At 31.3% G+C, this 61,638-nt stretch overlaps 3 protein-coding genes, 1 non-coding gene and 1 pseudogene across 15 annotated transcripts; 3 read left to right on the top strand and 2 right to left on the bottom strand.

The window, feature by feature from the left end:
* Positions 1 to 2,179: 2,179 nt before the first annotated feature.
* Positions 2,180 to 6,250, top strand: LOC115699256 (probable protein phosphatase 2C 9). Of its 5 annotated transcripts, none has more exons than XM_061105143.1 (7): positions 2,180 to 2,422; positions 2,666 to 2,810; positions 2,896 to 3,112; positions 3,874 to 4,113; positions 4,200 to 4,476; positions 5,477 to 5,631; positions 5,801 to 6,250. In XM_061105143.1, the coding sequence occupies exons 3-7, from the start codon at positions 3,074 to 3,076 to the stop codon at positions 5,936 to 5,938; spliced, it is 849 nt and encodes a 282-aa protein (XP_060961126.1). In that variant the 5' UTR covers positions 2,180 to 2,422; positions 2,666 to 2,810; positions 2,896 to 3,073; the 3' UTR covers positions 5,939 to 6,250. The 5 variants fall into 5 exon arrangements, with proteins under 5 accessions (XP_060961126.1, XP_030482461.2, XP_060961127.1 ...); XM_061105144.1 differs by having other exon boundaries at positions 2,205 to 2,422; positions 2,964 to 3,112; XM_030626575.2 differs by having other exon boundaries at positions 2,205 to 2,810.
* Positions 6,251 to 28,557: 22,307 nt separating this feature from the next.
* Positions 28,558 to 28,667, top strand: LOC115703415 (small nucleolar RNA Z43). The gene has a single exon (XR_004009181.1). It is a non-coding gene; the product is annotated as a small nucleolar RNA Z43 (small nucleolar RNA).
* A 13,353-nt stretch (positions 28,668 to 42,020) lies between these two features.
* On the top strand, positions 42,021 to 44,081 carry LOC115699288 (uncharacterized; annotated as a pseudogene).
* On the bottom strand, positions 44,054 to 51,344 carry LOC115699277 (tocopherol cyclase, chloroplastic). Of its 2 annotated transcripts, none has more exons than XM_030626616.2 (10): positions 50,937 to 51,344; positions 50,620 to 50,864; positions 50,126 to 50,205; positions 49,573 to 49,649; positions 49,244 to 49,413; positions 48,548 to 48,645; positions 46,812 to 46,919; positions 45,564 to 45,680; positions 45,120 to 45,269; positions 44,054 to 44,504 (listed from the first exon to the last, which is right to left on the bottom strand). In XM_030626616.2, the coding sequence occupies exons 1-10, from the start codon at positions 51,224 to 51,226 to the stop codon at positions 44,328 to 44,330; spliced, it is 1,512 nt and encodes a 503-aa protein (XP_030482476.1). In that variant the 5' UTR covers positions 51,227 to 51,344; the 3' UTR covers positions 44,054 to 44,327. The 2 variants fall into 2 exon arrangements, with proteins under 2 accessions (XP_030482476.1, XP_060963136.1); XM_061107153.1 differs by lacking the exon at positions 44,054 to 44,504 and adding an exon at positions 44,853 to 44,922 and having other exon boundaries at positions 50,937 to 51,313.
* A 4,794-nt stretch (positions 51,345 to 56,138) lies between these two features.
* On the bottom strand, positions 56,139 to 59,984 carry LOC115699307 (probable beta-1,4-xylosyltransferase IRX9H). 7 transcript variants are annotated; one of them, XM_030626666.2, is made up of 7 exons: positions 59,658 to 59,983; positions 59,301 to 59,460; positions 59,142 to 59,185; positions 58,102 to 59,010; positions 57,492 to 57,741; positions 57,091 to 57,297; positions 56,139 to 56,554 (listed from the first exon to the last, which is right to left on the bottom strand). In XM_030626666.2, the coding sequence occupies exons 4-6, from the start codon at positions 59,004 to 59,006 to the stop codon at positions 57,118 to 57,120; spliced, it is 1,335 nt and encodes a 444-aa protein (XP_030482526.1). In that variant the 5' UTR covers positions 59,007 to 59,010; positions 59,142 to 59,185; positions 59,301 to 59,460; positions 59,658 to 59,983; the 3' UTR covers positions 56,139 to 56,554; positions 57,091 to 57,117. The 7 variants fall into 7 exon arrangements, with proteins under 7 accessions (XP_030482526.1, XP_030482518.1, XP_060961185.1 ...); XM_030626658.2 differs by having other exon boundaries at positions 59,142 to 59,180; XM_061105202.1 differs by having other exon boundaries at positions 59,142 to 59,460; positions 59,658 to 59,984.
* Between the last annotated feature and the right edge of the window lie 1,654 nt (positions 59,985 to 61,638).

Genomic DNA, 61,638 nt, shown 5'->3' with positions numbered 1-61,638 from the left:
AGTGGCGGGCTGTCCGCCGGTATTACCAAATGCCCGCCGCTAATTCTTATTTTATTTATTTAAAAAAAAAGAAAAATCTGAAAAATTGGATTAATACCGGCGGGCCCCCACATCCGCCGGTAATAACCTTATTATTAGGGGCGGACCTTCCCCGCCGGTAATAGGTCCGCCCCTAATAACCAAAATTGTTGTAGTGAATTCTACAAATTGATATTTTACTATTATTTTAATAATTTTTCTATAAAAATATAAAACATTTTTAAAAAGTTAGAAAATAAAAAATAAATTCTAAAAAAAATATTAAAACTTAAATCGTAAATTTCGTTTATATACATACATAAAATATCAATTAATATATACCTTAATGTTTTTGGCTTTTTTTTTTAAAAAAAATATATGATAATAATAATAATATAAAAATAATAACTAATGTGTACGTTTTTGGCTTTTTTTTAAAAAAAAATTAAGATATAATAATATTAATAATAATAAAAAAAAGAATCGTGATACTTGAAATAATATTTTAATTGCCCAACACCTTTCATAGGTGGTACCCTACGATTGGTGAGTGATATTCCCTAAATCTTAATTTTTTAAGTTATATGGGACCTGCTACTTAATTACACTAATAATAGGAGAGTTGCCTTTTAGCGTTTCTCATAACTAGAATATCACATTTTTTATATTTTTTCTTTTTTTCAATTAAGATATTTAAAAAATAATAATTATTTTTTTAAAACATATTGATTAATAATAACAGAACAAACTAATCAATTTTCTCCAATGTTTTAAATGTTTAAAAAAAATATTTAAAATTTGAGATGAAATTTAAGATTAAGATATAGATTTGGGAAATACAATAGTGATGACTACAAGTGAACTACCGTAATGACAATGGATGAGATACAGTAATGACAACGGGTGAGATACGGTGATGAAAATAAGTGAGATACAATGAGACAACAAGTGAAATACAATAATAACAATAGTTTTGAATGATCGAGATATGAAAATAATACACTATCGGAAACACCACATTTTTTCTACACTACCCTATTTATTTATTTTTATAAAAATAATTTCTTTTAACAAAGTAATTTAAAATACTACATATAATAAATTTTAAACTTCTTAATAAATAATTCTAAATAATAATTAATAAGATTGTGCATTTAGTTTTTAATAAATAAAACTATTAATAATAATATGAAATAAGAGAATATATTTATAATTTTACTATATATTAGAATTATATTTTTAAGTAACTATTTATTATAATACTAAAAAAAATTAAATTAGTCGCGCGAAGAGCGGTTATATTGTATAGTTATTTTATAGTTGTATATAATTTTGTTAATATGGTATATACAATTTTTTTTTAATAATATTATATTATTTTGTTTATTTTTTATTGTAGGTATATATGTTTTAGTGTATGGTATATAATTTTTATTGTGTATAGTATATCATTTATTTAAGATGATATTTAATTTCTATTTTATTATATATAATGATTATATATAAAATTTTTGGTATGTGGTCAATTAATGAAATTTCCCTATAATTATTAGCTAATTAACTAATTTATAACTATGAAAATATAATTAAGCTACGATAATGATGAAGCTATATTTTTATATTTTTAATTATAAATATAATAATTAGCTTCATGATATTTTTATATTTTTAATTATAAATATAGGTACGATTTTTTTATAAATTAAGCTTCATGATTATATTTAATTTAGTATTGTTATAGTTTTTTTTTTTTGTAGTATATAATTTTATAACTACGATATATTAATTTTTAGTGATACAATATATCAAATATTGTTATTAATATTTAATAATTTAATATATTTATTTATTTTTATTGCAATAAATTGTTATGCAATACTAAAAAAAATTATATAACATAATTTAATTATTATATATATTTTTTTAAAATAATCAATCTATAATAAATTTATTTTTATAATTTTTACTAGCTAATTTATTTATATTTAATTATTTTACTAATTTTTTTTTAAAAAAATATTTACTCACTCAATTTTGAATTTCAAAATTTAAGGCTATTTACGTCTCAACCCTTTAATTATCTACAAATATAAACATAAGGTTTGACCACAATTTTTTTTTTCTTTTAAAACCAAATTGGTAATGAAATATTATTTTATTTTATCGGGGATGAAAATTATTATGAAACCCGACAAACAAGAAAACAGAGAATTTGAGAGGTTTGATTGAACCAACTCGATGTCGTGCACAGTTGTGACAGTGGCAAACCCGTGATAATAGCTTTAAGAACAGCCAAATGAAAGGAAAGAACAGTACATAAGTACCACTATATCTATCTATCTGTATATCTTCAGTAGTACTACACATCTTCGTCTTCAATCACCAAAGTCAACACCACACAAAAGTCAGCTTTTTGCCACTCCCTTTTTTCCTTTTTCCTTTATACATATATCTGAGACTGATACTAATCTCATATCATTTCTCTTTTTATTTTCTTTTTTATATGCAAGTAAAAAACTTTCCCACCAAAATGAAATCCATGAACTAGTCTTGTGATTTTTTGTTTTTACTGTAGAAAAAGTTTGAATTGTTCGTTCGTTTATCGTCACTGTCGTTGGTTCTTTTTCGTTGTTCAATTACTTGTCAGGATTACCAAAAGAGCAAGGAAGACTAAAAGGGATAAAAGAGAAGAGCGTGAACATCACGACCGAATTATTGTTATTATTATTATTATTATTATTAAAAGAAGAGGGGAAAGACAAAAGCCCCATTTTATAGCCTCAATTGGACTGGTAAGAGGAACTTCTTGGATACCCACTTCCTGTTCTCACTCGGTTTTGACTTTTTTTTTTTTTTGGTGCTAATTTGGGGTTTTAGGGTTGTTTGGGTGAGGGGCTTTTTTTGGTCATGTTTATTGATTAGAAGTTTTGGGAAGGGTTATCAAGGTTGGAGGTGGGTTTTGGTTTACACTTATCAACAGAAAGGAGTTGATTACAAGATGTGGGTGTTGAGAACTTGAAAGTTTAGCTGAAGAGGTTTTAAAGAGTTGAAGATTATGGACTTGTTTTGCTGTTTTAAAGCTTCTTACTCTCAGGTACTCAATCATGTCTGGTTTAAATTTACATGTATATAGTGTCTTGTATTGTCCTAATGTTAATTTTATTGTCTATAATTTATTTAATCCTCAAGTTATTTGGTATGAAAAGCTAATCTTTCAGCTACTTGAGTATAATATTTTCTTAATTCATGGACTTGGGGTGTTTTAGCTTAAGCTTCGTTGTTGTTTTTTGGACTTTGTGCAGCAATTCTGAGCTGGGTTATGCCAGTTATGACCTCATCTGTGTTGTTATACTGTAATTTTCGTTTTGGTCGTTGGCTTTCTTTTCTTGACATTGTTATGTTTGGTGCTCTCGGTTATTCAAAAATTCATTTGGTCATACTGATGAGGTTGTTAAACCCCAACTCTGTTCTTTTTGTCATAACTTAAGTTTTGTAAATTATGAAGCTTTGAAAAGAACAGAATTGTCTCTACAGTGGAACTTACTGCTTCTTCTATAGTTGCATCAACTTAGTGGAATCTTCTATATTGTGTTTCTAATTGTTTCCCTGAACTTAAACTTAAAAGAGTAAGAAAAGTCAGTACATCTAAATTTGTGCTTGGTTTGTACGGTATGCGCCTCTTGATTTACAGATTAATTGGTTTGTTACAAAATTTACTTCATTCTTCCTGGAACTAAAGGCCTCTTTGTTTTTTGAAGTTGAAACCAGTTTTTGTCTTTTTATATTTTGGCTTCATTGAGATATGCAAGGAAGGATCCCTGGCTGATGCTTTATTCCTTCTTTCCTCTTATGTAGCTTATTGGAGTACATTCTTCATCTAATTCAGGCAAGGGGAGAAGCCATGAGAGGTTAGTCAAGTATGGTTTCAGCTTGCTAAAGGGAAAAGCTAATCATCCAATGGAGGATTATCACGTTGCTAAATTTGTTAAGATAGAAGGGCACGAATTAGGCCTGTTTGCTATTTATGATGGCCATTTGGGAGATAGCGTGCCTGCTTACCTTCAGAAACATTTGCTTCATAACATCCTAAAGGAGGTCAGATGCTGCTTTACATATTTTACTTCAGCTGGTCATGTAATCAGAAAAATGTGTTCACACTTTCTTTTCTTTTCGCCTTCTAGGAAGAGTTTTGGGTTGATCCTAATCGATCCATCTCAAAAGCTTATGAGAAGACAGACCAGGCAATTCTTTCACATAGTTCTGACTTGGGACTTGGTGGATCAACTGCAGTAACTGCAATTTTGATAAATGGTCAACGACTTTGGGTGGCCAATGTTGGAGATTCCCGAGCTGTTCTTTCGAGAGGAGGCCAAGCAGTGCAGATGTCAACGGATCATGAGCCCAGTACTGAGCGAGGCAGTATTGAGAACAGGGGTGGCTTCGTCTCAAACATGCCAGGTTTTCAATGGAAACCTCTGCTTTAATATATGTAGATATATATTTAATTTCTAATTCATCTCATCAAAGTTATAAATAGGGTGCCAACTTCATTACAAACTCTATTTTACACTTGTTGCTTTCTTGAAAATCTAATGCATACAATTGAAACTCTTACAACAGTTCTAATTACACCAAAAATTGCAATTTCACATTGGCTGTCTTAACAAGCAAATATGCCTTACTCTAAGTGAATAATGATTGGTGTCCCTACTTTTGAGTCTATTGAATTATCCTTTCCATAAATTCTCTCTACATAAAGGGTAGTTGAATGGGGTGCCTATTTATCCTCATCTGTACATGAATTAGAAAGAGAAATTTAACTTATAGTTTTTTTAGACAACCCCCATTATAATTTGAAACTACAATCAGCAAAGATTCTCTGTTTCTTTGTTTTATCTATCTTTTCAAAACGAAATAAGTAAATGTTGTCTTACATCTCACTCAGAAGTAGACAGAAGCTACAGAGCCAAGTTCAAAGATATGACAAGTATCTTAAAACAATTTATATATTGTTCTTTATTGGGTTGAAAAGTACTTAACTCCTATGTTCCTGCTCGATCATTTATCTTTATTGTGCTTGATTTGGCTTTCATTTCTCTTCTGTAATCCAGCAGATCACTTATTAGAATTTTATTTCTTTTTAATTTGTTCTACGGGAATAATGAATTTAATTCTATAATAGGGGAAAGTACAGACATGTAGCATAAAATGGATACATTGATTTCCTTTGTCACAAACTCAAGTCCTAGTGATTTTATTTTCCAATCCTCTCACATATTATATATTCCGTTTCATCATTTCTCAATTCACTTGTAGTCAAATGTGTGACAAACGTATTTGGTGGTGGTCTACATGGACTTCCAGCATTAATTTGCATTTGTTGTTAGGAAGTTGGGTTAATTTTCGGTCTCTTCTTTAACTTGAATTGACATATGTGGGCTATCCTTTGCTTCTTCAGGAGATGTCCCTAGAGTCAATGGACAACTGGCTGTTTCTCGAGCTTTCGGTGACAAAAGCCTTAAAACACATTTGCGATCAGATCCGGACATACAGGATGCAACTGTTGATGTCAATACCGATATTCTTATAATTGCGAGCGATGGTCTCTGGAAGGTGAAACAATTTGCCTGGAATTAGTCTCCTCTTTTCTGTGTTTTGTTTTTACCTTGCCTAGTGAGTATATGTGAAATGGTTGCTTTCTTATATGATAGAAAAAACACAAATTCTACTTTAAATTTTGCTATTCTTCTTTTCCTCTCCTCTTATGGGCATCATCAAACAGGTAATGGCAAATCAAGAGGCAGTCGATATTGCTCGAAAGACGAGAGACCCGTTGAAGGCAGCTAAACACTTAACAGCTGAAGCAGTGAAAAGAGATAGTAAAGATGATATATCTTGCATTGTTGTTAGATTTAGATGATGGTGTATTGTATTATTGCTCCACAACTGCAGTTTATACTGGCAAAATAAAAGAAAAGCTTCTCCATGTATGGAATGAAAGGAAGATAAAAAAGAGGAAATCTAAATTTAGATTCTTGAAAATGTGATGGACCTGGTGGTGGTATTGTTTGAATTCTTTTGTGATAGAGATTAGGCTCTAATGTATATTTTTATAATTATTGTATGTTTTACTGCTTTGCACAGACAATCCACGAATTATGTGGCTATGTTGAATATGTTGATGTAGAAATTGTGTTTCAAATCGTTAATGGAGAATAAATACATTTACATATGTGTACTCCCGAAGGTCTATGAAAGGGGCAGTGGGTAATGTTGTAGGGGATTAATGGTGAGCTGGCAAGTGAGTGGTTTTGAGGGTTTTGCTAGTGTGTGAGGGGTTTAGCTTGGGACGTGTTAGTGAGAATAAATGCTGAGGTAGGGGTGTTCATTGGATCACATTCAATAGATTTGGACCTATCAGATCCAATCCAATTGAATTGAGTCATCCGATCCGATCCAATGGAGATTTGAGTATTTTGTAATCGCTTTACGACAAAACCAGGTTCTCGAAATCCATCTTGGGTAATCAATACAAAGGCCTTGCTGCTATTTTCAGCCATTACCATCTGATACATTTCTAATTAGTAAATATCTCGCGTTTCGCGGGAGATATATAAAATATTTTAAATATCTCCTGTTTCGCGACAGGTATATAAAATATTTTAAATTATATAAAAAAAATAAATTATGTATTTTAATTAATAATAATTACTTAAAAAAATTATATTAAAATTTTAATATTAAAAAATTTGTGAGATAAATACTTAAAATATTAAATTTGTTGCTAATAAATACCGAAATTTGAAAAAATAGTAAATTCACATTTATGATTTAATTTTTATTCTGATGTATGTGTTAAGTTCTGGATTCGAATTTTATTGTGTGTGTTTTAATGTTTGAGTTTTAGTGTTTTACTGAGGTTCTAATATTTGAGTTTGTGTTTATGAGATCTATTTTTATTTATTTTATAGATTTTGAGAACTTGAAATTTGATGTTGTTTCCATTGATTATTGGGATTGAAAGTTAGATTTGTCGTATGGGAATTTTTAGTTTGCCTTTTTCGTTTCATTGGTTGAAAAATAGCATTTGAATCGATAATCAAAGTATATTGTTAATCTCCTTACAAAAAAATTTTTTTGTTAATCTGTAAAGATAATATGGCTGGAAGAAGATGGAAAAATTAATTTTTATTTCATTTAATATGTATATAATGTTTTTTTTAATAATATGAATTAACTTGAATTAATTTTTATTTTTTAAAATTATTTTTTTAAAAAAAATTATTAGTTTGGCCAATACTATATTTACATGTGACACTTTATTGATCAACTAACAAAACGATAAATTGAGTGTTAAGTTTAGAAATTTAAAGATATTAATAGAAACTACAATAATGACATCAACTTTATATGATTGGAATATAAAAATAATGCATTATGAAAAAATTTGATTCATAATCTCACACCTGCTTTTTTTTTTTTTGTTCAATCTATAATAAATTTTTTCTATAAAAAATACTTTTTTTATATTATGCAAAATAAAAAAAAAACTTCACATATCTATTCTATATAAAGTGTGGCTATATAACCGAATTCTTAGTTTATGAGAAATTGTTGGGTGATTTTTTTTTTAAATTTTTTATTTAAAAATAATAATTTTTTTTGGCTGAGGTTAAATTCAAAAAATATCATTGACCATTGACCGACTCTAATGTTTTTATTCTGATTTACCCTCTAATATTTTTTTAAGTAATTAATTATATATAAAAAGGAAAAGAAATAATTAACTTCCACTACATGATAATACTAAATCAGATTCGGCTAAGATTGCCAAATTCACGTTAATGGCATTACTTAATATATCTATTCTATATAAAGTGTGCCTATATAACTAAAATTCTTAGTTTATGAGAAATTTATGGAGATTTTTTATTTTTATTTAATAAAATAATAAAATATTATTCATATATAATAAAATAATAATAAAACAAATCTTATTAATATTTGAACTGATATTAAATATTCACTTATACCATCAAAATTTGCACTCCCCACATGTTTCGAAAAATTGGGATGTTTGGATTCGGATATCTTAACAGCCATGGACCAAGCGATTGTAGTGAGCTGAATTATGTCCATGTTACTTTTCCAGGTTGAGAATGTTATAACACAGATAAAAAAATATTCCCAGATGATAATTTGCTTCCCATCGATCTTGACCCACATAGAGGTACAACCGCGTACTCTACAATAACCTTTGGTGCTATGGGAGACAGGTACTGCAATTATTTCATTAATGTTTCATAATTTTCATTCAGATCCCTTTATCTAATAAATTTCTCTGTACTGAATTTGCTAACCTGTGCAGTACCTCTTTGTTTTTATTGACAAAAGATATTGTTTGCAGCTTTTATGAATATTTGCTCAAAGTTTGGATACAAGGGAATAAAACTCCAGCTGTAAAGCGATATAGGTAAGTAGCTCTTGCAAAATGTTTTGTTTATTTATCGGCTAAAAATAAATTATTGTATGTAACTTAATCTTGTGACGGAATCAGAATAGAACTTCTGTTTGCTTTGATTGTACTACTGCAAAGTGAATTTTGTTTTATCGCAATTTTCTTCTCATGTCAATGTTTTTATTTTTGGTTTATTTTTCATATATGAATTGTTTGGAAAAATGTCTGTAAAAAAAATAAAGAAAGATCAATTCTTTTATGTAAATCTGTAAATAGTACCAATATATTAAGTTAGAGGAGCAAGAATATGGCAATATGTCTTGCCATTTTGTGAAGTTTAAAGATGTTTGAACTGAAGAATTAATTTGTCTATGTTGATGTTACATCAATTTGACATTTTAGTCTTTATAAATAAGTTCGTTTTAGTTATTATTTTTACGATATTATAATTCGGGGCATCCCAACACGGCGTCTTGGTTTCCTGCTCCGCTGGAAACTCCGGTCCCAACCCTTCCACTGCCACCAACATCGCTCCTTGGATACTGGCCGATGTCGTTGTGGGTGACGGTAGAATATTAATCGGCGTGTCTCTGTACGCAGGAGAGCCTTTGGCTGCCGATGCAAAGCTTTCGTTGATCTACGCCGGTGACGCAGGGAATATGTACTGCTATTCTGGGTCTCTCATTGCCTCTAAAGTCGCCGGAAAGATTGTCGTTTGCGACCGTGGCGGTAACGCAAGAGTGGAAAAAGGTAGTGCTGTTAAGCTCGCATGTGGTCTTGCTTTGGTGTTAGCTAATATAGAAGACAGTGGCGAAGAGCTCATAGCTGATTCTCATCTTATACCAGCGACCATGGTTGGTCAGATTAATGGTGATAAAATCAAACAGTATATAAAATCAAGTGATGATCCCGCAGCTACTATTCTGTTCCGGGGGACTGTAATTGGGTCATCCCCTGCTGCTCCAAAGGGGAAAAATCAAGACTTTTGATGATCTTGGGTCAGGGAAAAATCATCACCGTTCATTCATGGAGCAGGACATGTTATTATTTTATTTATCTTTTTTATTTATTTTTTTTTGTTATTTAATTTTTGTTTTATTTTTTATCTTTTTTTTTATTTATTACTTTTTTTTTTGTTATTTAGCTTTTGTTTTATTATTTTATTTATTATTTAGTTCGTCGTAAAGAATTTAAAAATTAGATATCTATGTATTCCTTTTTCTATTATAATTTGGACATTCTTATTCTAATTTATTTCAGAGCTTGCTGAGAATAATAATATATGTCATCAATCCAAAACTCATTTATATCTCACCTCTTCTCTCTATTTTTTCATTCCATTATATATAACAGAATCATATACCCTCTAATTTTTTTTGTTGGCCGTTACACCACTTCTCTTCTTCTCCAGATTTTTCTCTCTGCTTATTCTCCCAAGTAATGTTAATATTCATCACTTAAATATCACTTTAATATCGTATTTTTTTTTTTTTTTTGAATAAAGATAAATATGAAATTTTAATGTTAATATTCATCGCTTCTTCATTTGTTTCTTTTAAGAAGAATATATCTTCATCATGCATCTCTCTCATATTTCGTTCTTATCCTATATTATTATTATCAATTTCATTTCTATTGTTTCTATTAAATTTCAAAAACAGTTGATTGATTGTAAATTAAAAGAAAATATAAAAAGAAAGTAGTTGTAACAATTCATTGTGAATAATGAATATTGTCCAAATGTTATATTCAAATATAATGAATATTGTCAAAAATAAAACTCTATACTATATGTAATCATATAGAGTTTTTCTTTTTTGATCTAACCGTTTCATGTAAGTATGGATTTTCTGAATTATTATTATTTAAATTTAATGTCTGTAATTACTTTATTACACCATCTTTTTTTACTTGTGTAGATTGGATTCTAACATTTTCTGCATTAGCATAATGACACATGGTAAGATGTCATACACAAAATACCTAAAACTTAAAAATGTGTTTTGTTTAAGAGAAACTAATACATATAAAATTAATGTTCATAATTTAATTTTATAAGATCGTGACAGAGAACCTTCAAAGCGGATTCCATATAAAGATTTACCAATCGGAAAAAAGAAAGCAATATGTAAAAAACAAAGAGAGAGATATGCTAAACAAAAAGCATTTAAGATCAATCCGATTAGTGTAAGTAGTAATCCCAGTCATATTGATCTTCACACATATATTGTCGAGAATACGGCAATGTCAAGTCAACAACAAACAAAAAGACTGTGAAATGATTCCACTCACACAACCATAAATGAAGATGAATCTTCTTGTGGAGATAATGTTTCTACCAATGTCGATTGTGAAACTAATTTATTTGTAAATTCATCATCTTCGAGCAATGTCAATTTCAATCAGGTTTGCATTTGACCGATATTTTTTTTCTTCAAAACTCTGCTACTTCCTTCACGTGATGAAATTCCATATGATTATTTTGGATGTTGTTTTTGATAAAAATTAATATATATAATCAGAACCCAAATGAATTTGCTAAGGGACCAAACTACAATAAAAGAGTAACAAGACCTCGTAGCGGTAAAGGACACTCTCAATTTATAATTAAAATCAATATGTTATGTGAGTTGGAATTTGATACCTAATTATTTTGTTACAATAAAAAAGGTCTCCATCTTTATTCCTCACCTCGATTTCGTCAATTGCTAAAAGAGGTGTCATTTGAAGCATTTTCTCTACCATCCGTCCCTCGATGCAAACATTGCAAAGCAAAGCGTTTCATTCATGAAACAACAGGCTTTTGTTGTGCCGATGGAAAAATTTATCTCGCAACAAACGATGTGCCGAATGAACTTTATGAATTGCTTACTTCCAGTAGCGAAAAATCTACACATTTTCGAACATACATTCGAACTTACAACAATAAATTTGCTTTTACATCAATGGGAGTTACTTACGACTAATCGATGTGTCGAAGGAATAAAGGAATATATACTTTCCGAAGCCATGGGCAAATCTATCACACAATCAATAATTTACTACCATCTGATGGACGTCCCTCTAATCTGCAACTATATTTTTACGACACCGAGAATGAATTGGAGCACCGACTTAATGATTCAAAATGCTGACTGGATCCATCTGTTACAACTCAACTTATGAATATCCTTCGAATTAATCTGTATTCTATATTCTTTCGTTCACTTGGAGATTTGCCAGATTTGGAAACACAAATAATTCAAGTAAGAGAAGATGCTGGGCTAGATCAGCGTGTATTCAATGCTCCTACATCCTCACAAGTTGATTTGGGTGAAAGATGATGAAGGGTATCAACAAGGAGGGCGTGACATTTTTGTGTATAATCATTATGGTGGAAAACATAAAGTTCAATATTACTACGGCTGTTACGATCCATTACAATATCCAATTTTATTTCCTCACGGAGATTCTGGTTGGCATCAACACATAAAACGAATTGGAGGACACACAACCAGATCCAATGTTCGTAGCCTAACAATAGATCCTCAACAGTCAACCACTGCAGAAGAATTACTTGCCGCTGAAGAACGAGGTTAGATTGTAATATTTTAAATCTCATCAATGTTTTATTCACTATGCACACCATATTTAGTAACACTTCCTTCTCACTCAACTCTTGTAGTATCAAACCGACAAAAAAAGGAAGTAGTAGTTTCGTGTCGCGAATATTATTGCTTCAAGTTACGAATAAGAGAAGATGCACGATCAATTTTGCTACTCTCAGGACGACTGCTACAACAATATGTCGTAGATATGTATGTCAAGATTGAGACATCAAGATTAGACTATTACAGAAATGAGCAACAGCATATTCGGTCTGAGTTGTATAAAGGTATATCATATACTAACAATCTTATTATTCATTTTACAGTGCTATAGCATATGTTGAACTTAATGACAATACAAAGAGCCTATCTGCTGTCATGTTCGCAGATATTGTGGAAAAAATATTTTCGTGTAATGCTGCCCAACTAATGAAATATACTGCAGAGGTGTAGTTTTTAAAAAATTAAATAGTTTTACATGCCTTTCATAAGTTGATTTTTTAATTAAATAATTATGCACACCATGTCTAATCATCTTAAATAAAAATACATCACTGTTACACCGCCGCTTTGTCGACACTGCCATATTCAATTTATCAAAGAAAAAATAGATAATCTAGATATATGCGGACCTGGCTTGAGTGAAAAGTGCAAAATACAAAAATTACACTATTGTCTCTTTAATTTATTTTTGGATTAACTTAAGAACATATTTAAATCATTAAGCTTTATTAAACACTAATACATTGCATTCAGTATTCAATAATAATCTCGCTTTCAAATAACATAGAAAAAACCTAGCATATATAAAATTCAGTATACGTGCCTCGCACGTAATTTTTTGCTAGTATATGTATATGTATAGATATCATGCAATTTTCTTTGTATATATATAATTTGTATTTATATATGAATATTTTCTCGTGATATTCTGGTATTTTTTTTATTTGAACTAGTTGAGTGGAATTATTATTAAAAAAAAAAACTAGCTGAGTGAAATGTGCCAGAGTTGGTTCTTCAACCCAAGGTTTTTTTTTCAGTCTAAAATCACGTCAATGAACAGAATAAAGGAATGTTTGATAGAGTTGGCAGCGTTCCGGTGGTGTAACGACACTAGATGATGATGACCGGTGGTAGTAGCTTGCAGTTGGCGATGGTAATATTTTTTATGGGTGATGGGTGAGTTATGAGTGACTGCCACAGTCACAGAAACAAGAGTGACTGCCCCCAATAAGTAAGTACTCTGTTTTCTCTCATTGAAACAGAGGAGACCATATTGTTATGAGAAAAATAAAAATAGGTTTATCCTTTTAATGAGAGAAAAGGGGTTGTTTTATAGCTAGCCGTGATAGAGGGTCACCATTGGTTACCTTTCTTAATGACTCATTGTCGAAGTGATTTTGTCACTCAACTAATTAACCCAACATGTTACTATTGTTAGACAAATGGGTCACCATTGTTGACAGGTGAGTTTAATAAATTCTATTTTTTTCAAAATTCTGTAATACAAATTATGCATCCACCTAATTTCTATCTTCTCCATTGTGAATCTACTCCCATGATATATATAATTATCGCCACCAACTTCACTGCCTATGTCGTTGCTTATAAATCTCACTCATAAATTTCACATTTTTTTTTCTTGAAGATATTTTTTTTGGTGGTAAATAAAATTGGAAAATTTTATGTGCAACCCTAAATAGGTCATATTTAGCGATAATAAAAATATTTTTTTATATATATATATTATAGTTATTTGAAGTATTTCATAAAATTTTAATACATTTAAAAAAGTTTAACACATGTTGAAATAGTCATATACATGTTAAATTGACAGTTTGAACAATATTTTATACATTAAAAATTATTTAGAATTTGTCAAATAAAAGTGGATCGAAGAGTGCATTTTTTTTTTTATTTTTTTGCGCTGGATTATTAATTTGAGTGAGTTATTAATATATTTTGCTAAAATTAGTGAGATATTGATAGAATTATTTAATGTTGCCGCTTGAATTATTATTGGTGGAAGACCTTGTTTGTGACTTAAAGAAACACTATTATCATTATTTTACTGCATTTTTATTGAATTGACTTCAGTACTTATTAATATCATTATTTTTTTGGGTTCAAAATGTGAATTAATATATAACTAGCTATTAAATTATTCTAAAAAGTTATATTATTTATTTAATTAATTTATTCTTTTGGAGCTATATGTATCATAATTAAATTAAATTAGACAAATATATTATCATTTATGAAAAAAATTAATTGTTCAATATATATAACTAGCTATGTCTGTTTAATCTTTTTTTTTTTTAAAAAAAAAAAAATATGATCAAACCATACATGGACTCTCCAGTAATATACTTATGTTATTTACATGGATTTTATTCTAAATAAGAATTTACTACTATATATATTTCTAAACATCCGAATATATATACTTATGTTATTTACTAGATTATATACTAATTACAAATATCTTGATTTGAAAATAACTGATAAAATGTTGTACAAATATCTTAATTTAAAAATATACTAATTAAAAATATCTTGATTTCCTACACCACGGTATATTACAAAAAATATATGATGTTATTGAAATTAAGTTAAAATTAAAAAAGATACTAACAATCTTATTATGTATTTTACAGTATATGTTGAACTTGATGACAATACAAAGACTTATCTGCTGTCATGTTCGCAGATATTGTGGAAAAAATATTTTCGTGTACTGCCCAACTAATGGAATATATTGCAGGGGTGTAGTTTTAAAAAAGTAAAAATAATTTTACATGCCTTTCATAAGATTTTTCTAATTAAATAAATTATGCACACCATGTCTAATCATATTAAATGAAAATATATCACTATTTGCAGGGCCGGCCCAAACATTTTGGGGGCCTTGTGCAAAATTTTAAAATTGGGCCCTTTAGAAAAAAAAAATCATGTACATTAAAACTACAATTTTATTAATAGCTTTTTTTAAAAAAAAAAATTGCTTCATAAATTTTCAATTAATTTTTTTTTATTTATGTATAAATAATAGGAAAAAAAATAGGCCTTTTAAAAAAAATAAATAAATAATTGGGCCTTAAAAAAATGGGGGCCTTGTGCAATGGCCCAAGCTGCCCAATGCTTGGGCCGGCCCTGACTGTTTGTAGGAACACCGCCGCTTTGTCGACACTACCATATTCAATTTATCAACGAAAAAATAGACAATCCAGTTATATGCGGACCCGGCTAGAATGAAAAGTGCAAAATACAAAAATTATACTATTGTCTCTATCGAAACAAATGAAGATTGAAATCCACCAATGACTATCATTAGTTTTCTTATCTACAATTTTTAGACAAATGCTATCTTCAATTATCAACAATTTAGAGATTGATTTTTAATTTTTTTTTTAACTTACACCCATTTAAGTAATGTTTCTTTAAGTATTGGAACATCAATTTTTAGTTTATTTTTGGATTAACTTAAGAACATATTAAGATCATCAAGCTTTCTTAAACACTAATATATTGCATTCGATATTCACTTTTAATTGACAACATTATAAACTATAATATTTAGATACACATAATAATAATTTCACCTAATAACTAATAATATTTTTTCTTTAACTTTTAATTATATCACTTTCAAATAACATAAAAAAAAACTAGTATAAAATTTAGTATACGTGCCTCGCACTTAGCTTTTTGCTAGTATATATATATAGTTATGAATACATATATATAAATAATTGAATAATTATTTAATTTAATTTATTTTTATTATGTATTTTTTAAAAACTAATTAATTTAATAGACATTTTTGTAGAAAATTTATTAAAATAATAGTAAAATATTAATTTGTAAATTTATGCTTTAATAAAATATTAAAAAATTGAGAGAATTAAGGAGAAAAAAGAAAAATAACTCTAGTCAACACATCTGCCCTTCGTGCGGTTGTTATAAATATTAAATTAATGTAAAATGTAATTTTTTGTTTTCATTTTCTTTGAATAAGAGGTATGAATGATTAAAAAACTACAATCTGATTTCGAAAAATAATAAATATGAGTGTATCATCGTCTTCTCTTCATACTTTTTTTTATAAATACACAATACAATCCAACATATAACTTACATATTTGTTCAACAATTACAAATAACAATATATAATAATAAGAAAAAAAAATTAGCATTACACAATAACCAATGTTTGAATTGTATTTTTGTATGAAAGATAGCAACATATTACATATACAGTAGAACCTCTATTCAAGAATATACTTGGGACCAAGAAAATAATATTTTAATTGAGAGGTTATAACTAAATAGAGTTACACTTGAAAAAAAAATTAAAATATCAAAAAATATCAATGCAACAAAATTACCAATAAACAATTCTTAATACTATATTATATTAGAATTATTTTCGAGTACATATAATATTTATACATGTACTATAATTTGAAATAAAATTATTAATTCTGCATAAATAAATTTATAAAATATATGTACATATTTTTTTAAGATGTAATTATTCTTATATAGATGTATATTGTATTAATACGGGACTTAAAAAATGTATAACTAATTACAATATAGAGGTTATTCTTATTTATAACTGGCCTAAATTGGGACTTCATTTTTTTTATAACAAATTAGAGGTTATTCTTGAATAGAGTATTATTAAATAGAGGTTCTACAGTAGTAGTGTCAAATATTTATAATTATTGTTCTTAATTAATCATTAATATATTATATAAATCGACTACTACTATCTTTAAAAATCTATTTATATATAATAAATTTTAAAGTTATTATTATGTATATAATATGCATAATTTTGATTTAATTAATTAATATATATGGTTTTAGTTTAATTAATTAGTTAATTTATTATTTTTATTACCATTATCAAAATTAATTAATTTCAAAATAATTTTTCTCACACTTACATGTTTTTTTTTTTAGAAATTTCAAACTTACCTTTTAAAATAATTAGCAATTTGATTTAATTAATTAGTTAAGTTATTATTATTAGTAGTAATTTAAATTAATAAGCTAATTTATTATTATTGATAACAAAAAAATTTAGACTTAGTTAGAGTTTTTCCTTAAAAAAAAAATTAAATAAAGACAAAACCGTTAGTCATATATTTATATATTTATACTTATGAGTGACTATTTAATGGTTACATTTTTATTGTAATCATCATGGTTACATTTTTCTTTGACCTGTAATAGCAAGTTACTAATAGGTAAACATTCATTTTTTAGAATTAATTAATTAAAATTAACTATTTTCTTAAAGTCATTAATTAAATATTTTACAAGATCTCTTTTAACAATTAATATTTATAAATAATTTTTTTATTTATATTTAAATCCTTACTCTAATTATTTTAACAATTAAGCCATTTAATTATAATATTTACAATAAAATTTATTTTTTTACAAAAATTAAACTTCTTTTTACACAAATTAAAATTCTCTTCTTATAATAAATTTTTAAATGATTAATTATTTTTAAATGATATTTAATTATTTTATTACAATTTGATGAACTATGTATGAGGCCTCAAGCTAGTCAATCGATAACAAGTGTAGCCATTTTTTTTGTCTAAAAAACTCTTCAATTTATTTCACTTTTTACTTTTTACATATTTAAATAAAAAATTAAATAATTAAGTGTAATAATTTAAAATTAAGATTACAAGTATAATAAAATTTAAATTATGAAATTATATGTGTATAATTTTAAATTACAAAAAAATTTGCTATAAAATTTTAAATAATTTAAGTGTAAAAAATAAATTGCTAAAAGATCCTTCTATAGTAATAAATTGCAAAAAATTAATTAATAATTATAATTAATTTAATTTTAAAATATAATTAATCTTAATTAAAGTTTTATAAGGAAATAAACTATTAGGTTACTTTCATGTTACAAGTTATTTATTATTTATCTTTATTTAATTTCCAAATTAATCACAACCATTTAATAGTAATCCAATAACTTAAAAAATGTAACCACGATGGTTACAATAAAAATGTAACCATTAAAACCTTTTTCTTATACTTATAGTTTTAAGTTAGTTGGAGATATACATATTTAAAAATAATAACCTTATACTTACGTTTTATAGATATTTATATTTTTTAAAAATCTTGAAAAATAGACTAATTTTTTAAAAAAATTCATTATGAATTAAAAACGTGAGTTGAGGTTTTTTTTATTACTTATTGAATTAATTAATAGCTAATGTGATTAAAAATGTGAAAAAAGAGAAAAAGAATAGAATATAATTAAGCTATTTTAGACGGCCACATCACCGTCTCATGATCTCCTTTTTATATATATATATATAGATTCTATACTGTTATTAAGTTGTTGAAGCAGATCAGTTCTATCATTCTGCCATTCTATCTTGGCATCAGAATTCAGCATGAGGCACTTTTAGGGCTCATTTAGTATGTCGTGTATTGTATTGTATTGTGTTAGATTGTATTTTATTGTATTGTATTGTATTAATATTATTTAATACAGTACTACGTTTGGTATTGACTTGTATTAATAGATTGTGTAAAGTTGTAATATATTTTCAATAAACTTGACCCCAACACCGACTACGGGTCGGGTCACGGGTCCTAGGTTCGAGTTCAGTCTTGGGTTTGGATCTTGGGTTCGGGTCTAGGTCTGGGTCTGAGTCCTAGGTCTCGGGTCCAAGTCTGGGTTCGGGTTTAAGTCTGGGTTCGGGACTGAGTTTGAGTCTTGGGTCCTAAGTTCGAGTCTTGAGTCTCAAGTCCAGTACCGAGTTTAGGTTCGAATTCGAGTTCGGGTTCTGGGTTTGAGTCCGATTTTGAGTCCGAGTCTGAGTTCGGATTGGGTCCTAGGTATAGGCCCAAGTCCCGGGTTCGAGTTCGATCCCGGTCTGGCTCCCTGGTCTTGGGTCCTAGGTCTGGGTTCGGGTCCCTAATCTGGTTCTGTGTCCAGGCCCCGAGTTCAGGTCTGGTTTGGGTCCAAGTTCCAGGTTTGGGTCAGGGTCCGCGTCTGGGTCCAGGTCTGGGTTTGGGTTCGACTCAAAGAATGGGGTTGACCGGAATCTTTTGTAAATATTATAATACAAGCTAATACAAACCATTCGTTATGTACTAAATAATTCAACTTACATTGTATTAAAAATTTTGGTTGTAATAATTAATACAATATATTGTTTCATTCAAATATAGTGTTATTTATTATTTAATACAATACGATCCTTATATAGCGTACCAAACGAGCCCCTAATGTAATTTTTTCCAAGAAATTTTGTTTAAGATAATGGCTAAGTGTGATTTTGTTAAACAATTCACTAGTTATATTATTGTTGGTGTAATATTGTCAACTTCACCGCTCTTATTAAGGTTGGGCATATGATCCAATCCAATATTTTTCTCTTCATCTGATCTAATCCAATTAGTAATTGAATTTAGAAAATTATCATCCGATTCGATTCAATTAGACCTCAACATTTAATACAATCCAATCTGATTCAAGTACTAATTAGATTAGATCGGTTTTTTTTAATTGAATATCTAATTACACATCTACTTTTTAATATTAACTTAAAAATATGAAGAAAAGTACGTAAAAATTGAATATCACATTTTATTTAAATTTAATACCCTATAAAAATATCATTGTTACAAGTGTAATGCAATTAAAAGTTTGAAATAATTAAAGTAATATTATTAAGTAATAAAATAGAAAGATTTAAAAAAAAATAATAAAATAGAACAAAACATCATGAAAATAAATATATAAAGTAAATATTACAAATTCAACCCAGAAAAACCATCTAGTAAATATATAATTAAAATATGTATTTTTGTTATACATAAATAATTTTTTTAATATATATAAATGTAAGGGTGATTACTTAATGTTTACATTTTTATTGTAACCATCATGGTTTATTACAATTTTTTTTTACTTATAATAGCAGGTTACCCATATGTAAAATTTTCTTTTTTACAATCAATTAATTATAATTAATTATTTTCTTAAAATAATAAATTGAATATTTAATAAGACCTTTTAGCAATTAATAATTATATATAATTTTTTATATAAATCCTACTAAAATTATTTTAACAGTTAAGCTATTTAATTATAATATTCACAATAAAAATTCATTTTTTTTTTACAAAAATTAGACTTCTTTTTACATAAATTAGAATTCTCTTCTTGTATAATAAATTTTTAAATGATATTAAATTATTTTTTTATAACTAGAAGAACTAAGTATGAGTTTTTTTATTTGAGTTTGAGGTTCCTTCGTTTTTTGGGGAGCTTGACTTTATTTTTTGACTTTGGTTTATTTTTTGAGTAAATGACTCCTTATAAAAAAAAAAAAAAGATAGAGGAGTTTAGCTATTGTTTTTTAGAAAATACATTCAACCTATATCACTTTTTACTTTTTAAATATTTAAATAAAAAAACTAAATAATTAAGTGTAATAATTTTAAATTAAAGTTATAAGTATAAAATTATATGTGTATAATTTTAAATTATAAAGAGTTTTGCTATAAAAAATTTAATAATTTAAGGGTAAAAAAATTTGCTAAAAGATCCTTATTAAATAATAAATTACAAAAAATAATTAATTTAATTTTAAAATATAATTAATCTTCATTAAAGTTTTATAAAAAAAAATAAATTATTAGGTGACTATTAGTTTATAAGTTAATTATTATTTAATTTTAAATTAATCACAATCATTTAATAATAATCTGATGGCTAAAAAAATGTAACCATAATGATTACATATTTAATGTAACCATTGAAACCTCCTCCATATATATATATATAAAGATATGATTTTTTACAAAAAAAAAAATATAATATAATTAAATTTCAATTATTATTGTTGCATAAAAAAATAATAATATTATTATTATGTTTTAATCGTAATTTTTATTATTTTTATTTAAATATTTTAAATCTAAATTCAAATTCAATTTTGATTGTATATTTAATTTTTTATTCTAATGATTATTAGATATACATATATATATAAATTTGAATTAAATTAATTTATCATGTTATACATTTAAACAATATATAATTTAAATTAATTTAATTATATATTTATTTGATTATGATATTTATTATATTGTAAATATTATTATTATTACTAATAAATATTTATTTAAATAATTTTTTAATTTTAAATTTTTAATTAAATGTAAATAATATTTTTCTCAACACCATCCTATTTATTTTATATAATAATGACTTTTTTTTAATAAAACAAATTAAAATTCTATATATGCAACACACCAAAGAATTTTTTGTCTTAATAATAATAATAATAATAACAATAATTATTATAATTTAAAAATATGGTGAATAGACTTAAAAAAAATTGATTTTATGGAGTTTTAATATTTAGTAAATAATTTTTTTTTTAATAAATTAGCAATTCATTACACAAAACAATCTTTTTTACAACCTAGAAGCACCAAGCAAGAATGTAAGGCCTTAGTATTCTATACAAAATTATTTACAAAGTGTTGAACCAATCTTCATCCTTTTTGGTTACTTTTTTTGGCCATACAAGAGCTATTCTTTGTTTCACTACCACTTTAATTTGGCTTGTCACTTGGGCTGTTATCATTATCTTTTGTTGCCATATTGCCTCATTTCTACCTCTCCATATGTTGTACACCAAACTCGCAAGACCAGCAGCCATAACTTTCCTCTTGAAAGTACTTAGCTTGCTTCTTTGGATCCATTTTGTCACCCTGGACAGCTTTGTATCAGTCGGCTTCCACCCAAGCCAATCGGCAATAGGTTCATAGCATTGTTTAGACCAGCTGCACTCAAAGAACAAGTGTTCTAGAGACTCTTCATGGCTGTTACAAAGATTACAGCAGCTGTTCTCCACAATGCCGAACTTGTGTAGTCTATCTTTTGTTCTCAATTTTCCATGCATAGCTATCCAAAAGATAACATTATGCTTTGGCACATTGAATCTCCCCCATACCTGATCACACCATCTCTTTTTCTCATGGACAGGTGCAAATAGAGAATATCCTGCTGCAATATGATATGTTTCAGTTTCAAAACGAGCAGTATCTACAAGGGTGCATACCTGATTTTTTAGTGCTACAATCCTTCTCCAATACCAACTTCCATGTATTGGAATAGGATAGCACCACCAATTTTTCTGCTTGATGTACACCGAATGAACCCATTTAACCCATAGGTTTTCTTCTTTCTTCGCTACAGCCCATATATACTTGACCATGGCAGCCATGTTCCATTCCTTGACTCTTCTAAATCCAATTCCCCCTGCTGATTTTTTCTGACAAACTGTGTCCCAAGCAATGGCTCCCCCCCCCCCCCTTGGAAAGCATGTTGCCCTTTCCAAAGGAAGGCCCTGCATATAGCTTCAATCTCTTTAATCACCTTGTTAGGCAATAGCATGACTTGACTCCAGTAAGAATGAATGGAGAGAAGGACCGAATTGATCAATACCACCCTTCCAGCAAAAGAGAGGTGTCTTGTACTCCATGTTCTGATTCTACCTGTCATTTTTTCAGCAAGGATGGCACAATCCTTGCTTGATATTTTCTTTGCACCAATCGGTACTCCCAAGTATGTAAATGGTAGCTCTTGTCTAGTGAATCCAGATATTGCAATTATCCTGTTCAATTCATTCTCAGGCATGTTACTACAATATATAGCTGATTTTGATGCATTGGGAAAAAGCCCTGAAGATAGCGAGAAAAGTTTGAGGCCCTGCAACAAATATAAGACACTTTTGAAATCTCCATGGAAAAAAAGTACAACATCATCTGCAAAACTTAGATGGTTTAGCTGAAGCTCCTTGCATCTGTCATGAAATCTAAAGTCATGTTTCAATCCAATTCTCCTCATGATTCTAGTGAGATACTCCATCCCTAGAACAAACAATAGTGGAGAAATGGGATCCCCTTGTCTCAAACCTCTCTTTGAAGCAAAGAATCCATGTAAGGCACCATTGAACATTAGAGAGAATTTAGGTGTTCTGACACAATTCATCACAATGTGAATGAACTGAGGAGGAAATTTAAAGGCCACTAAAATTTCCTCAAGAAAACCCCATTCTAAAGTATCATAAGCCTTTTGGAGGTCCAGCTTAATCATACAGCTAGGCTTGTTTGCTTTCCTCCCATAATGTCTAAGAAGATCCTGACAAACCATTATATTGTGTCCAATATACCTTCCTCTAACAAATCCCCCTTGATTCTGAGCAATTAAATTAGGGAGGATAAGTTTGAGTCTAGTACAAAGGAGTTTAGTAGCCACCTTGTAGATCACATTGCAACATGCAATTGGTCTAAAATCCTTCACTGTATTAGGGCATTTCCCTTTTGGCACCAAGGTTAAGACTGTAGAATTTATCTCTTTCAGAATCTGACCAGTTTCCAAGAAGGATAGCACAGCCTCACTGACTACATTCCCCACAATTTCCCAATTATCTTGAAAGAAGTAACTAGAAAATCCATCTGCTCCAGGAGCCTTAACCCCAGGGATATCAAACACTGCATGTTTCACTTCCTCGTAAGTAAATTTACCATTCAAAAACTCTGCTTGCTGTTGTGTCACAGTAGGCCCCAACATCATAATCTTGCTTTGTACTTTTCTTCTATTTTCCAATGTAGACCCCAACAGATCCATGTAGTATGCCAAGAATGCATCAGTAATTTTACCAGGCTCCTCTATTCTAGTACCATCTTGTTGCTCTATAGATAGAATTCTATTCTTCCTTCTTCTCCCTTTGATGCTAGCATGAAAGATGGATGAATTATCATCTCCATGCTTAATCCAAGTGATTTTGGATTTTTGCTGAAGCATGGATTGATAATCCTCCTGCCTTTGCATAAACTCCTTTCTGACGTCAAGTTCTTTGCTTTGTAAATCTGCAGTAAGAGGATCATTTCTGAGAGAATTCTGGCATATCTCCAAAGATTTCCTGGCTTCGAGAACTGCAGAATGTACATCCGAGTACCCTTCCTGGTTGAAGTCTTTAAAGATCTTCTTTAGTTCTTTAAGTCTACAAACAAGTTGATACATTTTGGTCCCATGGTAGTGTAAGTTCCACACTTCTTTCACTCTTCTTTCATAGTCTTTATGAGATTTCCACATGCGAAAATATTTGAATGTTTTTTCCCCAGTATTCATATCAAGATGTAAAGATAAAAGTCCAGGAGAATGGTCAAAAGTACCTTCATTTAGGAAGAGGACTTCAGCTGTAGTGTAAGTCTCTAGCCAAGCTTGATTAGCCAAGAATCTGTCAAGCTTCGAATAAATTCGATCCTCCCCTTGCTGTTTATTATTCCATGTATAATAGCAGCCCGTGTATTTAACATCTTCCATATTGCATCTTTCCACACAATCAATAAAATCCCTGTCAGGTTAAAACTTAACCCTCATACCGATCCTTTCATCCTTAGTGAGAATATCCTTGAAATCCCCACAAAGAAGCCAATTCTCAGTAGTGAAACACTCTTGAAGCTCCTTCCATAACAATTTCCTACCCTGCTGATCATTGAATGCATACACAAATGTAATGTAGGAAGTAAATTTCCCCCCCACATTCTGAACAAAAAAATGCATTGATTGACTCGAGCACCTAATGATGTTTACATGAAACACCATCGGGTCCCAAGCTATCACAATCCTACCCCCTTTGTGCCATGGTAGATTCGAAGTAAAACACCAACCGGTAAGGACATTAGAGTACAAAGCCCCCAACTTCTTAGCTTTGACTCTTGTTTCGAGAAGCCCAACAAGACCCACATGATGAGCCGAAATAAATTGCTTTATTTGACTCTGTTTTTTGGTATTGTTGGCTCCTCGAACATTCCAACATAAAACTTTATCCATTGACAAAAGAGGGATCTCCCCCCTCCCTTGTCTTATCCATTTATTCATTCTCTGTTGCTATCAAACTGCTTGGCACCTGCTCATCCTCTTCTAAGACCTGGAAAGTGTTGGCTGTCACAGTGGGTTGCACCTCAACAGTTCTCCTTGGCTTTCCTTTTTTTATCACCTGCTGAAATCCTTCTTTATCAACTTTCTCCTCAGTTCTAGCTGGCCTTTTATCCTCCTTAACAATCCATTCCTTCCTAGTCTCATTTTTCTTTCTGCAAACTTCAGTGGTGTGCCCGAGACCTGAACAATGCCCACAAGTGACTGGTTTCCATTCATAATGGACCCCAACTAAAACATTGCAGCCATTTTCATCTTCAAATTCCACCGTTGCAGGGAGTTCTTGGTTCATACTAACTTCAATGAGTATTCGAGGGTAATTCAATCGTTCTCTTTCTTTGGTCACGGCATCAATCATAACGGGTTTGCCTATTTGCCCAATGATCTTGAACAAGCTTCTTTGTCCCCAATATTTGAGTTCCAACTCCTCCAAGTGCACCCAAATAGGAACTGTTCTTATGTCCTCCTTTCTGAAATTGGTATTGGGGTCCCAAGGTTTCATAATCACCAGCCTTTTGTTGAAGAATATGTACCCTCCATTTAATATCTCATCTCTAACAGTAAGACTATGAAATCGAATGATAAAGATACCATGTGATAAGAGCTTAACTCTATCAATTTTACCATTCCAGATTCTGTTAGCAAAGCCTTCAAGAATGTGCAATGGGGGATTAGAACCAAGCACATAGCACACTATTAATAATTTTATTTATTTACTATAAAAAAAATATTAACATTTTATTAATATTAACATTTTATTAATATTATATATTTTGTTTAAGTTACTAAATTTTTTTATTATAATTTTAAAATGGGTTAAAATAACCGCGCGAATATCGACTATATTACTTAGTTTCTTATAATAGGGTATAAAGTAAATGTTGCCATAAAGAGAGAAAGAGAGAGATTCGGTGACAATGGAAGAGAGAGAAAAAGAGAACGAAAATGGAGCATAGCCATCAATTAAGAGAGAGAAATAAAATTTGATACTTTATATTAATTAATATTATATTGATAGTAAAGTACCTAACTAAAATTATTTTTTAAAAGTATATATTTATATAACTAGCGAAAAGTTACGTGCGAGACACATATACTAAATTTTATGTTAGTTTTTTTTTATGTTATTTGAAAGTGATACAATTAAAAATTAAAGAAAAAATATTATTAGTTATTAGGAGAGATTATTATTATGTGTATAGGAAGAAATCACAAATTAATTAATCTTATAATCTTAACTTTAATCAAATACGGTAATCAAATAGGGTTCTAGATATATGAACAATAAATAATCACGTAAAAATCAAAAATAATTATTTGAATAAAGAATTTAATATACACAGTTATATATATGAATCCCATTAATCAAAAATAATCATTTAATATATGAACAATAATTTGTCACGCTATATGTTTCCTAATAAAGAAATCTACCTCCTCATAGTCAAAAATAAATAATACATGTAATACAGATCTTTGTAATAGAGTACCTAAAAGAAACAAAATTTTAGTTACCATAATCGAAAAAGGTTTAAGTGAACTAAATAATGACTAAGAAGATCTAAATTACAAAATGAAAATAACATGTATATGAGTATGATTTTTTTGCTATATGAGCATGATTGATCTAAGAGAAAATAGATAAACCTATAAACATATAAATATATACTTAATATTAATTTTGACAAAGAAACAATTCAATTATAAATAATTCTAAATATCAGCTTGACAATTTCAACACACTAATTATTCATTAAATAACTATAATATATACATCATGATAATTTTATTTTATTTGATATCAAATGATAGAGATTATTGAGGTTTTCAGCCATGGAAAACACACTATGATCAAAAAGTAATGCTCATTAATTATATATTTCAAAGAAATCCAAATTTCCATGAATTTCCCTAATAAGATATAAATAATAAAGTTGTAAATTAAAAAAAAAAAGTAGCAAAATTTCAGTTAATATAAGAAATAGAACAAATTGAAGATTTATACAATACTGGAATTTAAACTCTTAGAGGCCATTAGCGAAGGGGCGAAACTCGTTAGATCCCCTAGTAGAACACTACCTTAATGGTCTGAACACAAATTGTAAAAATCAAAATATGAATAAATTAGCATCATCAACAAAAGAAAAATTAAAGGGAAAAGACTTAATAATTACGTGACAAATAATTATTAATTGAATTAAAAAGTTAAGATTGTAAGATTAATTCAAATTATTGTTCATATATTGATTAATCCCATTAATAACAAATAATTCAATATATGAACCCTATTTTATAAAAGAGGCATAGATAATCAAATAGGGTTAGAAATACGGTAATTAAAGAAAATCTCGAACCCTATTTTTTTTAGATTTAATGGGATTTATTTTATTATATATAAATAAAAAGTGACCCATGAATTTCTCATAAACCATTTTATTTTTAATAATAAACCATTTTATTTTTAATATAAATAAAAAATCATTCATGAATTTCTCATAAATCAAGAATTCTGTTATATATACAAACTTTATATAGAATAGAAATAATTTAAATTAATATTTTTAAAAAATAATAATGATTTAAATTAAAAATTAATAAATTTTTTAAATTATTAATATTATTTTATTTTTATCGTTACGTGCCAAGCCACGTACTGTTAGTTTTATTTAATATTTTAATTTTTTTTATTTTAATTAATAATTAAAATAGTATAATTATTTGAACGATTTGTTTTAAAAAAATAAAATATGTATCAGTATATTTAATAAGTAAAACATAATTGTGTTATAATAATATATATTATTAATAGTAAAATGTACATTAATCTTCTAATTGAAAAAAGTTCTATTATCTCATTTCATATCTAATAATAGCTACACAACTATATATTTATAGACTTTCACGTTCTTTGCAAATTACTAATAAGCACCAATAATATTTTCATATTCTAATATTTTTCAACCTTCTCCTCTTGGTGGTAAAATTAAAAATAAAACTAAAAATAATCACAAACATATAAGGTAAATATCTATATTTTTCTTTTTTTTAAAAAAAAAAATTATTAATATTCTCCCAAGATAAGTTAGTTAGAGAGATATGTGGCTAAGATGATTTTTTTAATTTAAAAAGAGATTATTAATATTTAAAAGATTGTTTAATTTTTTGGGTTTAATTATTGGGTTTATTTGTTAACGGGAGATCAAAGCTAATCGTTAAATTTAACAGAATATTCTTAGTATATTCTGTTAAACCAAGAAATGCCGTTAGATAGGCACTTTTAATATATAAAGATATTTATTTTATAAATATTTTTTAAACTTGGCTAATAAAGGTGAAATCAAGTTAGGGTTTGTTTAGGTTTGCTTATATATAGACCTGAAAAAAGAAAAGAAACCAAAGCAGCTATAAGGCCGCATCTCTTCTTCTTTAATTTATTTCCATCTGTATTTTCGACATCTCTTCTTTGAGTTTGGGGACGGTGACGATTTTGATATTAAGGTCTCGTTCGTCGTAATGGGCTGTGTAATTATACATACAGTCCTTGCCGACCATTCTGATATATCACCACCCATATTCTGAGTCCCTAATTTTATTTAGTGGCCAATGATTAAATATATTAAATTTTGACAAGCATATGTCTGAAATTATTATTATGTTGAAAAACTAATCTTCTCTATGAGGCCTTATTTAATTAGAGCTATAGTTCTTTCTTATGAGTTTCTCAATCTCAGATCTCTGTTTGCTTAAATTTGAGTATGTATGTCGTATGATGCTTTGTGATTTTAAATACGTATAGATACATTTATCACTTTAAATTCTAAGTTGACGTGATTCACTCACACTCAAGCATATTTTTGTTTTTAGTTTTACACTCAAGCATATACCACCTTCCTACCGAGGCGCATATACCACCTTCCTACCGAGGCTATATTAAGTTTTATTTATTTAACAGTTAACTTAATTTATGGTCGAATGATGTTTTATTATTATTATTATTATTTAGATGATTCTGTGTGATTATTATTAAAACTTCTTCAACTTTTAAATTACTTTGGGGTTGTTCGGTAATAATTTTAAAAGTAGTTTTTTGTTTTTTTAATCAAAAATTCAGCAATTTAAAATAAAATAAGTAACCATCCAACCTCAATTTTATTTTTAAGGTGCTCTCTTCATCATTAAATCCTTATTTTAAAATTATAAATAAATGATTAAAATCAAAATCAAAATAAAAATTTTAAAACATAAGTTTTTTTCTTCCTCTCTCTTCCCCTGAATCCTCCTCTCTTTGTCTCTCCTTTTCATTTATCAGACCCTCTGAACCACCACATGACTTATATTTTAAATCAGTTATAATAATAATTATAAAAAAAAAAAGAACACTACTTGAGATTTGAAATAAAAATACAAAACATACAAACTACCCATTGCCAAATCTAAAATTCCTAGGAAAGAAAATTTTAGCATCAAATAAAAATGAAGCCAATCAAATGACAAATAATTTTCTTTTTTTTTTCTTTTTTTTATGCAACTCTTAGATTTTCTCTCCACGCTCTCTCTTTTTCTCTTTGGTTCGTAGCACGAATAGCTTTCTAGACCGAGAGGACCTCCTGCCCGTCGAACATGACTATGACTGATGATTGAGATCCCCGGCACCCCAAACCCATCCCGTTGAAGCCAGTGCTCTTCGACTTTCTTCACAGAACACTCAAAGAGAGTGAGGCAAAGAGAGGGGTTTAAAAAATATATTTATTTATTTTATAATTTTAATTTAAAATGATTTTTTTTTATATTTTTTAAATGATTATATTAAGTGTACCAATATGCATGTCATGTGTACACATAAGCAATTAAAGTTGGCACTTAAGTAAATAGATGACACCTTAAAATTGCTAATAGTTTAATAATTTGGTAGTTTTTACAACCAAAATTTGAGATTTGATGGTTAAGTGCAGGTGAAATAATAATTAAGAGAATTTAGCCACAAAAAATTCTATTAAATTTTAGGTTTTTCCTCCTATTTGAGGGCTTTTATATAAGGAGACATTTATTAATATTTTTGTTTTTTAAATTTTTATTCATAAAAATTTGTATTTTTAAAACTATATTTTAAAAAATTAAAATGTGTTTTATAACTATTTTAGTTTTTTAATTTTAAAAACAGAAAATAAAAGTGTGTTTAATAATTTTTATTTATTTTTTTATTTTATTTAAGTCTAGTATGGGGCTATTGTTCGAGTCTGGGGCTGGAGTTGGGTCTCCAATTGTGAATCTGAGTCTAAAATATTAATTAAGAAAAAAAAATTGTTTAAAAAATTTTGAAAGTGATTTTTTTTATTTTTTATTTAAAAATTAAAAATAAAAATAAATTTATAGAACATATATCTTTGGAATATATTTTACTTTCTAATAAAAAATAAAAAATTAATTAAAATATTGTTACTAAACGCGTTTATAATATTTCTAACTAGATTTTTTATTTTATTTTCTTTTAAAAAAAATGATCTCAGTATAACCTCGCTAATTTCTAACTTGATCTCTAAGAGGCTACTATGTGTGATGGTGGTGATACATTATTATTACATTAAACTTTGCTTACAATTTGAAATTATTATATTTTTTGAACACACTTTGTTGTAAATAGTGTGTGAAACACCACACATAATCAACATTCTGATAACCTTATTATTATTATTATTGAGGGAACTAGGGGCCAAAGGTTACTGTGGTCTTCTAATTATATGTATAAAAATTACTAAAATAAATGATTTTTTTATATTTTTACATGTGTTGACTGCCATTAAATTTTGGGCTATTATTATAGCTAAAACCTATTAAGGGGATGTTATTGGTGTTTGAGTTATATCATTGCATTGAACTTAACATAAACAATAGTGAAGGCTACACTATAGCCGTCAAAACCAAAACTTTTGCATTTTATAGCGTCGGTTTCTTTTTTGACGTTACGTTGTAAAATAGGGAAAAAAAATACAAATTTTGTGCCTTTTTCCCTTGCAATAAATTTTTTAGATTTTTACAACTTTATATAAGACAGTGAAGAAGATGAAATAGGGGAGATAGAAAGAGAACACAAGAAACGCTTGGCAAAACTTACCTTAACTAGAGGCCAACTCTTTATTTATAGCTTTAGAAAGTGTACAAATGCAAAACAAGAATTCTGTTATAAAACAGAATTAGTTAATGAATGATCATGACTAACCGAACTAACTAAAATATTAGTCAATTTCCTTATCTAGCAGTTGATCGCGAACAAAATGTTGGTCAATTTCTATATGTTTGTATCAAGCATGGAAGATGGGATTAGCTGCTATGATTGTTTGTAGGTAATGGCCTACATTTTGGAGAGTTTTACCCACATTTATGGTTTGTAGGTAATGTTAGGTTTTATGCCCTAAATAAAACTCTTTACAATCTGATTAGTAATCAACATAAGAATTTTGAAGTGATTGATGTTTGCATGAATTTTACATGCTAATGGTTTAATATGTTTAATATGTTTATTACATTCATACACACAAAATCAGTTAAATCCAGATCATATGTTTATTCACAATTACAGTATCGTCAACACAGTGGAATGTGATTGTGATCATATGAATCAAAAGTTTTGGTCCCTGTTTCATCAGTGTTATTGGATTTACACTAATGTGATAATCAGCGATGATGTGTACTTACACTTGGAGTAAGTGTTATGTTCTTTCCAGAACATTAGTAAAGTATACTAGTTTCGAATGTATGGAGTATACATTGGACTGGACCGATATTGCAACTAAGTTAAGATATTACAAACTTACCGTTATACATATCTTTCCAAGTCAATATCAGTAGTTGATCTTAAGATTAAAAGAATCTAAATCCTGATATGCTTGGGCTCAACTCAGGAGTGCTATTCATGTTCTTAGATTTATTAGTTAAGCCTACTTTCGGGTCAGGGTGATACGTATATTTTGGGAACATGATAGTATGATTGAGTGGGAGTGCTGAACATAAATATGGAATCTATAGCTTCTACTGGTGTATAGAAGTCAAGTGATGATTCCCTTCGAGCTTAGCAAATAGAAGTAAATGGATGAGCTCTTGTTTAACTGACTAATTATTAGATCACTAAACACCATTTACAGGTAGCTAAGTGTTTTAAGGGGCAAAATACATTGAGGGGTGAGAACGGTAAAGAAATCCCATCTCGATGTAAATCATCTATATAGAGGATCTTTAAATCACAATAAGATTATAACAATGGTTAAATGAGATAGTATATTGGTATCGTGAAACATACAATATGCTCTATATAAGTCTGAGAGTGCAATTCTAAATTCTAAGAGTGGATTCAACGAAGAATTAATAAGTAGGAATTTACTTGGTAAATTTGGTTCACTTATTGGAAGCTCAGCATATAGATCCATGGTCCCCATTCTAGTTGAGAACATTCTGCTTGTAAGACTCATTAATTGATTCGTGATTGGTCAATTATAATTCTAAAGTTAGACTATGTCTAATTTTATGAATTTTCACTAAGCAGGGGTGAAATTGTAAGGAAAAGAGTTTTCTGGGTTTATTTATTTATTAATAGACTTTATATGTCTAATTAATAATTAAATTAAATGACAATATTATTTAATAATCTATTTTAGTTATTAAATAATTAGTTTTGGCATTTAAAAGGTTAGAATTGGAAAATTGGCATTTTTGAGAAAATAGAGATAAAATTTGATAAAATTGCAAAATTAAGTGAGGCCCATTAACACCATATGGCCGGCCACTTAAAAGGCTTTTTCAAATTAATATTTTTATTATTTTAATACCAAATAAATCCTAACCTAAACCTAGTAGTGGCCTATAAATAGAAAGTGATGGCTCAGTCAAATCACATGCTTTCATTAGCTTTCTGACAGAAATTTCTCTCTTCAGAAAACTGAGCCTTCCCCACTTTCTCTACCTTGGCCGAAATCTCTCTCTCTCTCTTTTCCCTTCATCTTTTTCGTGACCCTAGTGAAAGAGTAAGTGCCCACACACAGCAAGCAGTAACTCAATCATAGATTGGAAGACTGTGAAGGATCAAAGCTTGAAGAAGAAGGAGATTCGGGCTCAGATCTTGATTATACTCTGCTACAGAAAGGAATCAAGGGTTAGAGATCTGAGTGGAAGGAGACATTTATTCCGCTGCATCAATGTAAGGTTTTCTTAACTTTATATGTATTTAATTTATCATTTTAGAAAGTTCATATTTAGGATGTTAATAAACATACTTGTGAGTAGATCTAAGATCCTGGTAAAATAATTCCCAACAGGTAATGGCCCTATTTTGCCTACATTTTGGGGAGTTTTACCCACATTTATGGTTTGTAGGTAATGGCCCTATTTTCTTGTAGTGTAAAGAAACTTCACCTTGATTATAAATCCAAATGATAGGGACATCTGCTAACTTGACTTGTAATTCAGTAAGCAAAGATCAAAGCCACTTGATTTCAGCAACTATATTAGCTAATGCTCGAAACTCAGACTCAATAGAGGACCTAGCAACGACCTGTTGTGTCTTTGCAGACCAAGAAATAAGATTGGATCCAAGAAAAACAACATAGCCTCCAATAGACCTTCGATCAACAATGCAGCTTGCCTAATCTGCATCTGAGTATGCTTCAAGAGACATTCTGAGAACATGTTTGAGAAGAATACCATTAGAGATAGTAGCTTTCAAATATTTAAGGAGCCTTTTACAAGCTTCCTAGTGAACATGTGTTGGAGCATGAATAAACTGAGATAACTTGTTGATTATGTAAGCTACATCAGGTCTAGTGAGAGTCAAATATTGAGGTGATCCTAAGGTGCTTTGATAAAGAGTGACATCTTCAAATGGAGATCCTTCAGTAAGTGAAAGCTTGTGAGATATGGAAGTTAGACTGGCACCCTCAAGAAGAACTTTAGTTAACAGATATGTAATATACTTTTTCTGAGACAAGTAAAGACCTTCAGGGCTTTTATGAATCTAAACACCTAAAAAATAATGCACTTGGCCCAAATCTTTTGAGCGAAAATGTAGTATTTAGATCAGTGATTAACCTCTGAATCAATTGAGCCTTAACGCATGTGACAAGAATGTCATCCACATAGACCAAGAGAATAACCAAACTAGAGCCAGTTCCATAAACAAACAAGAAAGTATCTGTCTTTGATGCAATAAAACCCCAGTTAAAATGAGTAGATTTGAGCTTGCCATTCCATGCTCTAGGGATCTGTTTAAGGCCATATAAAGCCTTGTGATGTTTACAAACATGAGTAGGTTTATGTGGATCCTCAAAGCCTTGAGGTTAATCATATAAATTGTCTCTTGAAGAGTCCCATCGAGAAATACATTTGCAACATCAAGTTGTCTCATTCCACATTGAAATAAAATATATAATGTTAACTCCAATCTAACTGTCACTGGTTTAACCACAGGGCTAGGGCTAAAAGTGTCTTCGAAATCAATTTCAAGTTTTTGAAGATGCCTTTTAGCTACAAGTCTTAATTTCAATCTATCAAGATTACCATTAACATTAACCTTGACTTTATGAACCCATTTCTTTCCTATCAAATGTATATGACGTTCATAGGGAACAAATGTCCAAGTTGTTAGGATTTGTGCCCTAAAAATAAGTAATTAATGGATAATAAATTAGAGAATATATAAGATGCAATTATAAGATAAATGATGCAATAATTATAATAGTATAATTATTAAATATTTGAAAAATTCTTTATTCATATAGAGAAGGTATAATCTTGTAAGGACGTACAAGAGAATTAAAATTATATGAATAAAATAAGTTGGTAGTGTATTAAAGTATTGGGAATCTTTAATATGGAACTGTTAAGTACGGTTTACTATACAATTGTTTACTGAGCTTTTCGGCAACAAAATATCTAATATAATAATGAGAGCTTAGGGATAATTAATGCATATATTTTTACGTGGTTCAGACATTAATGAGTCGTAGTCCACGAGTCTGTGTTATTAATAAGTGAATGTTTCTTACAGAGAATGTTTTTTGTCTCTCTTTTTGTTGATCCCCTCACCAATTTTATTGAGGGGTATTTATAGCGATTGGTGGGAAGAAGAAAAGGGTTTACTTATCTTTAAGTGTTATCTATGGGCACGCACAAGTTCCCAAAAGGTACAAAAAAGGGCATGCACAACATACATAGTAGGTTGCCTAGGTTTTAGGTGATATTAGCCTTCATCCCTTCTTGATTGATGTGATTCTTCATAATGGAGCTGTCACTAGCTCCCTTGATTATCATGTAATCGCCCAAAGCTGGGTTTATAACGTCTGACACGTCCTCTTAAGGGTATTCCCAGACGTTTTCCCCATGCTGCATTAAATGTGAAGTGATTATTCACCTCCAGCCTCGCTGGTCCGGAGGAGTTCATTCGCCCTTCACCTCCTGGAGAAGAAGTGGAGCTATATCCTCATGTCCGGGAGCTTACCCTTGGATCATAGTTAGTGATCCTTCTAAAGGAGATTTGGTTAAGTGTTTTGTTCATCTCCGGATGATGGGCTTACTTCTGCCACGTGCCGTATATTGTGACTGCCACGTATATTGGGAGAAACTTGGGCGAACATTTACCCCCAAGTTTTATTTAGTCGCAAGTAACTGAAACTTGTACACCATCTCTGGCCTCAATTAATGCAATGACACGTGCTTCGGGTGCGTGGGCGATATTTATGATCGTCATCATTCGTCTGTCTCTTTAGCAGGCAACGATTTATTTCCCGCCTATTGACAGACCCTTCCATCAATCCCGATGTAAGAAAGGTACTGAAACGTTTCAACTGCCCTTTCTCCTCATCATGCTTTTTTATCCTATCTGTTACATCAGGGGATTTGAATCGTTGTGAACCCCCACTGCACGATGGTGCTCACTCGACACTGCTTCACACCCCATATAGCCTATAAAAACTAGCACTTCTCTCAACTGGGTCATTTTTACTGCCCTTCGATTTTCAGATTTCCAAACCCACTCAACAAAATTTTAGACGTCCCCGATTTCCTTTTGCTTTTCCTCCGTCGTTGCCAGGTGAAGTACTACCGTTACACGGCGTCCTCTACCCTTGCCTTGCCCTCATTGTGTAAGTCCTTTTTGCATATATACCTCTTTTTGTTTGCTAGGGCAAGTAGTGATAGTAATGTCCATGTTTATCTGCTTTGTCTATTTTTCTCGAAATGGCGGCCATGGTTTCCGTCTGTGTAACGCCTCCTTCGGTGAACGTCCGATGACGCATTTATTTTTCTATCACAATATTTTATGCTTATTATTTTTATTATTATTTTTTAAAAAAGGGGGAAAAATCAAAGAGTTCTTTGTGTGCCCCTTTCTGGCAGTTTGAGGTTGCCCTTGCATGCTTTCTATTCTTTTTCTCTGATTTCCATGTGTTGCTTGGATATTTTGCACCTGATGTCTGTCTTTGTAAATCGTTTGATTCCTTTCGACAGTCATCTGGAGGGGGCCTCTTTTCAGCGGTTAGGGACCCCCATTCCTCTTTTTGACTTAGGGTTTGATGCGGGGGCTAACTGTTGGATTTCTTATTCTTTTAGATGAGTGAAGTTCTTCGAGATCTTCACAACCACGGTTTCTTTGGATTCGACCGAGAAATTCTCGATCTTTACCAGGTCAGTCCTACGTCAACCCCTGCAGCCACTGGAGCAAAGTCTTCTAAGAAGGGGCCAAAGAAATTGGCTACCTTGGAGGAGGTTATGAAGGGCCCGGTTGCCTATAAAAAGTTTGTGTGTCGTTCCAATGGTTGGGAGGCCGACAAACTCTACCCAACGCTAACTTATGCCCACCAGCTGGAGAAGATAGTGATCGTAGCTGGGATTAAGCCATCCAGTTCTAGAGTATACCACCGTCTCCCGAAGGATGAGGAGACACCAAACCATAATTACAATAACTTTGGGGCCTAGTGTTAAACCACCTCATGTCCGGGGCCATGCTACCTCTCCAAGATTACTTCATCGATTTCCTCATCTTTGTTGGACTTTCACCATACCAACTGATTCCTCAAGCCTACCGCCTGTTATCAGGCCTATTTATTTTTTATGTTGCCAGGGGTTGGGCCGCACCCAGGCCCACTAAAATCTTGTATTTTTACAAACTGCTTTTCGTCCCCAAAAAAGGGGACAAGTTTAAAGACGACTTTTATAAATTAGAGGCCCATCCAGCCAACGAGACCTCAATACCCTTTAATTTTCAAAAGAATGTAAATGAATACCGCCTTAGGTTTTTCTTCTCCTCCGGGTTCAAAGCCTTTAAGCGTCTGGATCTACTAACGGACTAGATCAAGATCCCTCCGATGCATCGTACTGCCCCCACCCAACTCTTCCTGAATCACGTGTAAGTGTTTGCTAGCTATAAGAAGGAAGATTTGAATGTGGGTGACTTGGTAACGAACGTCAATTGCTGGAGGGCCAAGTTGATTTTAGAGAGTCAATCTGTTGACGATTTCAATTTGTCCAAGGTCCTAACACCCGAAACCCCGGGAGTGAGAAGGCGCTCAGGGCAGACATTATTTCATCCGTTGAGGACAAATATAGTAATTATAGGTACAAGAGGGAGTAGGAGCTCGCCTATGCTTGCCTCCAGGCTGCCCCCGGGAGGAGGCAGGGAAAGAGAAGACGCCAGCCAGGCCCAAATTTTTGTTCCCAGTTTCAAACTCTGGAGCCCCCGATGCAAGTACGTCTGAAGTCTGTAAGTCTCCTTTGAATATTCACTTCATTCCTTCTGTCCAGAATTACGCTAACTTAAGGCCAGTGGAATTTGATAAGAGATTGTATAGATTTCGGATGCCTCATTCCCGATGGGGCGATAATGCCAAGAATTTTTATTTCTCCAATTTAAGTCATTTCTTGGGTCGGTCCCAGATGGGCTCGGTCTTCCTATGCCAATCCCTTTGAGCCACTCCTCCTACATGACATCGACTTGGTTTCTCTCTTCAGATAGCTTTTTAGGGGATGACGACGCCAACTCTTTAATTTATGAATTTGCTAGGGCATAATTAGATCGCCAGGGTAGGATTAGTCTTGCTACAATATACATGCATTTGTAATTCTTTGGTGTTACTCTAACCTTCTATTTATTTTGAACAGCGAAACCCATGGAGGATTTTCTTGCCATCCTAGCCCGAACCCATAGCCCTGGGTCGGACATGCTAGAGCACCCTCGAGTGAGCGTGACTCCGGGGGGACCTGCCAAAGAATTTCTTGGGAACCAAGAGGTGGTACTGATTGAAGAAGAAGAAGAAGAAGAAGAAGAAGAAGAGGTGGTTCCTCCACTCGACTGGAAGCAGAAGAGTAGAGCCCAAATCTTCCAAGAAGTTGAAGCGAGTTGCTACCCTCAGTCCTAGTGCTAATTCTGGGATCCCATCTGAAGTCGACGAGTATCCTGCCCCTCCAGGCATCCTTCTAATCCCTACCCATCTTGACGAGGAAAGGGTCCAGCTTCGCATTGCCAACCATAATTATGCAATGGAGGAATGTTGGGAATAATTTACCAGGATTTAGATTACTAACAGGTATGTTTCATTAACATCCTAAATATGAATTCTCTAAAACAATGAAATAAACACATAAGGGTTTAAGAAAACCTTACATTGATTGCAGTGGAATATAATGACTCCTTCCGTTTAAGATCTCTAGCCCTTGATTCCTTTCTGTCACAGAGCATTATCAAGATCTAAACCTGGATCTCTTTCTCTCCTTCGGGTTTGGTTACCACCATCTTACTCACTATGATTGAGTGCTTGACTTGCTACATGTGGGCATGACACTCACTCACTATAGGCCGAAGTAAGAAGAACAATGAAGGAGGTAAAATCTCTATAGAAGGAACTCTCTCATCTAGGTTTGGTTGAATAGTCAAGTTGACATTAATTGGATGAGTGAGAGTATCATGTTCCTTTTATAGTGTTTCAACTAGGGCTTAGGGTTGAATTATATGGATTAAAAAAGAATAAAATATTGGGCAAAAACTCAACCTTGGCCGTACAAGATAGTGGACCACTTTCTAGTTAGATTTTTGCCACTTTATTTCAACCACTTATTCTTTTTTTCAATAATACCATATTTTCCAATTCAATCCTATAAATGCCAAAACTATTTATTTAATAATTATAATTAATTACTAAATAAAATTGTCATTTATGTAATTTATTAATTAGACCATACAAAGTCTCTTAATTAACAAATTGACCCCAAAACCTCTTTTCTTCACAATTAAGCCCTTGCTTAGTGAAAATTCATAAATAAGACATAGTCTAATTTTATAATTGATTAACTAAAATCAATTGACTGAGTCTGCAAGCAGTATTATCTCAACTAGTGAGGGGACTATTGGCCTATATAACCGAGCTTCCAATAAGCAGATCTAGAATTTACCAAGTAAATTCCCTGACATATTAATTCCTCATTGAACCACTATAGAACTTGGAATTGTACTCTCAGTTATATAGAACGCTCTATATGTACCACGATATAGATACGTTATGATTATCCATTGTTATAATCCTAATAGTCAAGGATCCTCTATAGATGATCTACACTGAATAGGGAAAAATTTACCGTTCTACCCTTCAATGTATTTTATCCTTAAAACACTTAGCTACCTATAAATGATACTTCAGTAAACTAATATAATTACTGAAATGAGGCCTCAATCATTTATCTCTATTCAGCCAAGCTCGAAGGAGATCATCGTTTCACTTCTAAATACCTATAGAAGCGATAGATTCTATATCTATGATTAGCGCTCCCACTCAATTGTACTATCATGTTCCCAAGATGTACGTATCACCCAGACCAAAAAGTAGGCTTAACTAACAAATCAAAGAACATAAATATTACTCTTGAGATCGAACCTAACCATGTCAGGATTAAGATCCATAGACCTAAGATCAACCATTGATATTGACTTAGAAAGATATAACGGTAAGTTTATGATATCTTATCTAAGATCAATATCGGTCCCTTCCAATGTATACTCCATACATCCGATACTGGTAAACTTTGCCAATGCCCTGGAAAGGACATAACACTTATCCAAGGTGTAAGTATACCTATCGCTGATTATCATGCCAGTCCAAATCCAGTGAACTGACAAATCAAGAAATTAAACTTTTGAACATATAAGCATGATTATATTCCACTGTGCTGACAACACTATAATCATGAACAAATACATATGTTCTGGACTTAATCGAATTTATACATTAAACAATCATGAAATAAATCATGTGAACCATGCAACATAACATGAGTGTTGCTTTAACTGCAGTAAGTGTTAGGCTTCTGTGCCCCTATTTATAATTTTTTATTGTTTGAAGTTCTAACCTTATTTTTCTTTGTTAGATTGATGTAGAGGCCGGTCGACTTTCCAAAACTTTGATCAATCAAGTATTCACCGTGTTAAAGTTGGGTGGCATGGGCGAGGTTATGAAAAAACTCAGGGAGTCGGAGGATCGGGTGGAGGCTCTTCGCGACGATGCTCTGGCAGAGAAGGCTCTCATGGAGCAGGACCATCAAGAGGCGCTTAAGGCAAAAGATGATATAATCGCCTCAGGCATGAAGGATCTCCAGGATGCTCGGGAGGAAATCCAGGAACTCTCTGTGAAGCTCAAGTCTCTTGAAGAGTTACATCAAACTGACTTGGAGACCACCGCCAATATGACTGTTGAGCTGAAGGAGCTGCGCGAGTTCCAGGAGCAGACTCAAGGAGGCCGCCAGGGCTGCGAGGGAGGCTTTGCTAGCTTCGGTTACTTGCAAGAACTGTGAGAAGCACTTCAAGGGTGGGGTGCTCATAATGAAATAAGTTTTTCATTACAATTCATCTTCTTAAAATTACTATATCATAAACTTTATTGAAAGGATTCATGATTGATGACTATTATCTAATGGGTAAATTGTGTTACAGGCTTTATTGGTATGTAGTTTTCCAAGGAGAAGGATATTATTAAGACGGGCCCAAGATGTTAGACTACCTATCACGAGGATCTTCTCAGGGTCGTTGCCCTTTGTGATGGCTTTAGAGTCATCCACAATGTACCAGATTAAGATGGATTTTATTTGTCTGAAAAGTAATCAGATATAATGGTTATACTCTCAGCAATAGAGACTTTACAGATAAATTATAATTATCACATTATAATAAAAAAAATTCATATTTTATTATTTACTTAGCTTGATATTCAACTATCTTTTCTTTTGTAAATATGTTGGTGGGACAGAAATATTTCAAAGAAATTTCTTTTCTTATATTAAAGTTTTATTGTTTAGTGACATCTCTTTCTTATGTAAGTCACAAAGTGAATATTGCGGGCCATAAATTAGTTTAGCATACCCTTAATATAGACAATAAGCTTTTAAGAAGCTATTCCCAATTATAATGGTAACCTAAAAAATAAATTGAGAATAAAAATAAAATAATAAACTTAATACTTAAGCTTCGAGTTGGAGGGAGGGATCACTCTTTTGCTTACTCAATAAAAGATTCTAATTTTTTTTTGGAAATTTTACAAAAAAATAAAATAATAGATTTTAAGTAAAAGTTTACAATTTTAATTTGGGCAGATTTTTTTACAAAAATACTGTCTTTTTATAAAATAACCGTAAAACAACAAAATATAACAATTAAAACAACAATGGAACAACTAAAAAACAACCGTGGAACAACCGAGAAAACTTAACATAGTACACAGTATTTTTGAAAAAAAAAAAATCCATCCCAAATTAAAAAATAAAAAATAAATAAAAATTTGGTGTAAACACCCAATTTTTCTTAGTTTTTTTTTCAAATATTTATCTTCTCCCATGTTTATTACATTTATAATGAATAATGTCGTTTTAATGTTGATATTGTCGTTTGCGAGAGATATAACACATAACATTTCTAAGACATTACTCCCAAACCAACCCAATCCAAAAAAGCTTCGTGAAGTCTCTCTTTGTTTCTTCTACTTTTGCCTGGTTTCTTTCAAATCAAAGTTCTTCTCTTACGATTTACGAATGTGTAGGTGTTTCAGCTTCACTGAGTCAAAGAATTGGTGTTACCGCTCCGCTTTCGCTAGGTCGGGGCTCCAATCCACTGTAACGGACCTCCAAGACGGGACCCACATGCATTGCTGGGTCCCCAAGCACCCGAACCACTCCAAACCCAATCTTCTCCTCATCCATGGCCTTGGGGCCAACGCAATGTGGCAGTGGGGTCACCTAGTCCCTCACTTGACTCCTCATTTCAACGTCTACATCCCAGACCTCGTCTTCTTCGGCGACTCCCATACGACCCGACCCGACCGGACTGAGTCGTTCCAGGCTGAGTGCGTGTTTCGTGTCATGGAGGCCCAATCGGTGAGGAAGCTGAGCTTGGTGGGCCTAAGCTACGGAGGGTTCGTGGGCTACAGCTTGGCGACCCAATATGGGGATTTTGTTGAGAAAGTGGTGATATGTGGGGGTGGGGTTAGCATGGAGGAGAAAGATTTGAGTGAAGGGAATTTCTTTAGAGTTTCTGATTTGGAGGAGGCCACTAAGATTTTGGTTCCCCAAACTCCACAGTCAGATGCTTAAGAAATTGATGGGTTTCACCTTTTTTAGGCCTCTGCTTTTGGGATTATTGCCCTCTTTCTTTCTCTCTGATTTTATTCATGTGAGAAACAAACTATTCTGCATTACTTACCATATATCATTGGGTAGTTTTAATCCATTACAATATACACTCTGTTTACTTACAATATCTTGCAAATTTGTGAGACATTCAGCCAAAAATAAGGTTCAAAATACATTTAGTTTATATGAGGTTTTAAACCCTATTTTCAATTTTATGTATTGTAAATTATATTTAATTTATCATAACATTTTAGGATGCCTTAAATAATGCAATACAAACCATAATATAAAATTGAGATTATAACTACTATATTGAAAACACAAAAAAAACTCATCAGTACATTTTTTTTTTGAAGTGCACCTTCAAAGCATTCTATATCATATTCAAATCAAGCATTTTACTTTTTTTTTTTTAGTTTGAATCTGTATTTGAAATATATTTTTGAAAAGTTGATAACAAAAGCTAGCTTTGCATTGCTCATAAACTCATGGGTGTTCACCACTACTGACAGATATGTTTTTAATTAAAATTTATGAATGAACAGGCAATGTTCTCAGAATATGTAGAAGAGAAGAGAGATTTGATAAGGTCCATCCCAAAAAATAGGAAACTTTCAGACCTTCCCAAAATTTCTCAGGTCTTAATATAACAAGCCTTAGCTGTAGACCCTGAGGTGTCATGCATTATTTATTTCTTCTATTAATTCAGCTATATAAATGCAAATGAATTCTCTTGAATTGATGCAGCCAACTCTGATAATCTGGGGTGAACATGACCAAGTATTCCCATTAGAGCTAGCTCACAGATTGAAAAGGTCAATCTCTGAAACCTCAAAACATATTCTGAATTCATTTTCTTATAGTATTTTTGAATCTGACTTGAGTATAATTTATATATATTTATAGGCATTTGGGGGACAATGCTGAGTTAGTAGTTATCAAAAATTCTGGCCACGTTTTCTTTGTAGAGAAGCCTAAGGAGTTTTACAAGCACTTGAAATCTTTTCTCTTGGATCCACATCCGAATTTAATCAAACACACTTCTATGGCTCAAAACCATAATTAATAATCCTACTCAATTGCCTTTTATTCCCTTGAAGTCGACAACACTATTCAAGCTAATTAGACCTTGATATTAATTATGTAATTCAAACCTTAAATGGTTTGATAAATGAATGATAATATTCTGTCCCAAGTCTAGTAAAATAATAAGTAGTATAGTGAATGTATGATAAATAATTTTTCTTCAAGAAAGCACGTAACTGTTTTAGATGATTTAGTGATTTACTCACTCTCCAATGTAACAAACATACAAACTTCAACTTGCATGTAATGAATTTTTAATGGGACACGCTCCAACTTCTCGTACTTATGTAAAATACAATTAAAATGAACACATTTTTCGTTTTTTTAATTACATTTTAATGTTTATATGTTGCTAAAAGGTATCATAGTTTATTCTTATTATTATTATTAACATTAAAATATTCAATAGACGAGAGTTTAAACTTGAATTTTGGTAGAGATGGAGAGATGAATTCCCGTCTCCCAAAGATAAATAAAAAGAGAAACCTTGTAACTGGTATAGACCACGTTACTATAGACCAGGGGGTTTGAGCGGTGGAACCAAACTGAGAAAGCCTTCTATGTCCACCGGAAAATTGAGAGCTTTGCTAACCAACTCAGGTGAGGAGGTCTTGCCCTTCCAAGTGTTGAACCATGGTCCTCCTCCAACCTCAACTGCAGCCATGTCACTCGTCACATCCAATATGACCTACAAAAGAAAAAAAGGATATAAATAAGAATACTCTGAAATCACATTGGACACCCACCAAAGATGATCCAATTATTGAGAAAGAAAGAAAACAAAGGAACAGCATTATCAACAAAAGAAATCATTTGATTTTGGTTTCCATCCAAAATAAAAGTAAGGCCATCACATGAAAGAATACACATGGGACCACCAGTCTTTCATGTGCTTGATTATCAACTTTTGAAACATGCCAAGAGCCAAGGAAAAAGAGTACAAACCAAAATTTAAATCACGGGGCAATTAAACGAGCTCTTACTAGTTACAACTACATGAGCTATAATCCATAGAAAGAAGGTCGTATAGAATTACCTGCCTTGGCAATTCAGACATAACTGTCATATGTGTCACTAATAATTGCTACACACAATTCATCAGAGAGCTGGTTCAAAAACAAAATATGCACAGATTATATGCAATGCCATACGAAATGCAGACTTAGCCCAACCACCCTGTTTAGCTAGGCTAAACCAAGTAATAATAAGCAATGGACTTCCGCAACACAAAAGCCACATCTACTGCAACCATCAACACCACAATAACACTATAATACAATCAATTAAGTGTCAAGCATTGCACCTTTCCTTTACTGCCATCATACTTTCGTTCCCACAATTGTAATCTCAGTTCAGAAATACAAGTATCTTTACAAGCAGGGGCAAGTCCACCTTCTGATGTTGGGGCACGCAGTGTTGTACCCGAATGCTCTGTTGTTGCCTTCAATTCAACCTTGCTCATCGATCACAAATTATAAACCATTAGCAATACTCGTGTTTTGTTCACTAGAAGGAAAATTATAAAGGAGATCTTATTAGTGGAAAAGAAAAGAATATATCCCAGTTATATTTCTTAAGTAGTTTCCATTAAATGGCAAGAAAGTGGTCCTTTTTACTTTATTGGGCTTTTAACTAAGTGCTGACAAATTGTTTAGCTATATAGACAAATGCAAACTTCAGTTTTAACAGAAAATGTAATTACTAACTTGTCTGTTTTACTTGAGATCATATTAACAATATTCATTACCATGTGAGTCTCATTCTCTGCAGCAATGAACCAGTAACCCCAAGGAGAAATTTCCCAACTAACTTCACCATTCCATGGCACAAACTCGTAAAATCTTCCATCATAGTGAACTCCAACCTGCACCAATTAGCAGATAAGTCAATACACAGAAAAAATGCAACTGTTAATCTTGGGAGAAGGTATATAATCTGCTTTTTCTTTTTCATGTTAACAAATTTTGATGCATGTTTCTTACTAAGTAACAGTGATAGGAAATTATGATAAACAACAGTATAATCATCTTTCAATTTAAGAAGAAAAAGAAAATATTTCTTTGAGAGATCAAAGTTTCGGATCACTTTCATCAAACGGCCTCTATCAAATATACTCTACACATCATATTGCACACACCAACTTAAAGTTATTGTCCAAGGAATAATGAAGTATATGTTAAACTAAAGAAGCATGGTGCGTTTACTAATCCATAACTGAAAGCAAATGGATTGGAATTAAGTTGCTGAAGAATTAGAAAGGAAAATAAATAAATTGAAGTTCTAAGAGTTCTTTTATTGGATTTACTGTATACTTGTAAGTTTGACTAAGAATGGAAATTCTTTCTTATTAACAAGTTAAGGAATAAAATTCAAGATAAAATTTATTTACAAAATACCCCTTTACTTATGGAAATAAGGTATATAACAAAAATGAGTCTTAAATTAGTTACTTCTGATTATTCAGATTATTTATTCTGAAATATAAATCACTAAATAGGGAACTTGACTCCCACCTTGTATCCAGATTTTAAGTTCCCAAACACAAAAACTAAATTTTTTATGATTTTGTGGTGGTTCTGCAGGAATCTAATTCCTATTGTACAAGACAATGGGGAAGGAAAAAAGAAACACCACACGAGTCAATGTGACACAGAGACACCACCATAGTTATGAGTTACAAACATCACTATCGCTCCAGTCATTCTCTTATCATCTACCTTTGAACCCATTTTTGTATTCATTTTATTACACCCAGAAATCCCTCATGCTCACTTAAGGGGCCCAAGTTCAAAACTGGGTTTTCTTAACTCTACAATATATGGAGAGCAAGAGCCATAGCAATTGTCATGTAAGTACCTCAGACTTGTGGAATTAACCACCTGATAGTCCTGACTATTTTAGTTAGCTTTTTTGATGCATTCTTATTTTCACTGAGAAGCAAAGAAAAGATTCGTAGGGAAAAAAAATAAAAGAAACTATTAGTTAAGAATTTCACCAGTGCAGCATTTTCAAAATAGTCTGTCAATCCAGGTAGTTGCCTCAACCCTCCAGCTGCAGTGAGAGCAACTTCTCCAGTCACACCTTTGAAAACATTGCTCTGAACCTGTAGTGCAACAGTAATAACCAAGGATGATAATACACACAGACTACACCTAGTTCCTAATTAGGAGGCTTCAAAATTGAATGATACAATGTAAGAGAGCATTATCTAGATAGGAGATCAAATGAAAACTTTATTACACAAATCAAATCTTAGCCCTTTTTGATTCTTCAGTACAAGTAGGCCACATTTCTAGTTTATATACATATGTTCTTGGCAATAATTATCCTATTTCAAGGCTGATGAAGAAGTTGACACCCTTAGTATCCATGCCTTTCACTAATATGTTCCATTATTATAATTTATAATTTATAATTGCAACATATTATCATTATTATTACTATTTGCAAGAATTTGCAAAAATATTATTTAAGTCGATTAATATTGGGAAATTTGACCCTTTATTGGAAAATTTGAAGTTGGCACATTTTAAAGCACCCCTAGTTTTAAAATGTGCCAACTTCAAAGAATATGATTGGAAAACAAGCCTACTTTGAAATACTAAGGCCATCATTTTCTTTTAATTTATTAATGATTGAACAGCCAATCCAACACTAAACTAATAAAAATATTCATTTAAGACGTTAGTTTATAAATTTCGAACGCTAACGCACAAGATTTTTTAAATTTTCTTTGCTCTATCTTTTTTAAAGATTTGGAACTCTTATAATTACAATTTTTTTAGCAAAAAAAGTGACAAATCAATGATTTACAATGATTCCATAAAAACATGATTTTTAAACCAAAAACGATATCAAATCGATAGTCGCATAAAAACTTGATTGTAGACAAAAACAATACTAAAACAATGGTCTTGCAATAGTTAATTTTATTAAAATGAAAATTAGTGAGGCATAACTTTTCACCCAATCATTAATTTGTTCCTAAAATTTTGGGTTTTTTTTAAAACTCAAAAAAAAAAATAACCTCAAACTAAAAATCGAGGGGAAAGTTAGCTTTATCAAATTACATCGCAAATCGTCACAGAACCATCACAAACCATCGTTATAGCATCGTTTTTGCCTAGTAATCAACTTTGTATGGACTATCGCAAACCATCAATTTGATATCGTTTCTAGCCTAAAAATCATATTTTTATGGAACCATCGCAAACCATCAATTTAGCATCGTTTTTACTTTAAATCTACATTTCCAAAGTTCCAAATCTGAAAGACACAAAAGATCTTGTACGTTCGAAATCTATAAATTAGTATCTTAAGTGAATAATTTCTTCAGTTTATATTTTGGATAACTTTTTAATCATTAAGACATTAAAAAGAAAATAATGATGGGTGCTTCAGTGATGGTGATAATGGCTTTTTTTTCCCTTATATGGTTGCAAGTAGAGAAAGAGAAAGACAAAAGAGAAGAGGGAGTAGAGAAAGAGAAAGACGAGAGAGAAGAGGGCTTTGAATGGTAGAAGCAATTCTGTAGAAAGAGAAAGACGAGAGCGAAGAGGGCTTTGAATGGTAGAAGCAATTTTGTCTAATTTTTTTTTAAAGGTCAAATTTCCCCTATGTTTAGTTTGCCTAGTAAGAAATTCTGTTTATTCCACAGCAAAGGAGGCAAGGATAAACTCTTTCGCAAAGGATCTTAAATAAATATAGTAAGATGAATGGATAAGAAGTTACCCAAAACCATTTTCTAGGAAATGCACCACCCCAATTTTTTTCTGAATATGAAGGAGCATTTTCAAACTCAAACCTTTCACCATCCCATTCTATCCAGCCTGAAATATAGATTTAAATGTGAGGGAACTTTTCCAAGGATAACAGCAGGTTTAAACACAATACCACTGATACATTTTGTATAAAGGGGGCATAATTGTCCCAGAAAAATAATGGTTTCTTTCTAGGTATGTGAAAAGCTTGACATTATGAAAGTAAACATGAGGAAAGGAGCTCAAGCTTGCACTAATGATCTCAAAGTCTCTTTCCCACTTCCAATTCAATAATTTAGTTTCAGTCCAAAAATCAGATATCCAACAAATATTATTTCAATATTGTTTTCTCCATATTTTCAATTTGTGTTTGCATCCCTCTCTCTTTTTCTCTTTAGATAAGAAACATTTTGTTTGCCCTTGGTCCAAACTCACACTCTCTCACCCAAGCACGTGAGCTAGCCACCAAATAAAACTTACATTTTGGCTTTTGCATCCATTTTGGACTAATAGTTATATTGTCCCTGTGCCTAAATATCAAGCCCAGAACCAGCAACAAAAAATATATAACATAAGTACCGTTTATCTTTCTGAAAAGGGAAAATGATTAATATAATCAGTTAGCTTTGGATTTTCACTAGATAAGACTTGGGAATAAAGCTTGTACCTGTTGAGAGTCCACCTGCCATGCATATTTGCCAATGAGGTTCAAATACAGGAAATGCTGCAAGCCATCCTGCTGTAGACTTCTGCTTAGAGGCAACATCACCCCAACCAAAAACTGGGCGGGTACTGTACTCCCAACGTGCAGTCTTCACAGTCTCTACATAATTTGACCTGTGACAAACTTAACCACGTCAAAATGTAAACAAGCAGCAGCAAATAAAGTTCAGCATAGTTTACAGCAGAAATTCCTTTTCCAAACATAGCACTGGTTAGTCGAATGATGGAAACATGCTTTAACAATACAAAACAAATAGAGTAACAGAGTCGTACCTGCCATCATCACAAATGGAACCTTGATGCCAAAGTGGTGTGACTTGAAAACCTTCTAACACCCTCCTGTTGAATTCCTGTGAATAATAACCGATCATAGAGAGCCCAAATAGTAACTTTTCTACAAAAAAATAAAAGAAAGAAACAATGCAAAGCCAATGACAAGCAGAGTACAACATCCTTGCAAAACAATAAATAATAACGCCCTGGTATACAAAATAACAACTTGGCAAAAACAAATTTGTTTTAGGATAGAAATCAGATAAACCAATAGGTGGTTAGTGAATTATTAAAGCCATATGAATAATCTGCAGCATACATAAAATATGATTGAAGTTGACAAAACATGTGTAAATAGATATTCTACCATTCAGTGTAGAAATTTCCTTTGGCTGCATCAAGCTTGCAAAAGACAATATAAACTAGGAAAATATGTAACAGGACAATCTTGTGCTACCCTTACTAAAACAAAGAATACAGCACTAATTCAAGAATATGTTCATTATATGCAGATAGCTAGTTAAACAGATAAAAACATAAAAGGAATATCAACCTGAGGAGGAACCTCTTTGTCTGGAGGTGGCTGTCCTTTTCCTGCCGTAAAAGTACTCCCTAACATCAGTTCATGCCTACCTATGCATGAAGATTTTAAGTAAAGTTAGACTCAATAGAATGAAACTAAGACTAGTAGATTTTGTGATGGAGATCATAAATATAATTTACATCATAATCTTCGATGTAAATATAAGGATTAATTATTACATTGTCATGACTTTATATTAAGATCTCTCTTAAGTCTTTACAATTAGGATAAACATACATGCAACAAATTCGAAACAAATGACTTAAGTTACTAAAATCACTGTGAAAGTTTACTATTTACACAGAAGAAATGGGTTCGGGTGCTCATGGAATAATCGCAAAAAAAAAAAAGGGGGGGGGGGGGGGGGGGGGGGTGGGGGGGAACATAGAATAACATTGAAAGCCGAAAAATTCAGACCAAAACACTTGTATAAACAGCTAAGAAGAACAATACAAAAATCTTACTTCCCCAAAAATGCTGAGACTCTTCAGAGAATTGACATATATACTTGTCATCGGCACCAAGAATTTGCGCCCCAACTCCTGTAAATCTGGGTCCATACTGAGCCATTTCCAATGGCGATAGTTTCTTCCTAAACGCAGGGTTCTCCACAGAGTACATGAAGCAAAAGCTCTGCCTCTTCTCCGGAATTGAGACCTTGAAATACCATCCCTCGAAGAATTTCCGCGGACTTCCATCGAAATGGTACCTATATAACTCAGCCAAAGTAAGAAAAAGAAAACATTTCAATGAAGAAGAGCACAAAATAGAGGTTGTGTACCCGCTGTGAGGAGTTCTAAGCTCCCGATTCGAAGGCGTTGGAGTGTAAACTGAGCTACTTGAAGGAGGTAATTCCCCTTTGTCTCTGCCGATACTGGATACGCGCTTTTGATCGGGTTCGGAAACGGAGGAGCGAATCAAGCCAGGGTTGGGGCGAGGCCATAGAGGGGCAAGTGAAGTAGATTTGGAATGGTGATGGAAGAGGAAGCTGGAATTAGGGTTTTGGGAGGAGAAACCAAGACTCCTTTGGAGATGGTGAGGTTTGCATGGTGCGAAAACGATGCCTTCCATTACCGAAGCAGACGATATTTAGAAATTTGCAGTTTTCCGAAAAGAGGGAGTGAGTGAGTGAGGTGCCGGTTCCTAGTAGACTGTCAATGGGACTTGGACTCTGATCTTGCACGTGGACGTCGACAATAACTGACACGTGGAATTATATATAAATGCTATTAAATTTACTTTTTGTTTTTTTTGGGGACGTTTGTTAATATTTTTATTTTTTAAATTTTTTATCATAAAAAGTAAAAGTAAGATTTATGTTTTTAAATATAAAAATATAATTTATAATTATTTTATTTTTTAATTTTAAACACTTAAAATAAAAGTATATTTTATAACTTTTGTTTTTATTTATTAATTTTATTCAAGTCAGATCTAGATTCGAGAGCGTGTTCCGAGTGCAGGATTAGGACTGAGACCGGAGTTCATGTCCCAAAATCTAAATTGGGGTCAAATTCCAAAATATAGATTAAGAAAAAAAAAAAGACTATTTAAGAAAATTTTAAAAGTAAATTTTTTTTTCAAAATTTTAAAAATTTTAAATTAAAAAATTAAAAAGTGAACAGTTTTATAAAACATATTTTAAAAAAAAATTAATTATAAAAATAAAAAAATTGATTAAAAAAGTATTATCAAACGTATTATTAAAAACTATTATACAAAATTAAAATTACTTTTTATTTCAGTTATAATCTACAAACAAAATTTATCTAACACTACAAATTTATTGACTTTCATAGTCATAAATTTTCAAAATGTTTTAATTTTATTTACATCCATTTTTTCTATGTACTAAGTTGACCTCAAAAAGTGATCAATCGACAGCGGGTCGTATGAATCTAATATTTGCCATGTGTTTACACAAATAAGAATGAAAAGCATTAAACAATAGATTTGTTATAGAGGTTCAGCCCCCTTGTGATAGCGGGTAATGACCTACTACCCTTTTAGTTGTAATTTTGAGAGAAATTGTAATGACTGCATGTTAAATTATGAATTAGTACAAGCAATTAGCATTAATTACTAATATTTTAATAATTATATATATTATTTTATATTATTGTAGGTCCCATTTTTATAAATAGGCATTAGAGTTATAATTTTTCAATTCCGGAGATTTTATTAAATTCTAAGGGTATTATTTATGCTAAATATGAATTATGTAATTTTTATGATTTTTGCTCGGTAACAACGGGAAAATACGATGGATGGTCGTTAGAGTCACATGAGTAAGTTAAGAGCCTATTTCTTAGCGGGATAAATATTTGAGATATTTAGAATACCAGAGATTAGCGGGGTTATGATTTTTGACCATTTTGCCCCTAAGCCTATTAATTACTTAATTTACAAGTCAAAGGGCATTTTGGGTAATTTTCATTAATGGATTAGGTGGCTTAATCCTACGTTCGCAGCTGGCCACTAAGTTTCTAAAGCCTAAGTATTATTTGATTTAATTTAATAAAAAAAAAGAAAAAAGAAGGAAAAATTAGATAATCCTAAGTCTCTCTCTTGTTTTTGGCTGCCTAAGAACCAGAAAAAATCAAGCTCAACTCATCAAATTTGTGGGTTTTCAGCAAGGATTCTAAGTGATTTTAGTGGAGACAAAACCCTAATTTGATCCTATTTTAGTTTGCTAAGTTATTGTAGATTTATTTTGAATTTTTGTGTATGCTTGGGGATTTAAGTTATGTGATGTTTAGGGTTTCGAGTAGGGTTGTTTTACATAGATTTAATTGGTGTTTTAGGCTAGTTTTGAGCTGTTGTTGCTAGTTGATTTTGGGTTAGTTTGAGTTGACCCAACTATGGCATGTTGTGATTTTATGCAAAATTATTAATGTTGATGCTTGGAGAATGTTTATGGATGATATTTCAGGTGATCTGGAAGTTTTGGTGAGGTTTGGGTACGAATTGAGATTGTTGTGGATTTTTTAGGTTTTCTTGGTGCAAACCGATTAACCGGTTCTACATGTCCCGTAGAACCGATTAACCAAATCAGGGGCAGGATTTCCAAAAAAATCTATTTTGTTGATTCCTTTTATTTTCAGAGCCTTAGTTCATTGTTTCCTCGATAATTAGGATATTTCCATGCTAGTTATCGATAATAGAATTTATAGTTGTGGGTTTAGGTTCCCGGATTAGGTTTTGGCACGTTATTTACCCATTTGCGTAAATGTGACATAGGACATCCATTTAGCACGTGATTTTCTGTTTAAGTCGGCTAGCACACTTGGATTCGAATACGAGGTAAGAATAACATAAAACATGTTATATAATGTGATTGTGTGTATGTGTTATATATGCATGTTATTTGTGATTCGTACACTACCAACACTAGTACGGTAGCGGTACAGAGTATAATGGTATAGTGTACGATGTTTAAAGAGTACAATACGGTGTTACCAACACTAGTACGGATAGGTACGGAGTGTATGTGGTATAACACTTAAGGGTATTCGAGGTACGGGGCAAACCCTACCAATACTCGTACAGTAGTGGTACGTAGTACATGTGGTACAGTAGTCGTACCTTAGTAAAGAACGTTCTTACTAATCTGATAAGCCTTGTGGATAGGTGTATGTACGCCTAGATGCAAGTAATTATTAGAATATATGTTATATGCTTTTCTTACTGAGTCTGTTGACTCACAATATTAAAAAGTTTTGTTGCATCGATGAACAAGGACTTGTACGCTAAGAATATTTTGTGAAGAAACAACAGTAAGAACACTATAAACTAATATAAACTCAACCAATGTTAAAATATAAAAATATTGACCATATTAGAAATGTTTTATATGCGAGCCTTGTGTTGGATTGTCAATGTGAAATAACTGCAAATAAGAATAAAACTATTGAACAACTATCATCTCGTTAATTATTGTCTCGTCAATTATTGGAGCGTTGATAAAATGGACGCACAACGATAATACAACTACATAGAATCAAAAAAATAAAAAATAATGCTGCCAAATATGAGGCGCGATATGAATACGAATTACTTTATTTTTTGCGATCGAAATTGAATAAAACAAGATTAAAATTTTGTAAAACAACACTAATGCAACATGTATAATATTAGCTTATGTAGTGACAATTTTTTTCTTCAGATTATACTTGATTTGAATTGATCAGGAGCTTGGGATCTATTTCTTTCTGATATTTATTTTATGAATATGGAAATTAAATTTATGAGAATTAGTTTTATGAAATTCGAATTATAATTTAGGGATGAATTTATATTTCAAACCAGTTTTTCTACAGATTTTTGCATCAGTGAGTAATTGTTATTGTTTGGTGTGTTTTTGTTCTTCTTCTTAGGTGACGTCGTTCTAATTAATAGTGTTTCTTGATCTTCCGAAGTTGATTCATCATTGTCGGTTGGTTTCAATTGCACGAAAGTTTTATTTCTATGAAACGTGAATTGTGTGGGTTGAAGATGTGTGCAAGAGGTATTTTTGTAATCTTTTTTATAGGAATGTATAAATATTTATTTGGCCAGCTCACGATATTTCTGTAATATTATTGTATTTTTTTAGTTATAACTGAAAAAAATTTAAAAATATTTTCTATTGAATAATTTTTTTTTCAATAATTTTATAAATAATATTAATTATTTATTTATATATTTCTTATAATTTAAAATCAATTTATATTTAACAAATGATATAATTTTTTTTAATAAATTAAGCAATTTTATTAATAGCAATTAGCTAAAATAATAACATGCAATCCAATCGAGACATCTCCCCTGTTGGTGACACACTCAAAATTAGAATTAAAAAAAAGAGCCAAATAATCAGCTGCCTAATTCTCAAATCATTTGACAAAAAAAGTAAAAATAAAATTAGATTAAAAAAATTGCAACATCACAGTTAACCTTAAGAGCACATATATTCAATTTCATCTATCGTTCAAAAGACACAACAGTAAAAAATATTGCAGCAGGTTCATTCAACCTCGTAGCTTGAGCACTCAACTATTATGCAACGTATGTAACTGCACTACTAATAACCCCTTCAGTCGTAGAGAACTTGTTATTCCCAACCACTAACAGGAATTTGATGACGAGCCATAGAAGAACAAAAAAGAACCAGCAACGAAACAAAATAAAACAAATCATATGATAGAGACAAGACCAAAACGCTCAAAACCATGTAGCAAAGACAAGACTAAAACACTCAAAATCATGTCACAGAGATAAGACTAATCGTAGTAGCAAAAATCGAAACACAATAACAAAATACAACCCCAACCAAACTGCACTTATGATTAGAGAAAGTCGACAGGCCTGGCCCAAAAAAGAGACAATCTCATGCAGCTATAAATTTAACAAATGATATAATTTGAGTAGTTTAGTTGCTAAAAAAAAAGTTTTTAAGTGTTTGATTAGTTTTATGTAACAAAGCAAATGATGCAATTGTAGTTTTTTGTTTGTTTTGAAAACTGGCGTAGTTTATCAAGTATTCTTTTTTTTAGTATTTTAGTTTAATAAACCATAAAGTTCAAAAGTGATTTTGTCACAATTAATGCTTAGATTTAATTTATAAAGAATTGCGAGGGCATTGTTTTATAATTTCACTTGAGAGTTTAGGGCAGGCCACTCATGCAATGCAATCAAAGTTCTGTGCACACATTTTACACTTAAACACTACGCACATATCAAAATTTTCAAACCAATCAAACTCATTTAAGATAGGTCTCAAAAAAAAAAATAATAAATAAAAAATTACTACATAGGTGTATGTGGTGGATTGCAGTAAAAAAAGGTTAGCACATATCATTACTCAAATTGATACAGGTTTGGAAGCATATGCTTTATTTATAACATTCAAGTTACAATAATGTTGAATTTGTATGGCCAAGGCAACAGTTACTTGTCAGCTCATTCCCTCATCATACATTTTTCAGGTACACATACATAATTGAGCCAAATTGTGAGAAGATAATAAAAGTTGACATGTATCAAAATTTGCTTACAAATGGATACTAGCAAAGAATGATCAAAAAATGAGAAAGAAAAGTAAGAAAGCAAACATAAATAAAATCCACATTTTTATGAACTTTAAGATGGTTTTGAATTTGACAACCGGTTTCGACTAGAACAACATTGCTTCTCTTCGGACAAAAATAAAGAAAGAATAACCTACAAACTAAATTAGGCAAGAAGATAACATGTTTACGTTTCGAGGGATATTTGTTTCCAAAACATTCCACCATTTAGGAAAGGAGGAAACGAGCTGTAACATCTAAACATGCATAAAGATATTAAAATTACCAACGATTAAGCACATACAAGCTGACGATGATCGTTGAATAAGATTCTTAACTGATAGTTCCAGCCCTGAAAAGCAATTCAAGGACAGAGACGAGACAACATAAATAGTAAAAAAAAAACTACTTTGAAAGATAAATGTAACAAAAAACGAAGACAAACTGAAAACCCGAGTGTTGTTGACTGCTTTTCAATTGTCCAGGTATTCAGGACATCCTTACTTTTGTATTTCTAGGAACCCCCTTTAATAGGAGGAAACAATTGAGCCATTCATAATTCATTAGTACTAATAGGCAGACTAGGATGGATGCCTTCAAGTAGGGGTGTGTGTCAGCACGATGGCTTTGAGCTGAGACTAATCTAACATCCTTAAAGAATGGAGTAAAAGGTCATTTACCTTTGCATTAGAAATACAACAAGCAATTTATACTTCTTTTATTTCCCGTTTCTTAATAACTATGAATCTGCCTAAAATTTGTCTTTGATTGCTCACCGAGAATCATCACAAACCCGACAAGAGAAGTATAGTTGTGTAACATGTGAAAAGTAGAAATAGAATTGTTTGTTTAGTATGTAGAATCGCAAAAGGATCTCTGAGAGCTTACCTATCATTCACATGGACTCTTCTCGTGTCAAGAACTTCTAGTAAAGGAAGCAATGGCATCTAGATTTTCCTTCATGAACCATTCATGAGGATAGACAGAGTTAGCTGATTCAAGATGAAGATGCCAAACCATGATTCTAGAGCAATCTTGCTCCAGTCCTTCCATTTGGCTCTCATCTTCCACAATTTGTTCAATAAATGTGCTTACCTGAAAATGCAAATCAACTAGATTAGTCCCAAAAACCATGATATCAAAGTTTGGCGATTAAAGAATAAAGAACTAAAATTTTCTTAATATCAAGTGAAAAAAGTTTTGTAACTTTAAAAAATGGTGCCAATGAAGTGGTGCAGTTTGAAACAATTTTCAGACAACACAAGAATCAAAGTAGAAGAAATACTAACTTGAAGACCATCCTTGACTGTGTGACGTTGTCTAATAGGTTCAAGCATAGGTCTGTGCCACCTCTTTGGATCCCAGAGTATAGTACTATTAAAGGCAAACCCAGATATTTCAGCATGAAATCTCCGAAATCTCCATTTTGCTTCATTCATGTGCCATCCGATTACTTGAGTTCCATTACAAATGGGCCCTTCTAGTATGGGGTTAATTTTGTTCTCTGGTACGTTGGCCACTACCCATGTCCCAAATCGCCTGCAGCTCAAAATAGAACAAAAACATCATTATAATGTGTAGTGAGAAAAAACACTCAAACAAACTCACTTATTATGTCTTTGATAATAAAAAGAGTTATATATTTTCATAACATAAGTGAAGTGTAGCAACTTCAAGTATTCATATTAAGAACTCAGCATAAGGTTGCCTTGCTTGGGATGTAATGTAATCAAGCTAAATATAAGTAGAAAACACAAATAGAAGCCATCAGATTGGAATGGAACAAATATGAACTTTTCTTAATGCTTTTTCGTAATGATGCCTCTCATGATATTTTATCGGAAGATCCAACATTTGCATTAAAATAGAGAGCATTCATGTAGTTGAAAGAAATGTCACCTTATCTGCCTCATTTGCTCAAAAAGTTCTGTTGAGTAGATATTATCGTCATCGGCAAAGTAGACTATTCCATCAAGATGGTGAGTTTCAATATGTGACAATGCTACATTTCTTTGATGAACACTCCTGTCTTTAACATCAGTTAGATTTACGTTACAAACAAGATGCCTGTAAGTAACCCCGGTTCTCCTTAATATGTCAGCTGTTTCTACAGACTGTGAGGCCATTTCCACAACAATCCATAACAAAGGGGATGATACTAACTTTATTGTTTGAGCCAAACGATTCAGATGATAGGCTTGAAATGGCCAAACATGTGTCGGAGTCACAATTATTAAAAGCTTTCTGAAGTCCAATTCTGATTCTTCAACAAGTGATACATTGTAATTAGTATGTTGAGATATACCATCTATTGGTTTTGACTCCACCAGCTCAGGTTTTAAGGTACCATTTTCCTTCATAGCCCCAATGTCTAATGCCATATCACTTCTAGATACAGTATCATATGACTGAAACTTTCCAACTGCAGACATCACCTCAAAGGAAAAGGCTTGATTCTTTGACATGAGATTAGTGGAAATATTGATGGAGGAAAATGGAGTGAACCCAATGAATATTCCAACCAAAAAGCATATAAAAAATTGGAAAAGCATCCTCCTCCATACTTGTCCTTTAAGTTTGGATTTTTCAAGGGGCCTTGAAGTCCTTGGAGAGAACACAATAAAAGCAAAGGCTTGTGAATCGAGTGAGCTGGATAGAGAAGAAAAAAATCCACTGGATGGGGGATGGCTCTGAGGAGCACAAGTGGAAGACCTGGAAAGTGGAGAAGCGACAGAACTGGCTTCCCCACTCAATGCAATTCCAGGTCGAGGCACTGGAGACAGGGTTCTTCTAATAGATGCCATTTAACTATGATTAAAAAAGAAAATCAATAAATTCCTTCTTACTCACTTCACAATCTACTTCCTTCAAATTGTAATCACTTATCATATATATATATATATATTGAATAATAAAACGCTCAACACTCAATTACTCACATTCGTGCCAGAGATGGTTGGCTTGGCCCTCATCAAAAGCTTCACTTAAACAGAATTGAGCACAAGTCCAAACAAAAGAAACATCGAAATTTAGCAGTGTAACAATTTCTGGTAAGCATATGAAAATGAATGTAATCCTTCAAGTAATGATTCAATTACCATGATTTGCATGCCCCAAATGGCTAACATTATCAGTTCAATAATCCATTACAATCATTAGCTTTTCCCGCAAGTAAATCTAACCTCAAAGCACAAAACCTCCATTCCAATCCCTTAATCTACACAACTTCCTTCTCAAAATGTCCAATTTCCCACTCACCTGCAAAGCCATGAAAATGAAATCTCAATCTACGAAAAAAAAAAAACAAGCCACATAGCCATAAATCGAAACACCAAGAGGAGTTGTGAGCTAAAACGACACATTCCCAGATGCCCATCAAGATATATAACCAAAATCATCAAAGAACAAGATTTCGATGGAAAATATAAGTCAAATGAAGAGGGTTACTGCATTACCGTTGAGTGGAAGATGGGCACTCGTTGTTTTACGCCAGTACTGAGTCTTCAGTCACCGGCAGCCAAATATGTAGACGAGCGTGGAAGAGATTGTTTCAAGTTTTTCTCTTTATGGGGTCAAAATTCAAATAGATTAGAGGGTAAAGCTGTGGTGTTTCAGATTTTATTTTTTTTTTCTTCTTTTTCTTTTTCTTTGAGTGCTTATACTGTTTTACAGAGAAAGTGATTAAAAATACAGTTTATACAGATGGAGCTCTGTCACAATGACTCAGACAAATATAATTATTGGAATTGTTTAATATATTTTTCCCGTGACCGACGCTGAGAGCTTGTGTAGTACGGGTTATGACTTTATGGTCGACAAGGTCATACATGGTCCCACTCCCACCTCTAATTATTATTATTATTATTATTATTATTATTATTATTATTTTGGAATGGAATCTCTTAAAATTGTTTAGAGATAAAATAAATTAAATCTCGTGGTCATTCTAAATAATGTTAGTTAAGATGATTGACGGATCAACTATGTCAATTATATTGTTGGCATAGCCTATTTAGCCAATTATGAGTTGTAAAATTACTAAGTTTAGAAATAAAAGAAAGATTACAAACTCAAAAATAAATTAAAGAGCATATTACATTGGTGAATGCAGTTACTAATATCCCAATTAAAGCTGGTTCCATTTAGTGTCTTTATAACTATCTCTGAGCCACTCTCAATTAACATAAAAGGGTGTTTCAAAAGCACGACCTTCTCCATGGCCAATGACAAGCTGCAACTTCTCCATTAAGGGGATCAACAAAATTAAACTTGTTAGTGGCCATCTACAAAATAGAACCCGTGTGATCCCTAGCCAAAGCCACTCTACATATGGAACTACCACCAACTTTCACATCATAATTGATTTTGATCCATTAAATTATAAGTCCAGCTGATTGACCCACGGAGACTGGTTTATCCACTTGCTGGGAACCAATTGAATTAGCCTTAGAACAAACAGTATCATTCGTCGTTTCATCACTCTCCAAAAGTTCATTCGAAGATTTATCCAAGGTATGACAACAATTATCAGCATACAGAGCACATCCCGGACCAACTCCATGAGGAAAATCTCTGACCACCATCTTAACTCTTCTAATGGATAAGAATGGCTTGTCACCGAGGGAAGCAATTTCAAAATCCAATATGCGCTTCTTCACAAGAGTGGTTCGCTCATTAAATTCAAAAGACGGTTGAACGTCAATATTAACAAACGAAGCTTTTCTTTTGTATAGTCTATAATAATATATATTATATTATTTTTATATTTATATATGATTCTTTCATTACTTATAATTTTTTTAACTAATTTAATTTAATACTATATAAAAGATTAAATTTAATGATAATTACTTACTTTTAAAGTTTCTTTTGTATTTCTAATCTTTTTTTTTTTTTTGGTCTTAATGTTCTAAATATTTTTTTATTTTAAAGATGATATTATTTATAAATTATATCATAAAGTTTTAAATTCTAATACAAACAATTTATATTAAGAATAGTGTTCAACTCATATAAAAATATATTATATATGATCTAAATAAAATGCTTGAATTCTTTTATATATAAGATAAAAAATTGAGAAATTAAATTGGAGTAAAAGATAAAAAAAAAGTGGTTTACAATTTGTAAAAACACATTTCAACTTTATGTAGAGTACATGATAATAGTAGCTATTAAAATTTTAAGGGTTTTCTATATATTTTTGAGAAAATACTTTAATAATAATTTGTTTCTTGTTTTTTGAAAAATATTTAATCATTCACTCTTAACTTCCTCTCATAAGGTCTTAAAGTGTTTATAAAGAAAAAAAAAATTATAACATTGCATAAAAATTAAAAAATAAGATCTGACACGACACTAGTATCTACAAATTTACTCTTTATCTTTTTCAATTACATATCTAGAAAATACCATTGTAGCTGTAGTTTTCCTAAT

This window comes from Cannabis sativa, chromosome X (genome assembly GCF_029168945.1).
Source record: "Cannabis sativa cultivar Pink pepper isolate KNU-18-1 chromosome X, ASM2916894v1, whole genome shotgun sequence".
NCBI classification, from domain to species: domain Eukaryota; kingdom Viridiplantae; phylum Streptophyta; class Magnoliopsida; order Rosales; family Cannabaceae; genus Cannabis; species Cannabis sativa.
The sequence above is the reverse complement of the archived record's forward strand: the minus strand, read 5'-3'. Positions and strand labels throughout refer to the sequence as shown.

What these genes read in the sequence shown, in the direction of transcription:
- LOC115699307 (XM_030626649.2), bottom strand. Translation starts at nt 59,006, where the DNA reads ATGGCATCTATTAGAAGAACCCTGTCTCCAGTGCCTCGACCTGGAATT. An exon ending in GAGCAAATGAGGCAGATAAG is followed by an intron (nt 57,742 to 58,101) that starts GTGACATTTCTT and finishes TTTGAGCTGCAG; the next exon opens with GCGATTTGGGACATGGGTAG. An exon ending in CAGTCAAGGATGGTCTTCAA is followed by an intron (nt 57,298 to 57,491) that starts GTTAGTATTTCT and finishes TTGCATTTTCAG; the next exon opens with GTAAGCACATTTATTGAACA.
- LOC115699277 (XM_030626616.2), bottom strand. Translation starts at nt 51,226, where the DNA reads ATGGAAGGCATCGTTTTCGCACCATGCAAACCTCACCATCTCCAAAGG. An exon ending in TTCCTAGAAAATGGTTTTGG is followed by an intron (nt 46,920 to 48,547) that starts GTAACTTCTTAT and finishes GTTGCACTACAG; the next exon opens with GTTCAGAGCAATGTTTTCAA. An exon ending in CAGAGAATGAGACTCACATG is followed by an intron (nt 45,270 to 45,563) that starts GTAATGAATATT and finishes TCGATGAGCAAG; the next exon opens with GTTGAATTGAAGGCAACAAC.
- LOC115699256 (XM_061105143.1), top strand. Translation starts at nt 3,074, where the DNA reads ATGGACTTGTTTTGCTGTTTTAAAGCTTCTTACTCTCAG. An exon ending in TTCATAACATCCTAAAGGAG is followed by an intron (nt 4,114 to 4,199) that starts GTCAGATGCTGC and finishes TTCGCCTTCTAG; the next exon opens with GAAGAGTTTTGGGTTGATCC. An exon ending in CGAGCGATGGTCTCTGGAAG is followed by an intron (nt 5,632 to 5,800) that starts GTGAAACAATTT and finishes ATCATCAAACAG; the next exon opens with GTAATGGCAAATCAAGAGGC.